Source organism: Aythya marila (assembly GCF_965140915.1).
Source record: "Aythya marila genome assembly, chromosome: 5".
Classification (NCBI taxonomy): domain Eukaryota; kingdom Metazoa; phylum Chordata; class Aves; order Anseriformes; family Anatidae; genus Aythya; species Aythya marila.
In genome coordinates, this window is record NC_139046.1 from 15,771,929 (window position 1) to 15,844,017 (window position 72,089).

A 72,089-nucleotide genomic window follows, 5' to 3' on the forward strand; every position below is an offset into this window, starting at 1 on the left:
TCTTAGTCCAGATGGTCTGTGTGGCTGCAGCCACAAGGACAGGCTGGATGAACCACACCTCACAGCTTTTCAAAATCAGGTTCCCAGTTCTTCAGACTGGGAATCATGTCAGTTAGAGACAGAGATAAGAGATGAGAGAGACAGGATAAAAAAGAGTAGTGCTCTGTGAAATGGAACGTCTTTCAAGTTTTTGTTTTTGTTTTTTTTTAATAAAATGTCCAATAAACATATGTATAGACAATGATTTTAGTCACCAGAGCAATTCAACCATATTTATGCTGGGGATAGGAGCTCTTAGACTTGTAGTTTTGGGGAAGATTATGGGGTTCACTCTAGAGACTGACAAAATAAGACCAGCTTTCTTCTAATGAGATCAGATAGAGAAAACAGATGAAAATATGTGCAGGTTTCTACTTGCCGGGGGAGTTAAAAAAAAAAAAAAAAAAAAAAAAAAAAGAGAGAGAGAGAAAATTGATAGGGTTTTTCTTAGAAATTGTGATTCCCTCTCCTTCTCTCCTTGCTCTTCAGCTGGAGCTACTTACACTTTTTTGTACATATACACAGCCCCATCCTTGTCATCTATCCATTTCTGTAACAGTCTGGGCAATCACAGTTCTGTTCTTATTTCATTCTTTGTCTATAACAACCTCAAGGATAGTAAAGAAACATATTCCTAATACTAGTATGGAGTAAACAAAGAGGTACGTTTTTAGGGCTTATTAAGGTTTGATGACTTTTTATCATCTAGCTAGACATTTTCCAGTGGAGCAGCTACAGACCACATTGTATTAGTCAATTGTACTGAATTTCTGCAGTAAAGTGGATAAGGAATTCCTCCTAGAAATGTGTAACCAACCCTGACATCCACAAGGGAGCCAAATGGAGTCCAAGAGTAAATCTGAAGGCAATGTTTTCATGCTGTTTTTTACACATTTGAATAATGAGTATTTAATCTTCTGTAAAAACAGATGAAACCTAAGCAGTAATGAATATTGAGTGTAAATCTGATACAGCACTTAAATGATTTCTGCAACCTGCAGTCCACTCAGGATGTAGAGACTTCATTATAATAGCCACAATGGACTTGGAATGTAATATCTGTAATGAGAAATAATGTGATTGATATAGCTGAAAAACAGATGTGTTTGGGGCATACATGCTCTTCCTCTCATCTGGGATTTTTCTGGACATTTTTAGTAGCTAATACTATGCATTTTACCTTTACATTTTTAAACAAAGAACTATGATGCTGCTGAGCAAATCCATTTTCTGAAGAGAAAAAAAAAAAGTGACCAGCTACTGAAAGTGAGTAAGCAGGAGGCCTTTATCACTTTAATGTATCACTGGATGCAACATTTCAGAGCTAGAAAACTGAAAAAGCAAGAACAGGCTTCCGTGACATACATGTATAGTCATAATAGAGAGCATTTCTGGTCATGAATACAGATCTGAGGTATCCTATAATTTAAGGTGCTGGAGCACAAGCTAAAGATTATATGATGCAATTTTCCATGTTTGTCTTTTTCACCCCTCACTTGAACTAACATGGATTCACTGATTTTGTTGAAGGTATTCCTCTTCTGTACCAACTCATATTTTTCTAGGGTCGATCTAGGAGAAAACTTGAGCTGAAAGTCTGACACTTTTAATATTTAAAAAAACATTTAGAGTATTTTATAAACTTTTCATTTAATATAATGAAAATAAAAGAATCAGATGACTTTATATTTAGTCTAGATGTGCTCAATGTTGGGAATTCTGGTTTCCACAAACTGGAATTATCAAACAACTGAATGATCAAGTCTTCTGAAAACCAAATCTATGTGCAAATACAATTAAGAGTCCTAAAGTTTTTGTTTGTTTGTTTGTTTTATTTTGTTTTTGTATCCTTTGAAATAATTGGGATCATCAGGAACAATCCCCTCCACTCCCTGAGAGTTGATGGTGGTATTTGGAGAACTGTAAATTCTTCTACTGTTTTCACTGTTGTGAACTTTATTAATCTGTGAACCCATAAAAATTCATCAATAAGGTGTGGGATCCTGTGTAGAGTCTTCAAATCCATGAACAATAAACTTACTTTCTACTACTGAAAGCACTGCCTTAGATACATGAAGCAATAAAAATATCTATAAAAGAATAACAAGAAAAATATTTTGAGTGTGATCCAACATTCAAAGTATATTGATGCTGTGCATTTACCAGCCTCTTGATGGTATTCTAGACTCAAAACTAAGAATTAGTCTGAAAGAGACAGTGCTTTCAGGCAGCAGGAGGCTTTGAGATCTCAGTGCTGAAACATTTTCTGTTTATGTTTTGGCTAGTGTTTCTCCGTGTCTAAAACTTTTCTCAAGTTCATTGACTTGCATCCAGAAATGTCATTAGCAAAAAATGCTTAAAAGGATTCTTCCTAGGCCTTCTTCCTAGGCCTGGCTGACCACAAAGCCCTGCCTTGAGAAGTGGTCACCTTGACTTCCTCTCCTTCTGGCTCCAGCTAAAATCACATCCCAAGGTATCTGAAGATGTGGGAACAAATCCTACCTAAAGACAGATTGGTGAGTATCTGTCGATTTTGATGAGGTTTTGACAAGGCAGCCTGGAAGAGCTGCCTTCTCATATTCTCTCATGCCCTCTGAATACTTGTACACATGGTGTAAAATCAATCTATACAGACAAAATAAATAGCCTCTTCGAATCCATTATAACCATAATGGCTTCTTAGACTAAAAGAGTTTGATAATGTGTTTGTACAGCTAATCAGTGTAGCATTCCTTACTAATGTTTCCTGAGTAGTTACTGTATTGGAGTGTTAATCATGATTGTTCTGATTATCAGGAATTGTTCTTAAAAAAAAAAAAAAAAAAAAAAAAAAAAAAAAAAAAGGTAAGATAAATACTTTCTTCTAATAAACAGACCAAACATGAAAAGAGAAAAAGAAAAAAAAAAAAATACAAAATTTAATGCTTTTTATACTAACAAGTGTTCATATTTGCTTAAAATTTTTGAAAGACCACTTTTCTGAAAAAAAAAAATATTTTCAAATAGGTTAACTCTGTATTTTGAGCAGTGGCATTTGCTCATATGGGACTCTTAATCTCCAGAGCACCAAGCCAGAAAACATGGAACTGTGTTGATCCCACCAGTGAAGGATCTGGACTTGTTCTTGATTTTTGTGCTGTGATAGATACACCTAGGAAGATAGGATCCCGTTCCTGCCTCAGCCATCAAACACGCTGCTGCCATTGGGTAGCTGGATTTAGATGTGCTGTTTTGGCAGGCGGGGAAACTGATGCAGGTCATTTTAAAAACATGTCCAAGGCAACAGAGAAGTTGCAGTAGGATCACAACTCAAGAAATCTTGATTATGGTTCAGGGGTTGTACCCCAGTTAATATCCATCTCAACCTTTAAGTAGTGTGGCTGCTGCAGACAGATCATCATATTCTTCCTCGCACCAGTCCTGGTGCTACAAAACACTTACTGTGTTATTAAGGAAAATGTATTTAAAGCCTGTCATTGATTCAAAGCCTGCAGTCTTATGGGCACTATGTCATTTATCTTCCTTGTAAGTGGGAAAAATTCCTGGACTCTATTTTTTCTCCATAGAAACTACAGAATAGAAGTCAATGAAATTAATGAAAAGCACTGGTATCATGTGGACAAGAGGGCATATATTCAGCTCTTTCTTCAGCCATTCAGTCTAATGGGAAATAAGCCTGCGTGTTGACTGCATACTGCATGACTGGGGCCAAAGCTGGAGATTGGTTTTAATGCATCCACAGCCCAATCATTTCACTCAGGGAGCTGTCAGTTACCAGAGCAAAATAGAAAAGATGCTGATTACCTGGACCAGACTCTGCTCTTATTTGTGTCCAGCAATCTCCCTGGTTGCACCTGCTTCTGTGCAACTGCGGGCAGAGCTTGGCCCTGTGTCCTCAGTTCCCTGGGTTGTCTTTGAACCAAAGGAACAACACTTAGAGATGGGCATTTGGAGAATTGCTAATGGCAGGAAATTCCACAGTTCTCCTGACATTAAGGCATTGTAAACACTGAAAGAAAAGAAATATGTGTTGTGTGGTTTGTGGTTCTTTTTTTTTTTTTTTTTTTTTTTCTTTTGGCGTGCAATGCCTAAAGCCTTATCTCTCATTCTGTCAGGAACCAAGGACTATGTATACAGATGGTGCAATTTATTATGTTCTGTACTGTGACCAAGTGCTGAAATACCTTCAGGAAATCACCAGAAAGCCTGAAAAGCTTTGCTGTCTCTTGTGACTCCAGCTCCGTAAAACTATAATTGAATGAGCACAATATATTAAGCACTATATGTTACACAGTAGACTTACAGAAAAGGATGCCATCTTTTTCAGCAACATTACAGAAAATATATTTGCTCTACAATTACTGCTTGTACCCAATGTCATGTTGTCTCTCTTTCTCTATATTCGACCCTTAAAAACCCACAAGATAGGGATTTACAAATAAATGTCTAGCCACAATGGGACTAGTTCAAGTCAGGTGTAACTCCATTAAATTCCACTATATTGTCCTCATTTGTAAGATGTTGCTGAGCCCGATAGCCCTGACATTTAAACCAGCATCTGTTGGGATTGAAATGAATGGAGATACAGTAGCGTGAAAAGAGAATTTTAGCCCTGTAATGGCTGAGGGGTTAATGCATTTTCATTCTTGTTCCACTGAGCGGGTTTTTATGAAACAATTTATGAAACTTGTCTCAGCGGGTGCCAGAAATAGGGGGAAAAAAATAAAATGCATATCCTGAAACCCAGACATATCTGGGTATGAAATATAAAACTTGAGCCCAACATCTTATTTGAACCCATTTGTTTACTTCATTCACTGAAATGGATTCATTTACTCATCCACACACTAAAAACAGGACCCCTGTGCCACTGACTCAACAACAGACAGTTATGGTCATTCTGGTGCACACCAAGCTCAACTTGCAGCAATGGCCACCATTCACAGAGCAGAGGTTTTGCTCATAATCACTTCACTGCAAGCAAAACCATTTCCATCTTTGATTTTCCATCCTGTTACCTCCCTGTACGGCCATGATATTGGGGGATTCTTTATCTACATCCCCACAAGTGCTATTATTTCAGCGTGTTGTGCTATTATTTTTTATTTATTATTTAATTATTATTTACTGAAACACCAATGCCACGAAGCATCTTCCTTATGACATCCCAAACCGCAGGCAGGGACACAGAGCTGACACCTCGGGCCTGTCACAGGAGAAGACTTTGCAACACTTTGGGGGAAAAATAAAAAAATAATAATAATAAAAAAAAAAACATAAATAATTAAAATTAAAACACTTTTAAACATAAAAAAAAATAAATAAAAAATAATTTAAAAAAAAAGCCGCCCCCGGCCCGGTGCAGTCTTCGGCGGGCGGAGGCCGGGCGGGAAGGGAGGCCAGGAGGCCGGGAGGGAGGGAGGAGAGCCGCGAGGAGCCGGGCGCGCAAGGGACTGCCTCGATGGGCTTGAAAAATCACTGCAGCAGCGGCGGCGGCGGGCAGGGGGGCAATGCAATCCCCGGGCTGCGCGCTGCCACGCCGCTCTGCCCGCCTCTCCGGCAGCTCCCGGCCCCTCTGCCCTCCAAAACTTTCCCCTCGCCCCTCCCCGGGGTGCGAGCTAGCCCCGGGCTGAGCGGTGAGCGCCGGCCCCGGGAGCTCCCGACGCGGGCGGGCGGCCGGCGGAGCATCCCGGCAGGGGGCGGGCGGGGAGGGGCGGAGGCACGGCTCCCCGCCGGGCGCTGGGTTTTCCCGACCACCCTTTCCCCTCCCCACCCGCCCACCTCCCTCCTTCCCTCCCTCCCTCCCCTCCAGAATTAAAGTTGGGACGGTGGCGCTCCGGGGATGGGTGCGAGCCGACGCCTCTGCCGCCGGCTCGCTCTGCTCCGTCCCCAGGTCGCCCGGAGCCCGCTCCCCCGCCCGCCCGCCCAGGAGGGATGCTGCTCCGGGAGCTTCTGGGACTGCTCCGCTGTTGCTGGCCCTCCCTGCTGCTGCACTGTGCTCTCCACCCGCTCTGGGGCTCCGTCCAGGTAGGGCCGCGCTGCTGGCACGGCGAGGGGCCGGGGGGCGGCAGCAGGCAGCAGGTAGAGCCCCCGGGCGGACCCGAGGCGGGGGCGGGCGGTGGGGGGCGCGGCGGGAGCCCCCGAGGCGGGGGAAGCCGCGGCTGGGCTCGACGCGGTCCCCCCGCTGCCCGCGATGCGGGACCGAGCGCGCCGGGCAGCCGCGCCCGGGTGCCGAGACCCCGCGGGCGACTCCGCGGTGCGGCCGGAGCCTGGCGGAGCGGGACTTTTCTCGGGCCACCGGCTCGGACAGCGCCTTGCGCTGGAGATGGAAGAGGCGGCCGAAGGAGGCGCGCACGGAGCCCAGCTCCGGAGGGCTGGTGGTGGTCGTGGTTTGCCGTGGGGGTTTAATGACGGTGGGGAATCGGGGGTTCTCCGGGCAAAAGCAGCCTTTTGACAACTTGGACACGTGTGACCTTGGTCGTGGTGCACAGTGAGCAGGGAGATGGACTGAGAGTGGCCATCCAGTTTGGAGAGCCAGACCGGCTGCAAAGCTCAACTCAAATGCGTCACTTTGATATTTTAAACTTTATTTGTAATATATGTCTTCAGAGGAGTGATTGATGAGCCAGCCAAGTGCTGTTCAAGAACAGAAGGGTTGCAGTTTCTTGGAGAAAACACAGTGGAGACTCCACGTCTTTGACTCCCTGTTCTAAACTTAGTGGCTCCCAAGAGATTAAATAGAGATGTTTAAATATCTTGTCTCTTGCCGTGAATGACAGAGAGGATTTGTGATCCTTGCAGATTAAAATGGACAGAAATACAGCAAAAACAACATCTTTTAAACCAATGCCCCTGTTGTAAAAACCTCTTCCACCACTACCACTGCTGTCCTGCTCAAGTATTCAGCTAGCTGGCCATAAGTTAAAACTGTAACTGCATCTCTAAGGGAAGTGCAGTTGTATAGAGATGCCTTCTGAAACCTCTCTTCTGTAATCACTCAGTCAATCAAGCAGATGGGAAAAAAAATAAAAATAAAAAAATACTAAAAAAAAAACTTGCATAAATATGTCTCTGCAAACTACTTAGGTGATCTAACCTAATCTTTCAGAAGTAATTATGTTTAGTTTATAACAATTGAAACAGGCTATGAGAAATGCAAAAGTCAAGGGGTCCTGCCTTTCCATGCAAAAATTTGGAAGTTTTGTTGTCCCATTCTTCATCCATACCTGTGTAACTGCCTACTGTTCTGTGTAAGGGCAATCAATAAACCTCCTCAGTCTCAAGCTTTTTGCCTGCCTCTCCCAAAACTCTGACATATCTAAGGATCCCAGTGGCATGTAGCGATGGAAAGGACAGGTGTGGAGCACTCACCAGCATGAAGACCTTCCTGTGACAAGAACTCCCTTGTCTTTGAATCCCTCCCATGACTTTCTTCCCCATGTTGAGTCATAATCCTTACTCTTATCTTAAAAGTTTCGCAAACCGTACTCTTCTCAACTAATCTGTGAGTGTCCCATCTTGTCACTCTCTGTCCCTGCTCCATCTACAGCAGCCACTGTGTTTTGTCACTTCTCTTCTCCCAGCCCCTCTTTACCGGTTCGTCTGTGCTATGACCTACGTGGGGCACAGCCTTCCCTACCACATCTTGGCACTCCCTCTTCAAGCCCTGCCTTGGGACACTTTAGAGAATCTGTCAAATGCTAACCAGACAAGAAACATTTATCTTATTTAAAAAAAAAAAAAAAAGAAAGAAAGAAAGAAAGAAAGAAAACATCTTTAACATATTTTTTATTAGCCTAGTAGCCAGAACAATGACAGGAAGGAAGGGACGATTCTGTCTGAGGCTTTTGACATACTTTTTTTTTTTTTTTTTTTTTTTTTAATAAAGTGTTCTGATAAATAATGGTGTCACATTTTTTCTGGTTTCATAAACGTGGATTTGGATTAAATCTGATGTGAATTATGCAGAGCCATTCTGGGATATACACGGCAGCATCGAGAACTCTTCTCTGTAGACTGCTTCCAAGAGACAAATGCTCTTGCCACATCAGCAGGCTTTTAGAGGTCTCTGTGCTTTTTCAGTCAATTGCACTTTTCCTTTCAAGCTTTTCTCCTTTTACCTGATTCACAAAATAACAAGAGGACCATGCTGTGGGGACCATATTAATCCTCTTTCCCCATTCCACTCTGTAGATCATGCTTGTGAACTGCTGCAACCCCATGGGACTCTACTGAAATACCAAACACTTATGAAATACCAAACACCACATGCAGATTTGTTTTTCCACTCCATGCAAAGCAGGAATAGGACCACTGTATCTGCAGGATATCTTGGATTAAAAAGATGTATCACAGATATGAACCTCAACTGAGAAACTATAGAGGGAAACCAATGTTTACAACTTTTTGCTTGCTTTTCCCTGGACATTTGTGGATCAGACTTCCACTTCGATGAATATGTAAAGATGTTTGTTTTTTGCAAAGCATGTTCATATCAAAGGCACAAATCCATAAAGTCAACTGTCTGTTTTCAGAGCAGGGAAAAAAATGAATCTCCTTGATGTCCAGGCAACACATGTCCAAACTGACAGACTTCTGAGTGTGTTTAGAAAGCCTCATGCCAAACAATGAACGATGTTTTAGAGAGGCCAAGGAGACACGTGTTCATGGCACTTACAACAGCTGGGCTGGAAGGTGCAGATGTAACATCTGGGGAGCAAGACCTGTTTGGTCCAGAGATGAACCCTCACCAAGACAACATCTGTGCCACGAGCTGACTGGCAGCCTGGCAGGTGTCTTCTTGATCATCATCTACAAAGTGCATCCAAAGCCATTCCAGGGACATACTGGTGTCTGGCAAAACAAATAGGCAATAAAGTCTGAGGACAGGCTCTAATTAGCAGACTGGTCCAGAGAGAGATTAGGCTCTTTCAACATGCTTTTTTCTCCTGCCATCTCCTGTAAAAGCAGTTTACCTTGAACTGCAGACAGTAGGAAAGAAACATGGAGTAATTTATTTCATCATCCTCCGCCAGAGCAAGATTGTTCCCTCAAGCGTATTTTCTAGTGATTTGTTCTGCTTACCTTTAGAAGACACAAATAATAGCCTTCATTCCTTTCATAACAAGACTAATAGACATCAACAGTGGGATTTTTTTTTTTTTTTCTTGAAAATGAGCCAAATATCTTTTCCTTTTTCTTAATTTTATCTTTCTACTGTTAGTTAATCTTCCTGAAACAGTCCTCCACTACTTCTCTCCCCCTCAAACTCAATTTGTGTCTTTTCTTTTCTTGCCAGATTTCAGCCAGTTTACAATATCTTTGTTCTTGCATACTAACCCTCTAAGACAAACCCCTGGCAAGGTAAAATCTGTGTTCCCAGAAGTATCTTCTAGCAACCAGACATTCTACTGAGTGAGAAGGGAAGGAAAACAAACAATTTTGGTAAACGATCAGACTAAGGTATGGGGAGACCAAACAACTCTATTTTCAGGAAAAGTATGCAGAAGCAGAGAGCAGCTGGACATGTGTAGGGTTAATCTTGTCTGCAAAGTAATTGAGAAAAATATTCACTGGTTTCTGAGGACACTCTATTACCAGCCTAAGGTAGAAGAGCCTCCAGGGATTTAAAAGCAGTCAATAGTCTAAAAAAAGACCAAGCAAGCCTTTTGGTTCTGGTTGATATTAAGTTAGAGCAATAAGTCAGCATAGCTTTTCCATACCAGCACGGTGTTCAGACTCATATACACAAAGCTGTTTCTGGTCTGCATATGAGGTCGGCTCCAAGCCTGCTGAATGTTATTCTTCCTCGTGTCTGGTCTCTCCCACTTTTCTGGCTCCTGCAAGACTGCAGCGAGCCATAGCATTTAGCAACCAGAGAACCAGGTAGGGAGCAAAAATTAGAGCTGGGTGTTAATACTTGCTTCTTTATCAGTTGCTGGGGCCAGTGGAGAGATATTGCCCTACTTGCTCTGTGAGCACTGCAGGTGCTGTCCCATGGGTCCAAGCCAGGAGAAGTCCTGGGTGCTCTTCCAGCAGGGCTCCTCTGCTGGTAACGCCACAGCCTGACACACGAACAGCCTTGGAAGAGCTGAAACAGTGTAGAGGATATTTTGCTGCCTGTGATCACTTACTTTAAAGATAAATATACCTACTTAGCAGACAGATTTATTACCAGCTATGAGGGATTACAAAGCCCAGTCAGTTTGATTCATTAGAGCATTCAGAGAGTTTGTATAAGTTCCTGGAAGCTGCCTGAGATGATCTTTAGCCATCCTCTTGCTGTTACCTGATGGTGAAGGGGAAAGTTGGAAGGCACTTGCACTGAATTTGTTTTTCCCTATGTTTGGTAATAGATTTTGACATGCTGTTTAAAGAACTGAGCCTTCTGCCTTGTGCTGTGCCAAGCCGTCCTTCCAACTCAGTTGCGCGTAGCTCTTTCTATTCTTTTATTCCCTCTCTATAATATTTAATCAACAAAGCCCTACCGCCATTTCCCCGAGGCCAGAGTAATGCATCTTTCTGCATTTAGAAACCTCCTACGCATGTGAACATGTCTTTTGTGCTGTGATGCTGTTTTAATTAGCCACATCTCTCTTGTTGGCCAGAAATACATGAAAAGACTGCGTGCAGCTCTCCTGCAGTCAGGAGGTACCTAGCTGTGGGCCATGGGAGAGGCTTGCTGACCATGCTGGGGGCTAGGGGATGAAGGGGAGAGGAGATGGGCTCTGCATGCCTGGAGCTGGCAGGGGAAGGGAGGCAACCCTGGGTGGCTGTGGGGATAGATGAGGACGCAGAAGGGGCCTACCTAAAGCAGGTCGGAGGGGCAGGCATGAGACATCCTCTGTGTAACGACCAACGTGCTATGGAAAATAGATAATTCAAGAATATGATGTTAGCCTAAAACTGTTAGGACAATAGCCCTCCCAACACCAAACTGTACAAGGCAACAGCTGAATACTAGTGTCACTTCCCTGCGCTTCAGTGAGACATGGGTCCATCCTAGGCGGGCTCTTAACCCTACATTCAAAGTTCTTGTTAGATAACATGCTGCTTCATCTTATAGGCTCTGTCTCCTTAAAAGAGTATCCTGAGACTCTGTTAGAGTCTCAGTCCTTTCAAAAAAGCTGGCTTAAATACCTCTGAAATTAACACCAGTCAGAGCTCCTGCAATGTTCCCCAAATTTACTTTTCATTAGGGACTTACTCCACTTCATTTTTTAGCATTAGATCAGGAATTTTACAGTCACTGAATATTCCTTAAGTCCCCAGTCATGTAAATATTATTGCCAGTAAGAAAAATATGCTGTTAATAAGTGCCGCTTTTCATGATGAGATCAAGATATTGAATACATTGAATACTGGCTAAATTGTTGTCCAGGGCTAACCCACTTGGGTTCAACAGTATTTACACTTGGGCTTTGCAATGCCCCCTCTTCAGCTTTATAACTAACCAATACTGCATGTTACGGAGGCTACAAGTCACAGTTTGTGGCATTTCCATTTTCACCATGCCATAGATGTGGCCTATAGATGGGTAAAATGTGGGTTCCCTCTCACCATAGTGGGAAGTGAAGTACTCTGTGAAATGCTCTCCAAACATCAGAGGGAGACTAGCAAAACAGAGATCTCATCTGGCTTTCAGTTCTGCCATAAGGAAAATGAACATAATCCTGACCCTAAATGTCTTGTAATTTTTTATTAGCTCTCTTTGGCTTGCAGCAATGACCCTGTGAATAATGCATGCTGCTAGATGGCTTTCCTAAGGAAAGAAGGCTTACGCAATCATATTGTCTGCCACTACCCGCCTTCTCCCTACCTCATAATAACTCAGAAACCAGCTGTCCAATTTCAACTGCATTTGACAGAGGGAAAGAGGTCTTGAAGATACTATGTTAAGTAAAAAATAAAATAAAATTGAGACCACATGGGGAAGAGACCTTGTAGTGGCCTCAGTGAAAAGCAGTCGGTGGCAGGGACTCAGTTCTCACCAGGGGATGAGGTGCCACTCGGGAGCTCAAGTCCAAGAAGCACATTCATGGAAAATAAGTTTTCACTCTTTCTGCTGTTCATGCAATGACTTGTTTCTTCACAGATCACTCAGGGCGAGCCCCAGAAGTCATGCCCCAAGCCTGTAGCAGACAAAGTGACAGAGAGCTGCCAGGAAGTTTGCCAGTGCAGACCACCTCCACCATTGCCACCACCCCCTCCACCTCCGCCGCCCCCGAGGTTGCTGGTGGTGCCGGGTAAGTAGCCACTGGTATGGCTGTGGTGCACTGAAGGGGTGCAAAGCGATGGGAATACCTGGATAGATGGAAGGAGAAAGGATGTGGGAGAGGGCACAGCTAGCTCATTTGTCATTTTCCACTTGGCAAATGGAGGAAAAAATGTTCTCAGTGGAGATGGAGATCTGTTTTCTGATCAATGAATAGTACTTGTCTTTTGGAGGAAAGCCAGAGAAATTCCCTCCTTTTGTTGTGTTATATATGATTCCCTGGCTTTAATTGGTTTGCTAATGTCCTAGTCCCGAGAAATGCTCTCCTATGCAAAGTGCTGTGCTTCCCCTTGGTTTGTATGACCTACTGTTTCACCAGGTACACACCTTGGAGGTCCTCATGGTCTGAGGCAAATTAATTTACAAGCAGGCAAAATTTTCATCATTCTGTCTAGTCCAACCCAGGAGGGAAAGGTGGAATTGGCAAAGAGGCTGTGTGGGGTCTCCGTCTTTGAAGGTCTTCAAAAGGCAGACAGGCAAGGGCTTCTTTGAGCAGAAGACTGGAGTTAGTTCGTCTCCAATTTACTTCCAAATCAGTACTTCTGTGATCTCTGATACATGAATCCTTTCCAGAGAGTGGAGAGTCGCCTCGTGCACAGATAGTTGTGTCAGCAGTCCCCAGAGAGGAGTTCCTTGGCAGTGCAATGGACCTTGCTGGCACTACATGTACTAACTGGTTGCAGGGACACGGGCTGAACCCTGTGCAGGTACCTTTAGATCCCAGCTGTTTGGTATTACAGCAAATTTCCTTAGCACTACTATATTATTGCAAATTTGTCTCTCCCTAAAAGGCTGCTTATTAATTCTTCTCCCTGCTTAGATAAACTCCCCTGGAACAGTGTTGTAAAGTAAAATGGGAGAAGAATTCATTAGGTAGCATCATTTGGATGTTTGTCTTTATCAGCTCCATCCCCAGATTTGCAGAAGACATGAGGAAGGCTCCTGCACAGTTTTTAGCCTGCTAGAGGACAGGCAGAATTTTGCAGTGTTTTCTGCCAGCAGTATGCTTCGTATCTGTGCCAGGCTGCAGAAATTTAAGGCAGAGGCAGGAAAAAAAAAAAAAAAAGAAAAAAAAAAACAGTAATTTGAAACACTTGGAAAAGGAAGTACAAAGACAGCTTTAAAAGCAAAGATGAAGGTTTTTAGTAGCAGGAGAAATCTCTTTCAATATTCAAGAAAATGTTATGGGTGTTAATAGTAGAAATTGCCTTGATCTTTGTCTCACAGTCAGAAACTAAAGTGTTTGCCACTCTGCTTTCTTGTACTTGGGCTACCCATTGCCTTGGGGAACCACTCTTACCTGTTTGCGAAGTGGCAGAGCAGTGCCAGCACTGGTCCTCGCCGTGGTGCTCAGCCGTTCTGGGAGGACTCTGCTTTCTTTTTTCTGGGCTGCTGCCAGGCAGCTGCTCTGCATGCATGGATTTGTCTACTGTGAAGTGGGAGGAAATCATACCAGAAAAAAATAAGTCTGTCACACATTGCAAAAAGAGGAAACAGAAATCAAACGGGCCTGTGACTGGGATAGCCTGATGCTTACTCAGGCTGGATTGCCAGGTGCTAGCCCAGTTCTAAAAATGAGCTGTATAAATCCAGATGACTAATATTTAAACAAGCTATTTCATTTCAAATGCAATAAAAAAATAGATTACACATTCCTTTCACGAGTAAGCTTTAGAGTAGCAATCAAATGCCTCATCTTGAAAGATGCTTTCATTATTATCATCTGTCTAGGCACTGTGATTTAGCCCACATGTACAGCAATCCCCATCCTTGTGAGAATGAGCAAGCCTTGTGGTTAAATATTGATGTTACGGACACTGCTTTTAAGCAGCATTTGGAGGAGAGGGCAGTAAAGGGACAAGACAAGCTATAATTAAATGGTTGATGCTAGGTATGCACTTTGCACTTTTTCAGTGATTAAAGTGTTGGAAAGACCTCAGCAAAAAGAAGAAGCAGCCCAGGAGGCACAAGTTTTTTACTTTTACATCTTTGAGAAGACGCTGTCGTTGCTTTCAGAGCTTTGTCGGCCCCAAAATGCTGCAGCCTGCTAGGCACAGTCCTTAACAGCTATTTGTGCAATTGCACTGAAAGTTGTTGGAGGTATAGATGATCTCCACATGTTGTGGTTTGGACCTAATGATGAAAGCCAGTACGTATGTAACTCCTGTCCATCCAGCTACTACAGACATTGACAGCTCAGTTATCTGTTAAATGAAGCCATGTTAAATGAAGCACTCTTTGACATGTGCTTTTAGGTCTCCAGTTGCTGCTACAGAAAAGCGGAGGACCCTCTTTGTGTATTCTCCATCAATCACACGTCAATGTTTTGCAAGCCCTACTTGGATGTATAGAGTGTCATTGGATACCTGCATGTGAGCAGCTGAATCAGTTGCTGATAAGTTTTTATTGTGATTGAGAATCATAGAATCATCGAACGGCTTTAGTGGGAAGGGACCTTAAAGATTACCCAGTTCAAACCCCCCTGCAGTAGGCAGGGACAGCACCCACTAGATCAGATTGCTCAGGGCCTCATCCAACCTGGTCTTGAACACCTCCAGGGATGGGGTATCCACAACCTGTCTGGGCAACCTGTTCCAGTGCCTCACCACCCTCTGAGTGAAGAATTTCCTCCTCATCTCTAATCTAAACCTCTCCTCTTTTAGAATAATTTAGGGCTTTCAGGAACAATAAGATTGCATTTAGTATCTCTTCAGGCTGGTCCATCCAGTGACAAATCCTCAGCTCTGCTTCCTACAGATAATATTTAACATATTTATATAAAACTATGAATTCCAGAATTCGCATATAATTGCTCATAAATTCTGTGTTCACTCTGATGGATAATAAGCTAATTCCCTCCACAGAAAATAAACAGAATCACATACAACTTAGCAGTCTGACAAAACAAATGAGAGGTGACAAAAACACCAACTTGTGTGTATGAAATGTATGGGTTGTGCTTCAGTGCACCCTGTGGAGATGTATCATCCATTCAGCAATATAAGTACGGGAAATTAAATTAGATCATTTGGCCATTATATTTCCCAACATGGATAACTAAATTACGGACTGGTGGATTCAGGGAATGTCTCCACCACCCAGACTGCAGGTCCCAGGAAAGAAAACACAGGCTATTTTTGTTCTCCTCAGCCACAATCAGAGGCCTGCTTTTTCCATGTTTCTAACTCCTTCACACAGGCTATTGGCATTTCCAATATCTCTTCCAAACCCTATTCTTGCCTTCACTGCACCTGCTCTGCAACTATTGTGGGACTTTACTCCACACCCTGCAGCAGCATATCCACGTTGAGTAGAGGACTCTTGGTTTGCTATAGTGAATCCTTCTGCTTTATGGTATCTAAATGAAGGCTGGGTCAACCACACTGGTTACTGTGGGTGCTGCTTCTTTCAATACTGTTAGGCCAGAGTTCAGTCCATTAATTGGGACACGTGGATCTTCACCATGATTATTTCAGTTTTGAATTTCCTGAGCTTCATGCCAAGTGCTGTTTGTTTATGTCTCAGATACTGCTGTTTGTTTTGGTATAGACATGTGCCTTGCTGATGGTCTTCAAGCTGAGGAGGCCCAGCCATGTCAGAAGTAGCTAGGATGCTGGGGACTGTGTGGCAAACTGGTAAACTGGTGGCGGCTGTCAGGAGACATGGTGGTTGAGCCGATTACAGTTTCTCCAGGCTGTCTGGCATGTTTATATTTCCACAGTATCTCTCCTTATACAAGCAGAAGCTTGCTCTTTAACCCACGCCTAGAAAACTGCTGGATAACAAAGTGAAGGGAAAGCTCGTGAGGCTGTGAGGGTCTTAAGGCCAACTAAGTTTAGATGCTAACAGGAAAGAACATATGATCTTTCAATGAAATTCACCGTGTTCTCTAGACATGGCTTTAATGACCTGGAGGAGCTAGGGATTTTCAGAATCTGGCCATTAATTAACTGTTCCTTTCTCCCCCCCCCCCCCCCCCCCCCCCCATCTACTTTCCTCCGTGTCTCTGGATTTCAGCCAAGACTAAGTAAGGCAAGGTGGATGGAGTACTTGTTTAGGCAGCATTTCTAACCCAGCTACACAGACTCATGAGATTAAGCTAGTTCAAATGATGTTGACCTTTCAAAATCTAAAACATTGCAGTTGTCAACCTTTAAATTCTTTGTAAGCACACAGTATTCTCCAGGGCCATGGCAAAGAAGAAAAGAATTCATCTGGAAGTAGAAGCTAGGCTTTCAAAATAGGGAAGGATTGAAGGCAGACATCCAAGTAGAGACAAATACAGCAGTCAGTATCAGTTTTAACCTGCCTAAGGTTTGAGGAAAAAACAGTTCAGAGGTGACTTATTCAAAATGAATCAAGGAAGGGAAAGGATGTTCAGCACAAACACTTCCCTCACTGGTTGGCAACATTTGCTGTCTCTTCTCTGTCCATCTCCTGCATTGGGTAAAGAGTCCATGGTACTGCCATCCCTCCACTGATGATGGAATTGTCAAATCAAATAGTGCTTCAGTTGAAACCTAGAGGAGGAAATGTGAATAAAAGCTTTTATCTGAGATCCTTACAAGCAGAACTAGCACAAATGAGTCTGGGTATGTGAACCAGCCTTTGACTCATTGGACACTTAAACATACATACACAGTTAGGTCTTTATAGCTCCTGAATTCTGTGAGTTTGCCTTAAGCTTTCAGTTGAGATAAAGCACCATCAAGTCACAGTGCAAAGCCAAAGTGAATGACATCATTGCAGAGGACTCTAATCTCAAGGCTGTAATGGTACAATTTGTTTTTTCAAGGTGAAATCTTAATCTTTGGAGATAATGCATCTAATTAACTAATGATTTGGTCTGAAAATGCCAAAACAAAAATGACCAGCTGTAGTCAGGGAGCAACTTTTTGGCAACTGTATGAGCACAAATGCATAGCTTAATTTTTCAGAGTGTGCAGGGTCCCTTCAGTGCAAATAGGAAAGCTAAGGACATTTGGATCTTTAAAGACAGATGGTCTCAGTGTGTGTAATATGTTGGAGCCTGAAGTACTGGAACAGACTGGAACTTCTTAAACTTTGAGGAGGTTTTAAAGCAACCAAATTTTGCAGATTCAGATTGCTGACCACTAGCAACATGGCCTTTCACAGCAGGAACTTGTTATAGAAATGAAAACCATATGGTTCTGGTACATAAAAGAATAAGAAATATTTTTTCCTTAGGCTTTTCTGTGACCTAAATGCTAGTAGTAGAATGGGCGGCGTAACCCACTGTGGATCCAGAGAATGAGTTTGAGCCTCACATAAATATGCTCTCCAAAAGGCTGTATAAGAAGGAGAGCTAAGCGTGGTCCTGGTGCTCAGCACATCACCTGTCGTATTACATGGGCACAGACATTGAGGCGCTTGCCTACGCAAGACCAAAAGGACCCTTGGCCTTGGCCAATCTATGATTGTCCTCCAGGAGGTGAGGGGAGGTTGTGATTGCAAAACTTCATTTAAATCCTTCTGGAGGCCATCACATGCCTTAAAACATGAAGCACCAAAGAATTTGCTGCAGGTCATCAGGTACAGCTCTTGCAGTATGGCCTGTGTATCCAGCTTCTTTTGTGTAGGTCTTTTGTCTTTTGAGTGCTTTGCACCTTTCCAAACACGTGCTGTGACTGTAATTCTGACCCTAAGAACTTGTCTGGCATAACCAGCCCTTGCTCACCCCACTTCTGCCAGAAGGACTGGGTTTGAGTAGTTTTGAGATATGTAGGCACATTTTAAGAGTTTATGATTAGCTTCTCCCAAATATTGATGACCAAAGAAATTGTTAGCAAACACATGGGGGTGTTTTTCTATGATAATGGGGAAGAAGTTTTCCTCCGTGCTTCATATGTAATACCTACTAGCAAAACTGAGCAGTACTGGAAGAGAACTACAGTAACACCCAAAGTGGAGGGGTACACAGACTCCTACATCAAGAAATTTATAGCAATGACATCTGCTGTGAGAGAACATTGTTTTAGCATATTGGTCTAGACAGTGATTTTTAAATGCAAGCAGAATGCTGAAACAGGGAAGCCCTTTCAGTTTTGATAACACAGCTGTTATACTGTGAATTACACTCCTGTGTGAGACTGTTGTTTATACTTTACAAAGCAAAACCAAAATCCATTTCTTGTCTTCTCCCAGATCACTTTCAGTTTATTGAAGGTTTGTGATTCTAAGAACTTACAGTATGATTTCGAGGCTTTCAAATCTAAATTGAAATCCAGCCATACAGCCTGGAGACACATATGAGAGCACATGCTGAGTTGAGCCCAGGTCCCTATCATGCTGTCTTTACGTCACAGATGCTACCTTCCCTGTTAGCACAGTGAACCAAATCATTAAGCATCCAAGGTGGGATTTAGGCAGAATTCACCCACCTAAATCAGAAACACAATGCTTAGATTTCCTGCCTCACACTCCAGGTGCTGGTGAATTAAACACCAAAGACATAAAGACCTCAATATCACGATTATTTTTTTTTCATCTAGCACAGTTATTTCTAGTGCAGGAATAAAAGTTAGAGGTCTTCACCTCCAAGTCAAAATGGGAAAAATGTTCAGGGTGAGAAGATTTCTTAAGCAGCAATCAAATATGAAGTTTGGATTAGTTTTGCATCTGGGATGTTGTATTTAATCTGAAGAGCTGGATTAGTGATTAGAAAGCAGGTAAGACTGGGAAAGGTTCATGCGAATACTTTACTCATAGGATTTTGCTATAAACTGTGTACGTAACATCTCATATTGTGCTGTTGTAAACTGTCTGTCTTTGTAAAATAGTGGTTAGATCAGACTGTCAATTCCAGCTTCTGTTGCTAAATTCCCAGTTCAGAGTTTTTCACCACAATAAATTCTGAAATGTTTTGTCAAGGCTAATTTTTATTTAGGCAAGTGATGAATATTCCCTCTGCTCTGAGACCTTGCAGATTTGTTTTCAATTTTTCATGCAGTAATAAATTCACGTTATGGAAAAATCCACTCTCTTGAAAATGTACTCCTTCATACACTTTCCAGTATTTAAAAGTAAAAGCCTCAGGCTGGCTTTTGCAGTGCAGAAATCATTGGGAGTTCTGTTATCTATAGATTAAAAGTATTGTCTAATTTTGAAACAAGAAGCATTAGATATTAAACTCATTCTGCAGTAGAGCTGTCCTTTCTGCTTTGAGATGTGTACGTCAACAGCCTGATTTTTCTTCTTTTAAGAAAAAGGACTTGGCAAAACTGAAGACATTAATTCTCTGTGTGGATGGCAGTCCATTTGTACATGACTACCATTTCATTGATTGAGAAGATAACAAATCTTCAGTGAAGTTACTGATGAGTCAGAGCCTGCTGAGTTACAAATAATTGTAAGTTCTCGTGCCCATGGCAGACTGGAGTTGTGTCTCATCTTGACAAGCCAGAAGCAAACTTAATTGGCACAAGCTGTCCTAGCAACAAAGGTTAAGCAGCTGACCTTGATAAAGCACCCACAGAATCATATGTTCTCATAAGGTTCTGGGCATTGTCTTAGTTAAAATGTGGTAAAAGGGTATTGTGTTGCCTGTATAATTGCAATTTACGGGGAAATTTTAAGTCATCATAGCAGATCAGGAAAGCAGCAGTCTGAACATTTTGGGATGTTATCCTGAAGTGAGTACATAATATCCATTAATGTAATAAAAATGTAGCTTAATAACTGATACCACTGCCAAAAATTATCATTAATAATTATGTGAGTTAAACATTTGCCCTAGTAAATCATATCCCATTATAATCGCATATATATACTAGCAAATAATGAATACCTAATTGTTATTATAATGAATCATTTTATAACTTTGAAGAGTGTCTTTTAAATGGAGCTGATATTTCATCACTTCATTAGTTTAAAATATTTTACACAAAGGTCTGTCCCTTGGCAAGTTATACTGTTAAACTGGAATGTTATGAGGGAGCCAGTGGAGCAAATTCTATTGAATCATCACTGGACATTTTCCTTTCCCTCTGGAAGGAAGGTATACTCTTATTTCATAGCTACTGTTGAAGGAAATGACTCTCAGTGGACCAAAAGGAGGGTTTGTTTTAACCCTCATTTTGATTTAGCAAGTTGCAGGTGCTGTTTCATCTTTACAGAGCTTTATTCTTTAGCACTGGCTGCCAAGTGCTATAGGCTTCAGGAGGGAGTGATGGTCAACAGCATCTCTGCAAGTGTTTGCCTACCATGCAGGCCTAAAATTCTGTGTGAAGACAGAGAAAAGTGCAGAGAAAAGACCAGTAACCAAGTGGCTTGCTTTTGTGACTGTGAGGTAGGTTGTACCTTACCTTTTGGCTTTCAGAGAGTTACAAGTGTACTCCAAGTGGTGATTGAGGACTTTCTGTTGGGCCTTTAGCATGGTGAAATGACTTGATCTGTTAACATGATATAATTGCCATTTTAACTATTCTATATTTTATGAACATTGCAAAAGAATCTATCAGTTGATAAATGGAATTTTATACTATTAGGATTAAACATACCTCTGGTTTGGAAAACATTTCACATTTTAGTTCCATTTCACTTCAGCCAGATCATCAATTTTAGCTATATTTCTCTTAGTGAAACCCAAATACAATTTGGAAAAGGAACCTGAGTGCACTAAGTGTGGGAATTACTAACTGGTCCCAGGGACATTTTCTAAATGATAGTTGAAGCCCTTCCAGCAAAAACTGAGCCACTGAAGTGATATAAGGAATAAACTTTGTAATATGTTATGCTTAGGTAGATGCTGTACACTAACAGAAGTATCTGCTACATAGTCAACCAGCTGTTCCCTAAAACTCAGACATGTGACTTGCAATGTCTTTCTTTGTAAACCGAACTCTTTAAAGCCATCTGTAGTTATCAATCTAAAGTGTATGTCTACTACAACCACTCTCCATATAGCATCTGAATGCCCAACTCACAACCCATTAATTTTTCAGAGATAGACACAAACCAGTGACTTAGAAACTGCTGCTACTAACAGATGAAGAAAATATTCCAAGTATTTCCAAGTCTTCTATTATCTGTGCTAGGAAAGTCAGTCTTCAGTTGGCTGAAGCTGTTTTTCTATTTGCTTCCCTGAAGGCACTAATTTGGAGAAAGTTTCAGCTCCAAGCTATGAGGTTTGTCCAGTCTTCACTATTGTCTGGAGTTTCCTGAGCTCTTTAAAAAGCCACTATCTAAGAGATAATATCTTAATCATAGCAGTAGTACTGAATTTTACTTGCATTTCATAGCCTTATTGTCTTTGATGGCACCATTCTTGTGAATACCGTTCAGCCTGAAGAAGTTGTGCAGATCTGGACTTTAATTTGATCCGTATATAGAACATTATAAAGAGAAAATCTGTCATCTTTCTGTGGGATGGAATCTGCCAGCCCTGAGGTATCTCATTAATCATTCTCTGGCAAAAGACTGGTCATCGATGTAGGAGCTTAGACGTCCGAAATCATATTTCATCTGTTTGGATTTCAGCCTAATTCATCCCTCCTTTGAAGGCCTGTTGACTGCAAGAGCTGAAAGATGGATAAGCTTTCAGAAGACTTCATGGTGATGTACTGTGACTCTTGCAAAAGAGGTGCCTTCCCTCCCTGTAGGAACATCAACAAGAGAGTCCAGGGTGCTGCTTCTCCCTCTCCACTAACCTGCTGGTGGGATCCCACGAGGGCCAATTAACCCACCAACCACTCACCCCTACCATGTCTGAAACAGAGAAGCTCTGTAAAGTTTGGATCTGAGACTAGTGGATGTGAAGCACTGAATATTGTTAGTGTTAGGCTCAAAAATGAACAATAATTGCTACAGAAGTGATCGGCAAGTTCCTGTCCTACCATGCACTGAAGAGAATAAGGTGCTTGCCCTGCCAGGAGGAATAGGCAGAGCCTATGGCCATGCCATCACCACCTGGTAAAGAGAAAGGAGGCAGCCTGAGGTACCAGGGCATCACTATGTTCATTTCTTATTCTGTCAGTGATGCTACAGCTTCATCCAACACCTGACAAAAAAAAACGTGTATCAGCAGATATGGGAATTAAAAGTCTGTAAGGGCTATCACTACATGTACTTAAAGTGTCCATAGGGGTGGCACTACCTTCCACCTGATCTTACTTTGTCACTTTTTTCTAACCAACAGTTTCTCAGAGAGATGCTGTTTCCCCCTCTCCATCTGATTCTCCCTCAGCAAGAGGACAGAATTGTTTTTACCTTGATGAAATCACACACTATTGATTTCTGTCCCAGACAGAAAAGACCACTGGTACCTGATAAGGCTCAGACATACCTGATAAGGCTCTGCTGTACCTGCCTTCACAGTGCTGCTGGGGCATGCCTTTCATCCAAGGCTGCCCGAAGCTCAGTAAAAGCAACAGCCAGTTTTTAAGGGTTTTTTAAGCACCTAAAAGTGCAGATAGTTTCTCAGTAGGCTCTCCAAACCACTTAACACCGAGTAAGGGTGCTAAGCCATGGCCCACTCCACCTTATTTTAGGGAGGATGATGCTTTCTCAGTGCTTATTGCTCAATGGTTGCTTGCTGCTGAGCTGAGGTGGGTGCTGGCCAGGAGGTCATGAGGGAGGACAAGGATGATTTTTACTCTTACCTTTGCTCCTCAACACTTGTTTCTCCATGGCATGCCAGAGGTCCTGCCACTGCAAACACAAAAAACAATTGCCTTTGTTTTTTTAACCTTGTTACGAGATGCACGTATAGATACTTGCAGAGATGCATGTACATGCACACGTGTATGTGGTTGTTGAGTATTGATGTGGAAATCTGTTAATCAGGTATTAGAGCACCAAAAAAGCAAAGGCAGACTCAGCACGATACTTCAGTGTTTTCAGGCCTCTTTCCTCCAGGATGCTCTTTTCACTGCTGTAACGTGAGGGGGTCCTGCGGTTTGCTGGGGCAAGCAGCTGATCCCCTGCACTTATATTCCCTTCTGAAGAACAACCCGTGCTCCCTGCATGCGTTGCTTGCTGCTGGAGAGCTGGGCTGTGTGTTTGTGCAATGAAGTGGATGGCACTGCGCTGGCGCATGTCTGTGCCTCTCAGTGGTGCCACTGTTCAAAAGAACTGAGGATCACTGTCCTCAGGTCAGGGCTGTGCTGTTGTTGTCCTGCCCCAGTCCGCTGCCTTGCTGCTGTACTTGCTTGAATACATGATCGATGAGAAAGCCAGGGAAATACTAGAAAAATACAGTTGAAGTACTTGTAAGGGAAAAGGTGCAATTTAAAGGTAAAAATTATTTACCTTATTACAGAATTGGGAAATTAATAGCAACGGTGCTAACACGCAGCCTTATGTTGCACATTTTATCCTTATATCTTGTACCTGTTTGGAAAGCTGGGACAACTGTCCCTGTCCTGGAGGAAAATTGGAGGACCTATGTCCTCAGAAGAATTTCTGTCCTCTACCCAGAGTGACACGCTGCCTAAGTAAAGAGAGGTTGACCCTTGTATCATAAAACTCATAAGGTTAAACTTAAGCTTGCATATCTGTATTCATGTTAAAGCGTCCTGGCTCTCAGTGCTCAGAACCTCTGGAAATCAGGTCACCTTCTAAAATGAATTCCAGAATACTTATTTAACAGCAAATTTTCAGACATTTGTGACCTGTTTCTTGAAGCCACCAGATACCTACTAATCTGATCGGCTCCTCCTGCATTTCGAAAAGCAGGCCACCAGACACAGCAACATGTGCCTGAGCAATGGCTCTCAGACACTAGGGATATGTGGGGTGTCAGCTCCCTCCATGCTGCGAAGTCTGGTGCTGGTTCAGATCACAGACAGCAGGGAAATGCAACAGTGCCCACCAGGCTTTCCAAAAGGACTGTACTGTTGCAAGGAGGAGACTGCCTTGCAAGCCACAGGTTTCAATTCTGATTTGCTTGGGACAGAAATCAATAGTGTGTGATTTAATCAAGGTAAAAACAATTTTGTTCTTTTGCTCAGGGAGAGTCAGAGAGGGGGAAACAGCATCTCTTCAGAGACTGTTGGTTAGAAAAACATGTGACAAAGTAAGATCAGAGGGCAGTGGCTGACGTGAGTGTCTGTTGTAAAGATAAATGCCAGAGCAGAGTGTTAACACAGAAACTAGCTATGATGTAATCTCCTTAAAAGCCTTTTTTCCACAAGGCCTCTAAGTGCTACTGCTTCTCCAGATCATGCTTTAGAGAACAGACTCTCCCTCCGCGCTCACTAACCCCACTGTCCTCCAGAGGACCTTGGCAGCTGAAATCATGTTTTGCTCCTATTTAGAGTCGTACCTCAGTTCTGCTGGGTCTCATCAGCTCCACCAACAACCTAATAGGATTAAAGCTGGCAGATCTGGTCCTCAGCATGTTGAGTGCTTGGAGCACAGACTTTCCTTTTCTAATTTTTTGATGCTCCTCTGTTTGCTCTGCTGTCTGCATCATCATTCTTCCACAAGCATGTAGGACTTGGAACTGAAATACTGTTCTTGCTCTGCAGCGATGCTGAAGCCAATATGTTATCCTACAAACTTAGTACCAGCCCGTCCTAGGAACATGATGGGATGCCACCTTGGCTCTGTCCATGGGTCTCGGCTGCACAGAGGTGCTGGGCATGGCATGCATCGGGCAGAGATCTGGCACCTGTATGGGAAGTCAGCCAGGGAGCTTGCTGCTTCCACCCCAGTCATGTAGTTATGACTGAAGCCAGTGTTTCCCTCTGACCCCCAAGGAGGAGGCAAAGTGAGCCAGAATGTAAGACTGCTCAGGAGTCAAAAGACATTCTGTTTCCTTGTTTTTTCACAAAGCTGAGATGACTTCAGGCAAGCCGCTTTGTTTCAATGTGCTTCACTTATGCCTGGGCGACTCATACTGTCATCTCGTATTATTTTTATTTTGGTATTAATGACAAGTTTCATTTTCTAAAGGACTCTAAAATCTGCCAGGGGAAAGCAGCTCATGAGACCTTCTAAGGTAGCACAGCAGCACTGCTGTCACTCATGACCTCCAGAAAACTGCAAAACTGCCCCTTTTTTCCACTTCTTGCTCCATCCTCCAAAACCATGCACAAAAATTAGCATGTTTCTTGTTTCAGAAGGAAACTATTTTTCAAAAGGGGGAGAGAGGTAAAGAAAGGAGTTAACTGAAAGTATAGAAAAACAGCATCTACAGTGTAAAAGCTGTGGGGGAGGGAATTTCTCCAGCATCATCCCACACATGTTTTTATTACAGCAGAAGATCCCACTGCACAGTGATAGCAGTACCCCCTTAAAACTGTAGTAGGAACATATGCACAGAGCAGCTGCCTGATATAAAGTTGTCTGCAACATAATGTGATAAACAGAAGTATCATCTGCTACAGGAATAGCTGATATCCACCAGTGTTATTTAACCTAGCTACTCAAGGGAGGCAGTAAATCAGGACAGGCTTTTTGCTGAGCACACCACTATTGCTTGGTAGTAGTTGTTTACCTGAGTAGTTCATGGCTTTCTGGAAATGGCCCTAAGTTTAGAAGCAACAGGAAAGGCACAGGACTAAGAAAAAGAAAGAGGAGAGGGGAGGAGAGACCAAAAAAAAAGGAAAAGGAAAGAAATAAAAAAAAAAAAAAAAAAAAAAGGAAAGAACGGAAATTGACATTTGGGTTTTGTTGTTTGTTCATTTTTCTCTGTATATGTGTACCAAAAAATTGCTGCAAATTTAGGCAGTTCTTATTATATATAAGCCAGTCTATTCACATCTTGTACAGCTGCAGCCATACTCTGGAGGTGAAGATGGTAGGATAGGATATTGCTGGTCTAAGAGAGTTCTTTGGACTTTCCTCACTGGGCAGCATCTTCCTCTGGTGCTTGCTCTCTGTGGCAGGATCTCAGGGAACAGGTCCAACAGAGTGGCTTTCTAGGTCAGTGCTCTTTGGGGACTGTCGTAATCCAAATCCTTTCCATGATGTTTGGATTTACTGGAGATGAATTTGTCCCAAACTGACTTCATCTGTTATTGAAGTTGTCATCCGTTCCTGCTTTACATTCCTGCTGTGTTGGCCCAGTCCCTCAAATTAATGATGGATGCTAATGGATCTGGCTTTCTGTGCTGCCCATCCTCCACCACATCCCCCCCATACTCTCTGAACAAGCAACAGCATGTCCTTCAGCTCAGGAAAAGCCCTGAGAAGTCGTGGTGTTCTGAGAATCTTATATTTTATTGCATTTGCTGGATTTAATTCACTCAGTAAGTACAGCTTTAGCATTTGGAGCTCTTCTTCAGAGCTTGCTTTGTTTCTGCTTCTCAGGGGGAAGCAAGGGAGAATCAGCAGCAGAGCCAGAGTCATATCCTGAACATTGTGCCCAGACACCTCCATGCTGGACATTTGAAAAGCCATGCAAGCGTACTACTGCGTATTGGGGAACCATCTTGTTCCTCCAAGGTGGTCTGCTCCTCTATGCCATTTCTTTTCTCCCAGGGGAGCATAGGTGCCGTTGGGGCACCAGGAGGGGTGCAGTCTGGCCAAAGCTCTCCAGCCACCAGCTAGATGGGTTTGGTTATGACCATGGCTCACCACCGGGCAAAGGAGTGGCCCCACAGCCTATGTGGCCAAACCCAGGTTATGTTTCTGCTGTGCGGTCTGGAGTCCGAGCAGAGAAGGTGATGGCTGTCTGCAGGCTGTCCCCAGGGCCATACCCAGGCAGGGAGGGGGCCCAGCCTCCATGGCCTGTGCTGATACCAGCCCTGCCTTTGGCCTGCAGTTTGATGTGCTCCCGCAGCTCCCCTCTGGCTGCTCAAGCGTGGCCTGGTGGTGTTGTTCACAGGCAACGACTGTGAAGGGAGGTTGATGAGGTGATTTTGGGACCTGCCAGGGAGACAGCGAAGCGCATCCATTCATATCTTATAGAGCTCCTATATCTTCAAAATGAATTGTTTTAGACTCATGTGGAGGTGCCCCAAACGTGAATGTTTGTGTTTATGTTCAGCTCGTGCCAGGAATCTCAAGTGCTGGGCAGAGGGAGCAGAAACAGCAGTGGAGGACCCACTGCATGGTACAAATATATACCTACTGCTTTCTGCTTTGGGGAGGGGGCTCCAAGGCCCCCATCTCCTGGTCAGCCTCATCTCACCCATCCTCACAGGCAATTTTCCCCCTCAAATCCACTAATTTTTTTGGATAAGGCCCAAAGAGGACACATACTACTCCTGTTCCTGAAATGCTTTTTAAAACCAACAGCTGAAGATCTATATTTGTATCGAAGTCTAACAGTACCCCACATTTCATTAGATGGCTCTTTGTGAGAGATTTGTTTTTCCATGCTGGCCACCTCTCCCTCTTAGCAGCTCAGCGTGCACAGTGTGTTTGTACCACACAGGCTATCCAAACACATCTGTAACTGTTCCTACGTGACGAAATGCAACAAACAAGCAGGGGACACTTGAGCTGATGCTGACTCATGGATCTCTCCACATTGCCTGGGGTTAGGTAACAAAATCTGCACCCAAAGAGCCCAGAGCCATCAGGGGACTGAGCTCCCCACCTTCAGCAAAGTTTGGAGCTGTGCTTACAGGCAGCATCACATGCTGGGAGATGGTGGGAGAAGGTCCTCAGCTGGCACCAGTCTGGGGACTCAGTGGACTTCCACCAGTTTACATCACCTTAGCTCTTTCTCCCCTTTTTTTAATCTGTCCAAGGGTTCATTTTCATGTACAATTAAGTCAATTGTCAATTGTACACTCACTTTGGATTCATTTACATTCCTGGAGGGAGCAAGGAGGGGCTACAAGAAAGTAGGTGGGAGACCTCAGGCCCAGCACTGCAATCAGCTTTCTCAAAAAAGAAGTGCACATGTGATGGAGGCTCTCCTTGTTTTTCATCTGTTACACAACACAGTGCTTTTGGAGTCGGTGCCCAAGTCCTGGTGTTTGTGTGTGTGTAACTGTTGCTCTGCAGGGCTCTGTAGGGATTCCTGCCAGCCCCAAAGTGTTTCACATTAATTAGGAGATGCATTGGATCCCTCCATTCCATCAGGGTTTGAATAAGACACCTCAATGTGAAGAGACCCAGACTGCTGCAAATCCAGCATCTCTCTCCATGTTTAACCAGACACGAAGCATCCTGAGAGACATACGTGACATATGTATGGGTCAGCAGTAATGCATTGCCTGTATCACCAGTTCCTTTCAGGTTCCAGCCAAGACTGACAAAACACTTGAGACCCTTGGAATATGAGCCTGCCTTCAAAACACAGTCCAACTTTGCTTCCAAGCAAGCAAAATAAAATTGTGTGGCTGATTCAGACAGCCCTACAATAGCAAGAGGAGTGCTGCAGGCGTAGAGATGGATGGGTTTAGCCTGTTGTGAATATACAATATTAAAAATGGGCAGATGTCTCATAAAGATGATTACACCAGCACTCTTGACCTTTCTGCAAGAACAGAAATAAAAGCGGGAGGAAAAACAATAACCGGTTTTGATTTATCTTGAAAGTGCTCTTCCTTTTTTAGGCATGAAGTTAGTGTTCTTGTAGGGAGGTGAGGGGGCACCGTCACCCCTCCACATCATGTCAGCACGTACTCACCAGCTGCTTGGGACCGAGCCTGTGGCAGACTGACACGCTCAGACCCTGGCCAGAGGATGCTTCCCCTGGGACTTTACGTGGGAGCATGGATCGCTGCCTCCCCTATCTATTTGCTGGCTCATGCCTGTGTTTTGTTTTGTTTTGTTTTGTTTTGTTTTCTTTGTTTTGTTTTGCTGGGCTGACTGGTGAGTGATGGCCAGGACAGAAGGGATAAGCAGTGCCCTGGTGCTGCCTCCCTTCCTCTGCCCCTCTGGTGCTGTGGAGGGCTGGTGCTCAACCCAGCATGGTCCCTGTGTTGGAAAGTAGCCCTTACTCCCTCCTGGCAGGCTTGGGGCTGTTAATTTCTAGTGTAGTGTCATTCCCATGCAAAGAGCAATTAGTTTACAAGCAATATCGCAATGGAAATAGTAATCCTCAACAAAATAAATAATGGGAGTGCTAAGTCTCCAAAATCTAAGCTTTATGAAGCACAGCTGTGATCACTGAAGAAAACCTGAGGATGTATTCAAGGATTCCAACTCCCATCTCTATATTCTGTTGCAGGCAGTACAAGTACATGTTGTTTGTATAACATACACACAAGCACTTAATGGTGATCCAAAAGACATGACTAAAAACAGCTTCATCACTGACTGGTTGTTCTGTTTATTTTTTGTTTTGTTTTGAGCAACTCAGGACAATTCTGAGAGTGATCCACACTGAGATTTGCTAAAGAGAAAGTAGATATTTCTTTATAATCTTATGGAAACTTTCTTTCCAGTGACGTGACTATTATTTTTGTGCCTGGACATTCAGGGAAACCCTCTGTTGCTGAGCTAATCTTTCCTGGCATGCACGTTTCTGGCTAGACCCATTTGTATACAAATGCTTGCTAACATTAGAATTGGAGCTGTGTCTTTATGCTGAGACTCCAAAACAAATTTAGTCAAAGAAAGCGTGTGAGTTTTATGTCACCACAAGCACCCTTGAATGTACTCTAAACTTACTTTACTCTAAATGTACTTTTTCATGAGTTAGTTTTCAAGAAATTGGATCCAGCCACCCACAGGTCTGAGCTGCGTCTCAATCCATTGTATTGATATGTTGTTTATTTAGGCTTGGTGCTGTTGGGAGTAAGGGAAGGCACTGCTCTCTAAAAGTAAACGTAACCAAAATCTGTACTTCATGAATTTTAAGGCCAAGGGAAAAAAAAAAAGGCATTGTGCTCTTCTGTACTTCCCAGAAGCAGAGCATTTTCTTGACTTAATGCTTCTTTTGAGTCAGTGTCTGCAGCTGAATTTAGATTTCTTTTAGGAAAAGTAAACAGTCTACCTTAAACTATTTTCTTCAGTGAAATACTCCACCAGACTTGATAGAGTATTGAAATGGATAATTACCCTTAATGATAATAATTATCTTATTTCTAAACTAAGTATACTCAGTCTCCACTTGTAGTTGAGTACATTCCTGAGTCATTTACAAACTCTACCAGTATCTAGCCCCATATTCTGGGGGGAAGGAGGGAGTCACTGCTGAAAAACAAATTCTCCCAGTAGTGACTTTCCATGTATAGGTAGACTTTGAGACATAACAGGCCCCTGGCTTTTAAGTCAGTTCATCTGTGCTAAACTTACTATGTAGCATTACAGTTTCATAGCTTCAACATCATGTAGAATTGCATCAAATGTCATACCAGAGTCTAAGTTTATCACACCAGCACTAATATATGTATTTACCAAACCATTAATCTCCTCAGAAAATATCTGGTCTCTATGCTGTTTAGTATCAGTTACTTACTTTAATACTTTATTAATTGAGTGAGATCTTCAATATTTTGGCAGGATTTTTGTCAGGATGACAGACTGCAATTACTTAGCTCACCCTGCTTAACTTCTTTAAAATGTCAGCACTTTCCTACTACTTCCCACCCAACAGTTTGTTCAACATACAGACCAGTGCTTCAGGGCTTAGGAGAAAAAGCACGTTTTCCTTGAGTTGCTTTGCACTGTGAAAGTCACTTTCTTTGTCCAGCTGGCAGATCTTGAGACCAATGAAGAGCAAATGGGAATGAGTGGAATCAGGAGCTGGTCATGCTGTGAGCAGTTGAAGCCACTTGTGTGAGGCCAGTGGTGGGGGCTGAGGGTATAGATGTTGTGGCCACACTGGCCAGCCCTCAGCTCTTGGTAGCCCCATGGTGATTTTTCTATATTGCAGGCAATGACTTCAGAGCTGGGATGCTGGCATACCAGCTCTGGGCATCACAGGGAGCAGGTCAGGACTTCAAACTCCAGCCCAGAGGAGTGGAGACATCAATGTCTCCCTAGCACTGACAGCCAAATGGGGGCCCTTCTGAGGACATGGCACTTTCCTGGGCACCTTGCTGATGCTTTGGGAAAGTTTGCTCCAAGCTGACTTTCTCAGCTGCAGCTCATAGGCATGCAGCACTCCTGTGCCTTGCGCCTGGCATATGGGACATCCAAATGGGCCAGGCTTTGTCTTCCCATTAGTATGAGAGGATTAAAGCAGCTCTGTTCTTCCTCAGAGGGTAATTGTGAGGAGAAATGCATTGAAGATGTAGAAATGTCACAGTAATGAGGGCTGTATGAATGCATACTGAGGAAGGCAGAAACTAGCACACAACCAGAAGCTTATTGGGAAGAGTGGATGTGTCTAAGGAAAACAAGATTACCTAGCGTTGCAAGAGTAAGCATTAGAAATAGAGGATATTTTTTAACGCTGTGTAAACCACCAGCTACAGGCTTTGACTGCTTCCACTGTGATTTCTTGCGCTTCTTTCTGAGTGCCTGGTGTGGACCACTGAGGAAGGGAACGGAGTTGTGTGAATTAGGGGTTACCTCTACATCAGCAACTCTTATTTCCTGTCGTCAGTAACTACATGTAGGCTGTCAGGAGTCATATACACTATTCTGTTCCGAATGTATCTATTCTCCATGTAAAAATCCCGTGATAAATCATGAAGGAGCACATGCTACAAAGGCACACGAGAAGTGTTGCTTTAGACCCTTTCTCTGCCATTTGTCAGTCTCATTTGTTGTGCTGAAGAGCAGTCCAGTCTCACCATCTTGGTTTGCTCTGTGACTAGTTTGGTTGATCCTGCACTGGAGGAAGATGAGCCTACCAGTCCCATTTTGTATGATTGTATCTAATTGTATGTGGCATCTGCTGACGCATGTGTTTTGTTTGATTTCAGTGGAATGATTTTTGTTTCTCAGGGCAACATCAAGAGGGTAGAGTTGGCCCTAAGACTGCATGCTCGCTCATACAAACATTTTCTCATCTTTGAAATCCCCTCTGTTATGTTAGAAAATAACAATATTGAAATAATTCAGAAAATATCAGCTCATATCACAACACAATAAATAGTTCCATCTATACTGAAAGCTGACATCATGGTAAGAAAGCAGAAATTCTGTTGCTGAAGTGAACTCATTGTCAGAAGAGGATCCAGTAACCCTTAGTTCTACAAATCACTTGAAATCTCAGCTTTGTTTCTTTTCTCCTATTGAGGAAAACAAAACAAAACAGAACAACACACACACAAAAGAAGAGCAAACAAACAGAAACAAAGAAAAACACCCTCAGAGTCAATGTATGTATAGTAATTTGAAGTCAGTATTTGCTAGGCAAGTATGATCATAGTGATAGCATGTGCTGAAGGCTGATGCACCTGAGAAACGTGAGCACTTCATGCACCAAATGGTGAACTGCCTATAAATTATCAAGCTGATGGCTTGATTATTTTGATTGCTTCTTTATTGCACCAGGAGCTCTCACCTAGTCTAAGATGCTCCTGCAGATTTCTCAGGATTAATGTTATCGGTTCTTCTATAATCATACCAGTGGAAAGAAGTGCACAGTAATTGTGTACTTCAGTATTTATCTAGCAAAGTATGTCAATGTTTGTTCCTAAACATAGGATGCACAGAGGATGTCAGCCCACAATAAATAAGTGTGATGACATATTTTAGTTTGTACAGCTGTTTGTGATGTGTACAAAAAGAAGTACAGAATATAGGATATATCTGATCATATAATTAGACTTAAAAAGTGCCTTTTGCTATATTTGATTCTCTTATCTGCTTTATGAACATGCAGATTTAGTTATTCCCATTAACTGATTTATTATTAAACTTCCTTTAGCAAGACACAAATTCTCATGGAGGTTACGTGACTGTGTACACTGGGGGAAGGGGCTCTTCCACCTCTGCAATAACCAGTACTGCTCTTGGCGTTGTCTGTTGTTCACCATCCTTCAAAAAAGGTGTCCCTTAAAGCATGGGGAAAAAGAATATAACTCTGGAAGAAAAGATTTGAGCTAAATGCCACCAGTATTACTTCTGATGTAAAATAGTGCTTGTTTTGAGTAGTATTAAATGCACAGTTCTAGCCCTAAGTTGAATAAGAAAAATGCAATAACAATTACTTATTCTTTCATGAGTTAACATTTCGTAAGGTTAACATTTCTTAAACATCGGACAATTTAATTGGAAGGAAGTTTGATAGCCACAGTCCTCTAAAAGCAATTAATAAATGTAATAAAATTCCTGTTCTTTTAAAACAAATTCCCCCTCCTTGCTCCAAGGTTACAATGATAGCGGCTGTGATACTGATTGGTAGGCACTGCTGCTGCTCCCCGATAAACCTCCCCTAATGAGGTTTGAAAGCCTACCCTTATCAGCATGACGTCTCTCTAAGACTAAGGCTGATGCAGCAGGAGATGGCGACTGTGGAGGGGGGAGAGTTTTTCTGCGGGTAGCAGAGCTGAGCCTTTCTCCTCTGTGCTGGGTGCCAGCCTGTGAACAACACTGGAACAGAGAACTCGGCCATCTGGATACCATGGCAAGAAATATCTAGTACCAAGCAGGGAGATAGACTGCTTGAGGCAAAATAAATAAATAAATAAATGTCCTAAACATTAAATAACCTCTTCTTATATATCGGTTGACCTGGCATAGTGCTATTATATGGATGACTAAAGTGTATCTGATTATACACTACATATGTGGGAGAATTCATGCATTTTTCCACACTCTCTTTACAGCTCCCAAGTCTACCTTCTGCCCCACTGAAGAGACCTGGTGGCCAGGCCTGGTTATTATCATTGCAGTATGCTGTGCCACACTAGTGTTCCTCTTTGTAGTTGTCATCATTTGCTACAAAGCCATAAAAAGGTAAGACTACAGATGCTTTTAATATGTTCTGTGTAATGCAAACCCACAAAGACTGACCTAAGTCTTTGCTAACACCTTGGTTTCTTCAAAGGCATCCTAAAGGCAAAATGCAGACAGAGGCATCCTATGCTCAATGTTTTGGTTTTGTTTGGTGGTGGTGTGTTGTGTGTTTTTTTGTGAAAGTCTCTGTATGTACCTTTTCCTGCATGTGTAAAGGACAAAGTTCAATGCACAGCCATGGGCATGAAGAGGAGAAAAATAAATAAATATGGGACAGAGCCTCAATTTTCAGATTAATGTGAACGTTAATGAAGTTATAATGCTATAGGGTGCTGAGTAATGTCGATAGGTTTTTGTTTTAAAATGTACACGTGGGATGTGAGATTTTTGACCCAGACCCATCACTAATTTCAGCACTTCAAATTGATGCAAGCTATTCTAACCCAAACTCTAGGGTTGTTGGTGTAATTTTTCTTTTGGAGACTCTACGTCTTATTTATTCTTGCTTCAAAATGATCATCTACAGAATCAAATTCAAAACCTGCTTCCTTTAATTTGAAAGCCCATGTGAAGTCTATGTACAACACTTTGTGTAGCAACAATTTCAGCTCCCCTACCTCTCCCTCTGTGATAGATGTGCTTGCATAGATCCCAGGCACTTAGAAAGTATTGACTTCAGTTACACAGAAAAATGTCATAGGGGATCGTTTCTTTAACTAAAGATTTCAATTTTCTGGTAGAAAAAGTCAAAACTTGAAAATCTGTATGAAGACTCCAACTCTAAATCCAATAAATTGATTTAGAAAAGGAAGTACCTTGTGGGAAATGTATTCTCACAACTGGATGGAGTTTCTTAACTCCTCTATTGCTCTGAGTGCTGCTCTGAGGACACCCTACAGTTGTGTTTTCACTGAGTCACTGTTTCATAGAAGGGGGTCTCAGGCAGGGGTTGTAATACAGGTGGGTGACCGGGCTCACAGATAAGAGTGCAATATTCAACCCATAACTCTCAATAGATGCTGCAGTGACATCTGAGTCACAGGGTTTTTGGAGGGAAAAAAAAAAAAAAAAAAAAAAAAGGAAAAAAGAAAAAAAAAAAAAGAAAGAAAATAGTTTTCATGAAAAAGTTATTTGCATTCAAAGCAAATGCAAGACTTTTGACAAGCCCCATCAGGGATATCACAATGGTGGAGCATTGCTCATACTTTCTGGTTGTCTGAAAAGATTATTCAGGATTTGAAGGACAGCATGTCCAAGAGCATCAAAAGAGAAGAATTTAAACAAGAAAGTCTGCATATACTATCTTATTAAATTCGCGTAAGTATTCTTGCTATACTAGCTTAGTTTAAATTAATGCTTATTATTTTTGAGGAGTTGGTAAGCTTTCACTCTGTCTACTGCACTTCAAGAAAATCATCTATAGAGGACTGAAACTGGAGTCCTACTGGATTGGTAACAGTACAAAATTTCTTACTTGTAGTTCCTAATCTACCTAGGACTGTTCACAGTGGATTGTGGTTCAGTTCCAAGTGGGAAGTTGTATTTGTTTCAACAACAACTATTGTATTTGTCTGCCTAATGCCAAATTGTGAATGATTTCTGCCAAGGCTGTAAAATATGCCTACGGGAGCAGTAACTCTCCAGGGCAACTTGTGCCTAGCAAGAAATTGCTCTTCAGATCTGCTCTCTGCTGCTGGTAGATGGGAGGTACGGAAAAGAAATTTAATCAGACAAATTTAGAGCTGCCTTGAAAAGGCTGTGGGAGTTCACATAAACAAGTTTCTTGTGTTTCACGTCAGTGAAGAATAATACATGTACTTGATGAAGACACCAGTTATTTGTCAGCAGTGTGAATATCAACATACAAGTCTGCAGCTTGAACTGGCATTAGGCTCAGAAAAAAATGACAATTCCTCTTAGATCTTATTGTTGACATTCACACTGCTGACAAATGCTAAGCTGAAAACTGCTCAGATGTGGGATGGACGGCTATAAAAGACAATCTTATTAATTATATTTTTACAGACTAACTAGAGCATTGCTTTTCATCAGTGAGTCCTTTCTTAAACAACTCTGTCAAATGGATGCCCTGAAGTACCTGGCAGCCTCCCACAGTAGTTCAGGTTCCTTGAACCATTGTAAAGTGTATCTATTGATAAGCCCTAGGAAATAAGATAAGACACTTCACAAGAGAAGCATATCTGTCTTCAACACAAAGTATTATCACCTACTGTTGAGCTGAATTGGTTTTAACTAGTGTGAGAAATCCTCCACTCTATCTTTTGCAGTCTAGGGAAGGAGGGAGGGGGTTAATCTGGCTGATGCTGAAGCTGAGAGTCCCTCCAGCATGTTCCTGGCCCCAAGCTCTGTAACTGTGCTCTGACCCACCCTTTCTCACACCTCCATCCCACCAGCTCTCCTTTCCAGTCCTCCCAGGCTCCCATCCCTGTGCATCTCCTGGAAATGGGGCTTCTGTCATTGCAACATCTCCAACAGATCTGGCTCCCATCTCCAGGGCAGTGTGTCTGATTACCATCTAGATTGGATTAGAACTTTTATACGGCACAACCCTTGCTCTCCAAGGGAAGGCACACTCTCTTTGTTTCTTTTTAGAAACCAAAACACAGCCTGAAGACCCCACCTTTGCCCACCCTGCCTTTTTCTTACCTCTGGGTGAGGATAATGTTGTGTCTCATCACTGAACAGCATCACTTCCTTCTAGTGCCATGTCAGGCATGTCTACAGGTTTCAGAGGTGGCACATCTTCAGTTCCTGGTCGCTGAGAGGGCAGTGAAGGAGACCAGGAGAGTGGCAAGGTTTGATGAGAAGGGACTGTTTACAATGCCCATCACAAAATGACCCTCAAGCCCATCTCCTGCTCAGTTTCCCCTCTCTGAGACAGCTATCAAGCCATTTGCCCACATCTCAAGGGTGTCACCTAGGTTCATCACCCACTGTCTGGTGAGCAGTCGAAATGTGGAAGTGGCAAAAATTATTATCCAGTCAAATACTCTGTAAAACCTTTCATGTCACACACCAGAATTTTTATTCAGGACTTTTTTTTACCTCTTCCTGAAGGAACCAGGGAAGGAGATCCACATCTTCACATCTGGAAACCTTCACTCTCATGAGAGCCTGCAGTACACATGGAAACTGGCTTGCCAGCAGCAGATAGTTCATTATCTTTTTTAGAGTATCAGAAAAATCATTTAAATTTTTTTGCCAGCCCATCAACTAAAAAAAGAGTTAAACCAAACTAAAAATACAAAGAACACACTGAACATGATCTCCTTGTAATATACACCTATCTGTGGGTAAAACTTGTACTATCATCCAATCTGTATTAAACTTTAGTATATATATATGGTATATATCTCCCAGTGACAAATTTGTAAGTATTATGAATAATGTATTGCAAATAACCTAACTGGAATAACTTGATAATAGGATTCCAGATTTCTCTGCTTGTTAGTCTTCCAAATAAAGTGGGGTTTACAGCCCACTTCAATGATTTTAATATCCTATTTAGCCGAAAGCATGAGTCTCAGCTTAATTAGCAGTATAAGCACTACAGAGATGCTGAAGAGTGAAATAATGGCAATTACCTGGTTTTGGAGGGTGTAGCAAGAGTTAAATATCTTAGCAAGAGAGTGCAGGCAGAGTTTTATTTCCACTGAGCTTGGATCTGTTGTATTAATCCCTCACTTTCATAAGAATCAAATTTGAAGTAGAAAGAAAAAGAAGAAAAATCCTATTGTGCTTAAGTTAAAATCTCATTTACTGGTTTCAAAGAGCCAGACCCAATCCAACTCTCTTCTGTCTGCTTTTCTATAGCAGCAAGAGAGGGAGAACCTGTCCTCAAGGTATCATAATTCAGCTCTATTTTGATTTGATCTGTTTAAAAAATGTTCATCCTGAGGTTGTTTGTTTTCCCTTGTGAAAGCTAAAACTTCAGCTTATCACCAATTTTTGACACTAAGCATTTTTGTCATAAAATACAACTTTGAGAATCGGTGCTTCTTTATATGAAATATCTACCAAATCCAAGCCAGCATGCTGTTATTTCCATCCCCATCTCTCCCCTGGAAATATTCAAATTCTCCAGTATGAAATGCTAATAAGAAATGCTGAAATCTGTTCCTGTGTTTTCTCATCCATGAGGGCACTAATATCAAAATATCTCAATGAGCTTTAATACTCAGAGCACTGCCAGACTTTTGGGAAGATGCCTATGGGACAGCTCTTCAAAGGCTCTAAATTGCCTGTGTATGATGCTGGGGTCAGCAGAGTTGGGTGCTGCATGGCTGGCACGCTGGTAAAGATGTATGCAGCTGCATAGATCAAGCACTCAAAGAGACTGCACGTGATGTTGTGTTGTGCTGCAGTGTGGTTATACACACGGTGACAGCATCCCCAGTTTTGCAGTAGAGGAACAGATAGCTTTTTTGGTCTTGGTGGCAGAGAGATATTTCCTCTTTAAAAAAATGTGAATTTTCTCTTAAGAAACTTTTCCAAGGCACATTAGAAAAAAAAAATAATCAAAGGATTGGCTGAATGTGTGGCACTTTGTGCAGGCAGTAATCAGAGTCTGTGACTCCTTTTGTTTGCAGATTTCTAGGACAGACATAACCACTGGCCAGGGCTCAGACCCATTATAGGCAGTGGGACTTCTCATTTCAGGGGTAAAGAAAGTGCTCTCACAGCTAGAGATTTCTGTAGCACATACCATGACTGAATGAGCAGGTGAATTACTGGTTCCAAATCTGGACTACCTCAGGTATTTCTCCAGCATTTCTCCATCCAAAAATCTGCTGCCCTTTCTCTTCCCCTGGAATGCAGTCACCAAGAAGTAAAAGAAGGGGGTCCAAGGACAATTCATACTTTAGCACAGGCTGGGGGTAGCAATGTCATTTCAGTATTACATGGTTTATGGGCTGGACTTGGGCAAGAGCTCTATGGATGCAAGCAGCTCAAACAAATCTTCATCTGGCAAAAATCAGTGCAGCTTCTGAAACAATCTGTGGAGCTCTGTGCCTCTTAATCAGCTCTGGAGGTGGCTGCCTCCTGAGCTTTTTTCAACATCTACTTACCATGTAAGCACCTGAACCATGGTAAGACAGTAAGACTGGAGGGAAGTGGGAAGGAAACGCAGTAAAGAGGATTAACGAGGGTAGTTTGGTAAATAAACAGCTGAAACGGGGGAGAGAAGGACCTGCATTTTGTAATCCTATTTTTGCAGCTCACTGGTGTGTCAGTGTCTTGCTATGAGAGGAGTGAGATATTTACATAAAAGGGAAAAATAAATCCCTGGTTCTGTTTAATATTAAGATACTGGAGCCACCTCCCAGTTCTCGAAGGCAAGGGCAAAGCAAGCATCCAGGTCTCTGTGCCAGCTGATATGCAGGCCATGCAACCTGACAGGAGGTGTTTAGGATGCTTTCCAATATGCAAAAAACCTGTACTTAGTATCTCCAAAACATCCATACAGTCTGAGATGACCTGTGATCAGATCGTAGTGCCTAGGGATGCAACTCATTGGCTCTGCTGGGTTTTATGTAGGACGGATACCTCCGCTCCCAGCTGTACCACAGGGTTTGCTGACAGAGTCCTCTCGCTAAGTTGGCAGAGAAAGCAGGTTGATGATAGCAAAGTCTCACATAATATATCTTTTATTCACTATTCTAACTTTGTCAAGCCACAACAGCTTTGTATGTGTCTCATAGCCTGAGAGAAAGGTGCCATAAATGCCTACATATGCACATCCTTAAATAGGTGGTGAGTTTACTTTCAGATAACAATTAAATAGAAGAAAGCATTGTACTGAAATAAAATGACAGGCTATATTTACACTGTCTTAAAATTCATTGCTCAGGTATTTTCTAGGGTACTCAACATTGCCCTGTGATTTATGGATGCCATGTACTGCACAATCTAATTTCAGTAGTTGGAGCAGGTTTCAGGAGGTTGGCTTTGTTTAACAAAATGAAGCAGGTGCTTACAAGGGGAAAAGTCTTTCTTTCTTTAAGAGGACAAAAAGTGGGAGTGAGAGCTGTGATGAGCCACTGTGTGTGACAAATGTGTCCCACGGTGCAGAGGTGCATGTCCTACCCGGAAGGCCATGGCCTTCTACTTTTCCCCAGCACATTTTGTACCACTTGCACCCCCAAGAGCAAGGACAGTATAGTTCTCCATGTGGCCATCTCTTATGAGAAGCACTGAGGCTAAGCACAGTCTAGTTCGAAATTGTTATTTATTGCAACAAAACAATGTTTTTCAGTATGGGGAGAGAAGACAGAAGAAGGGCCCAGTCTACTTAGTTGCTGTAAAGTGGATAGCCGCAGTGTGATAGACAACGGACAGGTCAAGATGAATCAAGATTGCTGATCTCTTCTGTTCTCCCCAAAACATTAGACGGGTTTGCACTGAAATGGTGCCTTGATTTTCAGCAGATGGTTGGAAAGACCATAATTACTCATTAGATGAAGTAGGATAGTTGGTGGAAGAGCTGGGTTAAAAAGTACAGATTGAGGGGAGGACAGTCAAAGGGAAGAGGGTCTGTGGGAGCAGATCTGTTTATCTTTGATGCACTTTCCCGATGTCAAATCAGTCTGGCACTGCAAAAGGGGTCAACTCCTAGGAAGTGCCTTTCAAAGGGCATATGGTCTTCATCAGAAAGGCCTGAGAATGTCACTAAGGACAGTCGAAAGAAAAACAAACTTAAAAATTCTGGAAGAGCAAAAAGACAGTCACGTTGTAGCCTGAGTACCCTTTCTGCTGGCTGAATGTTGATGCTTATCAGTAACAGGTTTGGTGTCTACCACTGAGCACCTCTAACCACAGCCAACCTCTCTGTGTGTTGCCTACCCCCCTTCCAGTGGTGAATTTATTCCCATTCTGAGATGAGGCTGCAGATGATCTACAAACAACAAATGAAATATTATGAGCAACCAGTCGTGCTGCAGGAGATCCCGTTTTTTAACCCTCAAGCAATGAGTTCATAGAATCGCAGAGTGGTTGTGGTTGGAAGGGATCACTTGAGATCATCTAGTCCAACCTATTGCTCTGGCAGGGTCAGTTAGAGCAGATTGCCCAGGACTGCGTCCATCCAGGTTTTGAGTATCTCCACAGAGATATCAATAGCTAACACTACTTATTAAGTGTAGTCCTATTTGATGAAATTTGGGTAAAAAAAAAAAGCAGTTATTCTTCCAAAGAGCCCCAAGCCTGCATGTTGGTTGCTCAGCGATTTCCAGGCTAGCATATTTGAGACAAGCTGCTGAACAGCTTCAAAACTTGACCCACGCCCAGTGTTGTTGCCAGAGCTCAGCTGTATTCATCCTGATGACTCAATGGCACCACTGGGGATTTTGAAAAGGGGCACTCAAGTTAGTACAGTCCAATGATTTTTGGGTACATCAAGACAAAAAAAAGGTTGGCCTCATTTTTGAAGCAGAATACCAGAAGTATTGCTACTGCTTGTTAGCAGGTTCATTTGACAGATCAAGGACTGATGAGTGGGGTGGATAAAATAGCCTTTCATCTGGACAGAAGGCTGGGCCAAGCTGCATGGGCAGGGCTGTGCAGGAAAGTTTGCTTTGCTGTTGCCTGTGCACTATGTGTATTCATCAGGTAAGCAGGAGGCTCTGCTCTGGCGCTGTCAGTATGGGGTTTTTATAAGCAATGCATGTTTGCATAATTCTTACAGAGGAAGATTTCTCTGTCCATCTTTCTTTCATAAGTTATACCCAAGTGCATATTAGTAGGGAGAAGGTTTGCTGTCATAAATGATTAAAACATCCCCCTATTTCCTCAAAACAGGGATCATTAGAACCCTGCAGGAGGCTGGAGCCACCAATGTAAAACAAATTCCCCGAGCATTGCACAGAATACTCTCCAATGTATATTTTTTTCACTTACTCACTCCTAATTTGTGATGTACTGAAAAAGATGCCAACAGAAATCTGTAGACCATTATGGTCAATCCTGTGGTCATTTAACTTGTCACTGTTAACAGAAATGAGCCTGCCATTTTTCTGTTTTCTGCTGTGGATGAGGCTAGCACATCAAGTGGGCAGAAATCCTGCACTAGATGCAAGTATTTTACAGTAACTGCCTCAGCACAACTGATTTCACCTGTGTGATGCTCATGCTAGTCTGGTAGTACTGGCTGAAATATTTCTGAAATTCATCCCAGTGATATTCAAAGATATAGGCAGATACTGGAGCTTTGAAACCAACAGGAGATTTGTCAGTTTGGATGATTTTACAATGACTTCTCTATTATGTGGTGTTCTTCTTGAAGCCATAACCTCTGAAGTAATATGAATAAATATGAGATAGGGGTTTTAAATGGTGTTTTCACCTCCTCGTATGTTCTCTTCACCTATTAGTCTAAAAACTGACTTTAAACTAAGGACTCTTACATATTCAAAACCTCTCAAGGCAAAGAAATAAAGTTCAATTTCTTAAGAAATTCATTTACCTTTTAAATTTCCCCCTTTTCATGTTGACATGAGGGTGCTTGTGGCTGACCCCAATGCTGAAAACCAACAGCTGAGTCTGAAAGGCACCCGGGACAGTGTGCTGAGACATCTAGGGAAAGTTTTTGGCAGGGTTATTGGGGGCACCTGAGCTTAAGTCTGTATTTGTTACAGTCTGCAAAAACCCAGCAGCCTGGGTTGCCCAGCACAATCTGCTTTATGGTGCAGAGGAAATTGTACCCACGGCACTGCAGTAGGGTGGGAATCAGTTACTCTAGCTCCGTATCACCCAGAAATTCTCTCTGCACAAAAAGAATCCCCTAGGAACCTGCTGGGTGCCTTTATTGCTTTATCCTTTTCCTTCCCACAGAGGATTTGCAGTGTGTCTGGAGTCAAAGCAGCAGAGCCTGTTTTCTCCAGTGTCTGAACAGCCGCAGCTCCCCGTGGCTTCAGCAGACATGGCAGGTTTGCAGGAGCTCTAAAACCCCAAAAGTCAGAATGAGAAAGCCAGGGAAGCATGGGCCTGATTCATCACTGTCACCCTACTTTTCTTTCTGAATAAGCCTACAGAATTTCAAGTCCCATCTATCTCCCTTTAACCAATTTACCAGGGTGGGAGTGCCAAGCCAGCCCAGCAGAGGGGAGGCTGCGGCTCCAGCATTTTCTGCCCTTCCTGGTATCCACCCCCTTGCTGCAGCACAAAAAGAGCCAGAAGAGCCAGGATTGTGCCCATCCACACACATGGGCATCATTGAACCCTCCCCAGGAGCACCCCAGCGGTTCCTCCATGGGCCCTGTGCCGTCCAAAGGCAGTCACACTGCATGGCTCCCCTCCTTCCTGTGGGGTTGCTGCCACAGAGCTGCACCACTGGGGTGCAGTGGGTGCAGACAGGGTCCCCCCGTACCCAGCTGCAGTCCTTCTTGGGCACAAATTGATTGCTCGCAGCCACCCTTCAGCCCCTTGCTGTTCATGCAGCCACACAGCCTGGTTCCTGCTCCCTCTGCCCTTTCCTCTCCATACCCCAGTACTTACTGCTAAATATTTATAACACTCCCAAGTTGCTGAGCAGCACACTGATCCCCACTCGGACGAGCCTCCCCATGAGGGTGAGACATGCACTAGGTCAGCGTGGGCAGAGCTGGGGGTGGGAGAAGATGGCGTTTGCCTGGATGGCCCTGCTCTGCCACACGCCTGCTTCGTTCCTGCGGTGTTCCTGCAGCCAGTGGGTATGTGGTCACCCCTCCAGTATCACCAGGCTGGAGGATAGTGCTGCCAGTTTGTCCAGCTTGGAGCATCGTTGGTTAAACATCTATGTCAGATGGTGTTTTTGGAGTGGCCTGTTGTCGGAGCATCACAGCATCTATTGCCCAAGCTAATGACAGGTGATGGAGTGAAGCACAGAGAGAAGTGAAGGGTCTGATCCCAACTGTGTGCAAGTTAAGAGTGGGGAGACAGGGTCATTCCTCTTTCTAGCCTTTGCCTTAAACCATCCTTGCAAAGAGGCCCCATATGTGGAGTATCCAATAGTGGAGTGTCTTCTTTGGTGTCTGCTTTTTGAGGCGGTGATGAGAAACGTCGTGAAAGACATTAATTCCCCCAAGCAGCAGTAACTGCACACAAACCTGGCTCTTTCCTTAGGTTGCTCTGGAGCCTGGGAGCCTTGTGCTCTTCTGAGTACAGAGACTGGCTGAACTCAAATCCTTCCTCAGAAATAGTCCCCACTTCTAATTAGCTAAACCTACTTAGCTCCCAAACTACACAAACCCAGATCTTTGTGCAGACATTAAGGTGCATAGGACTTGCTGCTTGCAGTGCCCCTTCATGGGCTTGCCCAGTATCACACCTGGGGAACGGGAAGGCTGGGACCACTGTGTGCAGTCAGCTTGGTGGGTTTGTATTTTTCCTGCAAAGAGCCAAGTCTGGCTCTGCAGACTTTTCTTCTTGATAGGAGAAATTTAGGAGCAGCTGCTTGGAAATCAGTGGTGTTACTCTAGTTGGTGGCAGGGACAGATTGCTTCAAATGCAAAGTGATCCAGAGTTGCAGAGGTCAGCTTATTTTACAAATTTTGTTTTTCTTCTCAACTCTTTGCATTTATTTGCCTTGCAAATACTCTTCTATTAAAGACATTTCTACAACAGAATTTTGGTTCACCTGCACAGAATGCAAGTAACAATTCTGTGAATCTCTGCTCAAATGACTGTGAAATTACAGTAGCCTTTTTCTTCTATATGGATCAAGTCCATCACACAAGTTGTTGCCCAAATTTGCAAGGGATCAAATAGCAAGGTAGCTATCTACATTCAGCAAAAAATCTGGTCACAAAGTAGCACAGCAGATCAACTTTGTTTTGGGGATGGAAAAGTCCAGTGCCTAGAATGGCAATATCTGTAGTTTCTTGGATGGTGAGAGACATAATATCCTTCAGAGAAAATGAAAGAGCAGTGGAGAGCAGCCCTTGCTCATCTCTCTCTGCCACCTTATTATTCTAGCCCCACATATTTCCAGTACTGGTGGTCCCCCTGGCCTAGAGCATGGCACACCAACAGCCAGAGGTGGAGTGGGATTCCTGCACTGCCTCCTCCACTTCCCAAAGAGACGTCTTTTTGTAAGGACAAATTCCACATGGAAGCCCAGCTAAGTAATAGTTTATAAATAGCTTTTTTTTCTGGCCTCACTGTAGCTGAGCAGAGCAATTAGGTAGCTCTCATGTGTTGTTCAGTGTGTATGTTTAGATGTCTATAAAACAAGCAAGGTATTAATCAGGATTGATACAGCTGGGCACTTGAAAAGCATGTTTCTCCAGATTTCCTTAATGTTTGTTAAGCACGGAGGACAGAAAGAACTAAACAGTGATAAACATTGTTCTGTCTGCACCAGAAAGACTGGAGAATGTTATGGGACTAGGAGAAAGAAGGTCTTGAGTTTTGGCTTTCACTCATGGTTCTGTATTACCAGCAAGTTGTGGATGAGCAGAGCAGGGCTTTCTGCCTCCATGCCACAGCTGTGTGAACATGCATGGCTGAGTTCTTTGCGAGTCATGGAGAGCTCTCACAGGCATGCAGAAATCAAGGACCAAACCTCCATGTGTTCAGCTTCTGGACACAAAAGCCCACAGAGTGTGTACAGTCCATTTTGGGGGCAGCCTTCAATTTTTGTCCAACACTGCACAAGCCCCGTGATTTTGATTTTAGTGACACCAATATAATGCCAGCAATGCATCCAGTTTGTAGGATGTTCACAGAGGGGGTCTGGGAAATACTATTGTGCCTGAAATGGGGAACAAACAACAAAAAGAGCAAAATGGGAGAGTCTGCTGCTTTTCTTATCCAGCTGAACCTATTCCCAGCCACCACCCAGCCCTGGCTGATGATGTGAAGCAACCCAGCCCATTTCCAGCTCTGGCTATAGGTATTGCTGTGGTCACTGAGTGTCAGCCCCTGAGTAACTGAAGCCATGTGTGAAGTAGTCAGTATTTCAGCTTTGCTTCTTCAGCATGGCAGCCTGAACATCGTAGTAACATAGCACTGGAACAAGACCCTCAGGTCTCCCTGTGTGACCCCAGTATTGTGAGCAATTTGGCATTTGATCTCTTCCATAAACATATCAGTCTCTTTCTTGAAGCCATGTTGTTTTCCCTCAGTCCCTGCTCCTTCCTCCAGCAATCCCTACTCAAACCATTATTCTTCTGAGGGCAAGAAACTTGTTTGCATCTCCAGCCTAAATTTACCTGTGTCTACTTCCCATTTCTTCTTTTAAGTAACTTTTTTCCAGTATTCCTTAAAACCAATCCCATCTCCTCTTTTCATTAGACTAAATAGTTCAAATTTTATTGTCTTCCATGAGAAATTTGAGCTGGCTGCTCTCTTAAAACTATATACTAGCTTAGGCAGACCCTGCCTAACACAACAGAGTTACTAACAGCCCCAGTTATCAGGGTACTATATGCATATAGACAGTATCAGGCAGTTTCTGCATTGCTTGATTGTGGTTTTGGCTATCTTCCAGATGTGTTTTGGCTTTGTTAGAAGCAGGGTGCCTTCATTCCATGCATTAAACCTCTCTTCTTTCTTTTTTCCATTTAGTGGCTTTTTGCCAGGCTGAAAGGCCAGCAACATGAGCTCATTGTTTCACATTAGGCCCATTCATTTTATTTCCTTTTGTCATCAAAACATATCGATGATGTATTCTGCACTGAAAACACCCAATGGATAACATCAGCTGTCATATCCCTCCAGTCAATAAAACCTTTTAAAGATCATTATAGGGAGCGCAAAGAATGAGAGGTGACTGAAAGTACTTTTTATCAATTACCTCAGTTAATAGTCCAATAATAAAGCTGCTTCTCTTCCTTAAGATAGGTTTTGTGTAGGTGATAAGTAAGGAGCATAATTTTGAAGCTAGTTTAATTGAAGGCTGAGTAGGAAATGTGATTACATCACTTTAGTCTCCCAGGGACAGATCTTTCTTTGTTGCCTCATAAAAAATCTTGCTCAAGTCCACCAAAGCCTGTGGAATTACTTTGACTTTGCACTACCAAAAATAAACGAGGACTAAACTCCACTTCTTAAATTTCATGTGTGTCTCAGCAATCTACTGCAATTACTTCCAATCTGAACAGGCCAAATCCTCCCTTCAGATAGACTCAGAGTGACTTCAGCAGGCTGGGGTAGGTACACCTCTGCTGCAAAAGATCTGCCCACTGCATTTTAGTGTCCAACAGCCTCTAAGTGCTGATGAACAGCTGCAGAATGGCTCTGTATGGAAATGGTTTTCCCTGAGAGGAGCACTCAGCAAAGGCTAGACATTCAATCTGAGCACAGTGAGAGGGATCTGACTATCACAGGGGAGTGTGAAACACCCCAAAATGGAAATCACCCACTTGCCTGCGGAGCTCACTTAAATATACTCCAGAAATTGGTCAGCTAAAAATGGCTGTGAGGGAGAGCTGAGACAGCTGTAAATTGCGGGCTTGAAAATGCTCCTGTGAATATCCAGAAAACAAAAAACTCTGCTTAGGAAATGGTATATTGGGGCTAGATCAAAGCCTATTGATGCAACATGACTGACAGTGCTGTGAAAGAGACTTTTCTGGTTTGTATACTGGTTCTAGCTCATGCACTTGTACAGATCTCCCCTTCTGCACGTAGGAGACTAATTGAGTAACATGTCCAGATGGAGATGCTTTTTAATATAACTGTAAAACATTTGCTCTGTACGTGGGAAGTAGCTGAACTAGTAACCTCTTCCTATGACTAATGAGTAGTATGCTGCTTGTTTTCTGGACAGACTGATGGTCCACATATGGCTGTTAACTAATTAAATAGAGAAAAACTAAGGTTTCAAAGAATGTCCGTCTTAGAAGCCTTAGGGCTTCTTCTTTGATTTCTATCTTTATATTGACAAATAAAAAATATCCAGATTGAACTTTTCTGATCCCTTTGAGACAGACAAATGGAAGTCAGAATGTGACTCCCTTTCCATGAGTCTGAAAACAATCTCCAGAGAAGTGGCCTTCCCGTTTATTGGGAGACACAGTGCCTGTGTGGCCAGGCCACAGCACCAGGCTGGCCAGCCCGGGTTAGTCACAAGGCAAGGCACATGGTGGGTGGCTGCACACAAGCTTTCTAGATTCGACAGCTGTGTCCCAGAAAGCAACTTTCTTCAGAGCATTGAGTCTCTCTAGCAGGGGTCCTGTTCACAAAACAGTCTTAGAAAGCAAGTTTGCTTCTCCCACCAGTTGCTATTATGGGAACTGATTCATCTCTGGTAGCTGATGCCCAGCATGAATCAAACTGCTGTTTGATGAACGCCCACAGTGCTGAGATGTAAACACCCTCCATTCACTTACTTCGCATTCTTATAAGTATTCAGGTTACTGAGACAGATGGTCTACTAACTGTGTACAAAATTTATTCCTCCATTCCTACCTGTATCTGCTAAATAAGGATTTTTTGAAGTGTGACAGTAGTCCACACATCATCCTGTCTGGGCTTCCAGCAACGAAGTCTTGCCAAGAGCTCTAAGCATAGCTGCCACAGGTATTGTTAACATCCGAGTCTGGGAGAAGTGAAACTGAGTGAAAATATAGTTACCAGCTATGTACCCCATTTCAACTCAAGAAGATGCTGCTACAGTTGGATCACTAGTGGTACCTAGACAGCTTGGATATAGTACACTGAAGACCCATGAGGATAGACCAATCCTATAAAAGCAAATGGATGTGTTGTATGAGAGCCAATTTTACTGAAAATCATTAATTTTTATGTGTTGATAGCTAATTAAATATTTATCCTTATAGAGAGTAGCTTTGAAGTCATTGCACGTACAAGTGATATATCTCGACTCCCTGGTATGCCTCTTCCCTTCTGTCGCTTTGCCCTGGGGAGCGACAGGCATACACACAACCAGTCACCAACAACACAGGAGGGCTCATGAGTCATGGTGTCCCTTGTGGTAGAACAGGTCTCCAGCTGTTTATTTTGCCCTGTAGAACTTCTTAAGTACATTTTACAATTTTGTACCATTATTCAGGAAAGACTTGTACTGTGGTCTTCTGAGCTTCTTCTACTGTGGTCTCCTCTCCTCAAACAACACACAGCAGGGAGGGCAAAGTGGCTTTTCTTCCTCTGACTGCTTTTTAAAAGGAAAATTATGTTCTATTCCCATTTTGTAAGAAGCAGAGTAGACATTTCCCTCAGCAAATCCCAAGCAGAGGCAGGCATTCTGGCAGTGCTAAGTAGAGCATCAGAGCCCCAGCAGGAGATGAATTTAAGATTCCTACATTGTTCTGCTGCCAGCCCAAAGTCAACCGCTCTTAGCTGGGCTGCGTTTCCCTGGGATCCATCCTTCCTGAATGCTGCCTATGGGGCAACAGCATTCAACAGAGACATTGCAATGGAGGCAGGCAGTAGAAAACTAGCAGGGTTCAGGCTTCTTATGAAGTCACTTTTTAATTCTATTATCTCATCCCTTCAAAGCACAAAATAACTTGAAAAGTATGAGCATGTGGATTGGGATGTGTCTTTTAAACTCCATTGCAGTTTACTCTTTTGGAGAAAGCTTCTATTCCAATTTCTAGGTGATCTGATTCTCCTCAATGCTTCAAATGGCTATGAACAACAAGACATAATAAAGTCCTGATTAAATAAACAGTTTGCTAATCATTTGATTGATTTTCTCTAAAAACTCGTTTTTTTTTTTTAAATGTGTGCAAATGAGACAAATGAGAACAAACCCTCCCATAGTACACTACCAGCAGAACTGCATTACAAGCATAGACCTACATCTATGCCGAATTTACACCAGCAGCAAAAGCTAGGAGGGAGGGTTTGGTCAAACATGCCAGCTGAGTTTTGTGAGTAGACAGGATCATGTGCCCCAAACTGTGTTTCCTTGTCCTGGTTTCAGCTGGAATAGAGTTAATTTTCTTCATAGCAGCTGGTATGATGCTGTGTTTTGGACTTAGGATGGGAATAATGCTGATTACACAGAATCACAGAGGTTGGAAGGAACCTCTGGAGATCATCTAGTCCAATTCCCCTGCCAAGCAGGATCACCTACAGCACATTGCACAGGATTGTATCCAGTCTGGTTTTGAGTATCTCCAGAGAGGGAGGCTCCACATCCTTCCTGGGCAACCTGTTCCAGTGCTCTATCACCCTCACAGCAAAGAAGTTTTTCCTCATATTCAGCTGGAACTTCCCGTGTTTCCATTTGTTCCCAATCCCTTTTATCCTGTTGCTGGGCACCACTGAAAAGAGTCTGGTCCCATGCTCTTGAGACCGTCCCTTCAGATATTTACACATTGATAAGATTCTCTCTTAGCATTCTTCATGCTAAACAGTCCCAGGTCTCTCAGCCTCTCCTCATATGGCAGATGCTCCAGTCCCCTGATCATCTTAGTTGCCCTCCTCTGGACTTGCTCCAGTAGTTCAATAGCCCTCTGGTACTGGGGAGTTCCGAACTGGACACAATAGTCCAGGTGAGGCCTCACCAGGGCTGAGTAGAGAGGCAGCATCACCTCCCTTGACCTGACTCTTCCTAATGCGGCCCCAGGATACCATTGGCCTTCTTGGCTACTAGGGCACATGGCTGGCTGGTGGTTAACTTCTTGGCCACCAGGATTCCCAGGGGGGGGACATCACTAGCTGCAGGCCTCCAACTGGATTCCTGGATTCTGCACTGCTGATCACAGCCCTCTGAGCTCTGCTACCCAGCCTGTTCTCAATCCTCCTCACTGTCCTCTCATCCACCCCACACTTTCCGAGCTTGGTTATGAGGATGTTGTGGGAGAAAACACTGTCAAAAGCCTTGCTGAAGTCAAGGTAGACAATATCCACTGATATTGTCCCATCTACCCAGCCTGTCATCCCATCATAGAAGGCTATCAGATTGGCTAAGCATGATTTCCCCTTGGTGAATCCATGCCAACTACTCCTGATTACCTTCTTGTCCTCCACGTGCTAACACCAATGTTTCAGTACTTGCAGAGCAGTGCTTACGGAGAGCCAAGGACTTTTCTGCTTCTCATGCTACCCAGCCTGCTGGCTGAGGGTGCTGGAAGGGGACTCAGCCAGGACAGGTGATCCAGGCTGACCACAGGGATATCCCATGCCATATGGCATCATGCTGAACAATAAAACTGGGGGGTAGGGGGTAGCCAGAGGGGGTAAGCCACTGCTTGGGGATAGCTTGGGCATCAGTCAGCAGGTGGTAAGCAATTGTATTGTTCATATTTTGTTTTGTATTTTCATTATTATTATTATATTGTTATTATTATTTTCCCTTCCTTTTCTGTTCTACTAAACTGTCTTTATCTCAACCCACATTTTTAACTTTTTCCAATTTCTCTCCCCCATACCACTGAGGGGGGAGTGAGTGAATGTCTCTGTGGTGCTTAGCTGCCTGCCAGGTTAAAACACAGAGTTTCTCTAAGAGCTTTCCTAAAGACAAAAACCTACAAATTCTGTTTGACTGTGCATTGTTACATTGACCTTTACACAGGACTGCAGAGAGCTGGTACGAGCCAATATGAATTTCCTTGACAAATGAGATTTATCATTAAATGTGATCAGAACCTCATCAGAAATGGAAGCTTAACTTGGGAAATGCACTATTAAATGGCTGTTTGATGCTTTCTTGATTTTAGGACTCATGCAAATTAATGCATACATGGTGGAGAGCTCGTTATGGACTCAGATGCATCATTTCAGGCGTGTACTAAGCAGTGCAGAGTTGCATTTACTTTTCATTCACAGATGTTTTGCATGAAGAGTGCACCAACTTGCTTGCTAAACATCAAAGCATGATGTGTAGCAAATCATACCGTAAATCAGTGCAAACCACTTAGCAAACAGCCTGTTTCACCTGCCACCAAGTGAGTATGCCAGATATGAACAGTTCCCTCCCAGTTCCCGCTCATTCCCTCACTAATTCGACCCATCCCTCCCTGCCAGTGAAGAGCAACCTTGAAATAAAAATGCATAAATGCAGGGCCACAGCATTTAATCTGAAAGGGCTTGGAATCCTACATATAGGAAGATCATGCATAACCTGCTTATCAGGCTCAAAATAGGGTAATAGGGTTCTCCTTGGTGTATAAGAGGAAAACTGTATACTGTGATCACAACAGCCAACAAAATCTGAGGGAAAAAAAGAGGAGGTAGTGATACACAGAGCTGGCAACACTGAAAGAGCTAGTGCCCTAATGCCAAAGCATGGTTTAAAAATTGCAAAATACCAGAAAGATTCTAGGATTCTATATAAATAAACACCTCAGATTGCCATTTCATTGAGACCCAAGACAGTTGCTCTGTTTTACTCACACTGACCCTGAGTAGTCGATAAAGCAGAGGAGGATGTTGGGGCTGCAGAGACAGCAGAACCCCAATAAAATCTCCATTCTGCTATTTTCAGGCTCTGAAAAAAAATAAGTTCTGGTTCATTCTAGTATAGGTCATACAATATCACAGGGAGCCTCTTCAGAAGGGTCTCACTGTCGGAGGGCAGTCTCCAAACAAACAAATCTCCAGGCAGGGGAGGTAAAAGAGCTCCTGGAGACCAGAAACAGAAGTCAAAAAAGGGGAAGAAGGGAAACAGAGCAGAGTTTCAGGAGGACTAAACTTTCTTTTCTCTTGGCCATTCTTGAAATCACTTCTAGGGGATAATTCTTGAGGAAAGAAAGAGGCCAGGCAGGAAATGAAAGGGGGAGGGGGGAGGTAGGGCAGAAACACATAGGACAGCAAAATAAAGAAAGAAGGGGTAAACAGGAGAAATGAGGGGAATATTACCTCTGCACTTCTGCTGAGAGATGTGGTGGAGTGGATCAGTGCTTTACAATGGTATGAAAGACAGAGCCTCAGGATCTCGTGTCAGATATAGGCAGGCATGGCATGTTAGCAGCTGAAAAGGGGTTCAGTAGAGTTCTTAGGCTCACCTTCCCTTCCATTTTAATTCTCTAACAGCTGAAACCACAGCTAATATTAACAAGCCTTAACCCTTACTAGGGAGTAAGATACCATAGTCAGAGTTATCTTCTTCAACATTACAAGAGAAACAATTTTATCTTCCTGTAGTCATTCTCCATAAACCTTTCACTAATGCCTTTATCTGCTGAAATTAAATGTGCTTAACTATTTTTATTGATTGATGTTTGCATTGTTAAATAATGCCAAGAACATTAGCAGAAAATGTTGCATTATATGTGTGTATGTAGTGTTCTTTTTGCTCTTACAAGCATCTTGAACTCAAGGCACTAATGGATGAGGTATCTACATGGAAAGCACAGAGCTTTTGCCTCTTACTGTGTATAAAACTTTGTCTTTAAATAAAGGCCATGCCACTTGTGAGGAGAGAAATTGTGGAGGAAACAATCCATGATGTAACAAGGTCTGTTATAGGACTTATGCTCAGGTCTTCCCTTTCAGAGTCACTTTAAAATCCCAAAGAAGATGCTTTTACTCAGTGATTTGCAGATTTTTGTTGGTTTTCTGCACTTGCTGAGCATTTGCTGAATTGCCTCACGATTAGCATTATTGGATCTAGACAGTGTTACCAAATGGTGCCAATGACCACTAAATACAAAGGGAAATGCTTCAGTGATTGGTGTTGGGGGACTGGCAGATCATAGCAGGAACTGTGTTTTCAGTCACTAGCTTCAACACCTAGATGGACTTCTCTGTCTGAACTGGTTAACTAGGCCTCCTTCACAAGCCATATGGAGAAACAGGAATGCCTCTGACATATTTTGGGTATCCACTTAAGATGATCAGAATCATGTTTTAAAAGTACCTCTTTCTGTCCACTGACTGTGAAGAGAGTCTAGCCTGGCCACCACAGATGTACATATTGACACCTGCTCAGACAAGTCCTCTCCTAGTGACTGAACACAGTGGTTTTATAATGACTGCTGGGTGAGCTGGGTCCTCAGTGAACACGACTGGCCATCATCACAGTTTGAATGATGTGGCACTTCAAGGCAAAAGGCCCAGGAGTTGCCCAAGGCAGAGCCTCAGCCAGTGCCTGCGCTCCAGGGATAAAGGTGGCAGTGGAGAGCTGGGAACATACATGGCCCCATGCAGGAGGGCTCTCCGGGCAGCTTTCATTTCATTCAACACACACACCAGTATCTATACATAAGCTGACATGAGGAGACCAACAGCCCAGCATGTGGCTTAGGACCAGACCCCTCACTTTCCAGCTGAATCATAAGGTTTGACAAAATTTAACTGCTGATTTGACCTGTGCTCAGAAAGGGAAAATAGAGGAAATATTCACTGTTATAATGTACTTTAAATTTCCTTGATTTTCTGTATTGACAATGTTTATCTGTGTCCTTTCTTCTCCCCCCACCCTACCTATACATCACTGAACCTGGGATCACCTAAGGAAACCCATGAGAAAAGAAGAGAACGGAACCAGTCGGGCTGAATATGCAATGACCTCCTCCCAAAACAACAAAACAGTTGACAACAGTGCGGTCGTATAATCCCTGAAACCCCACTGAGGTGCAGGAGGTGGTAAACTTTTAAAGCACACGCATGGAGTATGCAAGGTGGGTGAAATAAGGCACCGAAAGGGGCTCTGTGGCCACGGACTTCATTTCAGAAATAGCGCACGCATCAGTGACTAAGAAGAGAAAAGCAGGCTGCTCTTCAGGCTTGCTGCTTCTCCAAGGGAGGATAAATTCACCTGTCCAGGCTGCCCAGAGAAAAGGCAACACAAAGGCATAGGCATCGCATGCTGCACGTCGTGAAAGCAACGTCACGATGCCTCCTGCTTCCTCTCCACCTACTGTTTAGTTTGAACTGGGTGCCCACAAAAAGCTCCTTAAATAGGGTCTTTCAAGGAGAAGGTGATCTGCCAGAGTGGCAGCAGTTTATTATAAATGTGTCTGAGGGTCAAGGGTGGGAGCTGTCACCTACATGCTTCGCCAGCCCGTGCAGTGTTTTCACCTAGAACCTAGCAGCTTTGTATCCTTATACTTCACTCATTCTTATCATTTTTATTACTTCATTATTAAAAAGGGAAAAAAAATCCGTTAAGCCATCAAGGAACCAAAAGTTGGATGAACTTGTGACTGAACTTGTGACCAGGAAATTCATCTGCGGTCTGGTGACTATGCAATTTCCAAGGCTGAAGACTTTTCAGGCAAAATAAATCAATTTTAGCATTTTATTTTAGCAATTAGCATTGCTAATGAAAGAGAGATATTATTAAGAGGTGCTTTGAACATTATTACTTTACAGTTAGCCTCCTTTTCCACATCACATCCTTTTTATCTTTTAAAAAGTCCCTCCTTTGTGAAAGTCTACACATTTCCCTGTGTTTGCATCACACTGATTCGCCAGGGAAACCCCTACATGAAAGATTTTGTTTACATCTTGGAGTGAGCATTTGGGTGAGATTTTGTAGAGAGGATGAGCAGCCCTTTGGAGTCCTTTTCCTTCACTGATGAGTGTTGTTTCCTGAAAGTGTCAAGTCTCATGAAATGACCCACCAAGGATGTTGTAGATCTGGCTTAGAGGACCATTTTTGAGGGCCTTGTAAGCTGATTGTGCCCATGTTAACTCAGTCTCTGCCTCTCCTGGGAGAGACTGCCAGTCGTGCCAAATTCAGCATAATAGCTTAGTGTTGTACTTTCCGTGACATGGATTGCAGACTACTTAAAGCAAAGCTGAATCCACCCAAATCCATTTCATTTAGGATCTCAGGTTAGACTCAGTAAGCAACCCTTAGGATAAAGGCAATTGGACTGGCCGAGCCACTGGTCTTTACCCACCTCCTGAAAACTTTTCTTTGTGTCACACCTCCACATGTATGTCTCCATTTACCTCTGTGCTGAAAGTAGTGACGCAGTGAAAGACAAATGTGCACCCTGGATTCTTGTCTGGACATCAAGCACCAATACCACTGGGTCTCCGTGTCTGTGAGTAACTCTCAGGGGCCAACCCGCTCCTGGTCTGGGATGTGGCTGTTCCCCAGCCATCGCGTCCATCGGTAATGCAACACACCAATGCTTTCAGTTTTATGTAAGGATGTGCCTGAACTGCAGAAAGCAGATCTTGATTTTGAACGTGTTCCTGTCTGCATTTGGTCTATCTCTGGGATGTAGAGCTTGGCCTGATGGTAGAGGAAGACAATGTTCTGCAGACCTTCCCTGAAAAAGCTCCGGGATGCTTGAATCAGCATTTTCAGCTCAGGCCCATCTCTAGTTTTCTATTACCTATTGAACAATAGGATATATGTAAATATAAGTATCTTTTCAATGATAAAATGAAATGCTGCTATATACCGCTGTTGAGAAATTTATGGAGTTATTCATTTAGCTTTTTAGCCTGTCACCATTATGTAGAAGTTTAGCTACATAAAATTATTTTTAAAGGCTAGACCTTCTTGAGAAGTGAATTATAAAAGTGAAAGGGAACAAGTAACCTTTTGCCCAAAACTATGATCATTTCCTGCCATATTTATATTGTGTGCTTGCACAAGATACAGTGATATGCTCTTAGATCCAAAGTGGGATTAAAATGACAGAATTTACATTTTGAGTCTAGTATCCCAAATGTTGATTGCCTAAAGCACTTAGCCCCTAAATACTATAATAAAAATATTGCAAGTATATTTCTAGAATATTTTTAAAGCTATAATATTTATTTTGGTGTAGTTACCTATGTTTGCCTTTCTTTTTTTACTCCAGTTGTTTCTGCCTAAATGTGTCATAGTTTGAGACTGGTTGCATGTTTAGCTGAGAGTATAAGTATGAATGCAGATGAGTTTAGCATGATATGGGCTCAGGATTAGCACTTTCTCCTAAAGGTTGTTGATTTTACTTATTTCATAATAAAGCTTTAAAGGCATGTTCTAAAAGGCCAAAATCACAAAAGGGATTTGTAGCTCATTATATTCATCAAAATGTGTCTGTTTTTGCAAGAAAAAGTCTAAAGAAATGGTCAGTGGATTCTGTCTTATTTTCTTTGATGTCAATGGTAAAATGTCCTTACTGAGAGAAAACCATGGTGTATGACATAACCCATGAGCAAACCTCCCCTACTGCCCCGGAGGTCTCCTCAGTGGAACAGGCTTCATGCAGAGCAGGAAGGCAGCACGTTTCAAGAAGCCACACATGGGGACTGGCATCTATTTCCAACTCTGCTGTTTACTAGCAAGTAATTTTGCCTCTCTGTGCCTCAATTTATCCATCTGTGTAGTCAAGATAAAAATACTTAACAGCTCTGTGGCAGTATTTTGAGAGATGTATATGTATCTTACTTGCATAGGCAGAGTTACACTGTCATCATATCCAACATGCTGATATTAAATAAATGTATCTGGGCACATCATCGCCATAATACTCACACTTTCCAAGGTACTTCATAAGCAAACAATCCCCAGTGTGTTTCATTAATCCACTGGCCACAGAAGAGCAGCAGACAGGCTGGGAGTTGCTCCTCTGCTTCTCCAGAGTCCTTGTTCTCAGCACTTACACAGCTGCATTGCTGGCAGAGATGGGAAATTCTTTTTGGGGCAGTTTTGCTGCCATTATTGTAGAATTCTGTGCATACAAATACAGTTGAATGCAGTAAATATACCAAAAAATTAAGGTGATCTTCAGAAAGTCACTTGGAAAAGTATGCTGGAAGCAGATTAAGTCTTCAGAAAAGTGAGGCCAGAAAGGCAGTGTCTCTGAGGAATGATTTTTGAAGTTTTCTGATGTGGCTTAAGAGTTTGTTTAACACTCCACAGACTACTTGGGATGCTTTTCTAAAACAGCCTTCTGTGCTTCCTTATTGTACTATAATTAAATACAAAAGGAAAGGAAAGGTCTTGATGGATAAGGGCCTCACTGAGCAGTGACCCTGGATCTAGGGAACTGGCAACTCAAAATACAGCTCTACAAGCATTGCAAGTTTATTTTTAGCCACCAAAATATCAGACGCAGAAAGGTCCTGTAAAGCTCCATTCACAAAATGGCCAGATCCTCGGCAGATGCAAAGGTGGCCTGTTTCTAGACAGAAGTCGATTGCTGTGCTCTGACCCCTCTGACCACCACCAGGCAGCCTCACAAAATAGAAAACCGCTTTTTTTTTTTAAATCTGAGGGAGAGCATTAACTCAAAATTTCTTTTCTACAAGCATCACCACTAGCAGACACAAGCAGAGACTGCACTTTAAGGGTCTGAGCTGCCAAGCATTGTTTCCTCGGTCCTCCACAACACCAGGAAGGCCGAGCTGAGGTGTCCGCTTGTTGCGGGAAGCCTCGGCCATGCGGCCCTTCCTGGCGCAGACCCACCGCAGAGGTGTGACCAGGAAAGCATCTCCACCTCACGTAGATGCTGCAAAAACAGACACGGAAGGAAAGAGGAGAGTTCTAAGATATAAATATGTTGATATATATCTAGGCAGAGACCTAATTGTCCAGTCTTGCATGCCATATGGTCATGCACAGCATGTGAAGCAAGCGTGGCCCTGCTGCTCCAACCAGGTAATGACCATAGATGCTGCCAAGCAATGGAGAATCAGGCCTGTGGTAGATATGTATTTACAATACTTCCTGCATCTGTACAAACAAAAATATATTATTTTAAACTACAAAATAGTGTGTTTAAATCAATGCATGAATGTAAATATTCTAAGATCTGCCTTCTTGACTGTGTACCACATGTACAGATGAAAACGAATATTGTTTATAGGAAATCTGTATCAGTGGTTAAATGACTAAAGAGAAAAAATATCAGAATTAATGTTGTCATGTTTCTCAAACAAGCCATTAATGTATATTTAGCATTTAAGGATATTGCTCAATAAGTATGTTCCGTACCAAAAACTGTGTTGCATATACAGATTGTGCAGTACCCTATTTTAAAAAGGCACCATAATTAATTTTTATTTTAAATAAAAATGTACTTGTAAAAAGTTTCCTGTGTCCTGTGGGTTATGTAGCTGAGGGTTGAGACATGGTAAAGAGAAATACTGCCGGGAGGAACAACTGCAGTGCCTGTTGAGGCACTTCTCCTGCTGCCTGAATTAAGCTTGCTTAAAAGAGCTTTCTGCTCTGGTTTCAGTTTAGCTTCTGGCTGCTGCTCATGCCAGTGTCTGGTTGGGTTCTGGGTCCATCTCATCCAACCCTGCAGTTTCAGTCCCAGACTCATGCACTGCCATGAGATTTTGGGCCCGGCCTGTTTCTCACCCTCACCCCTTCTCTGCCATGCCCCAGCACTAGCTGCATGGCCCAGCTCTCTGTGTCCCTGCCTACCCCGTGCTTACCCCAGAGCCCTCCACTGAGCAGTGCTGGCAGAGGAGGAATTTACTGCCATCATCAGTGAGTGGCAGGAAACTGGGTCCAAAAGCCAGTGCTTTGTGAGCTAGGGAATTGCACTAACACATTCCTGCAGCACCCCCAAAGCTCAAGAAAGCCTCTCTCTTTATTATGCCTGAGGTGCTGCAAGTTTCCCTAATTCTCTTTTGTTTAAGATTTTTTTTTCTTTTCACATTATACTCAGTGCCTGAGGGGGTTTTGATGCAAGAAATAATGTACAGCAATAATTCTAACTCATCATGTGGGCTTAACCTTCCCTTTTCCACACAAGAACAAAAGCAAATCATTGACCCAAGCTTCAAAAGATCCACTGGGACCTATAGGAAGCAAATGTGGATCTTTTAACCAGGATTCACCCCACATAATATTATTCCTTTAACAGACAGAGGAGAAGAATACAATCTGTGAGGGTTTCTAAAGCCATCACCAACCTGAGCCATCCCCTCACAGCAGGATTCCTGCTTCTTCAACCAACAGGGAGCCTAAAGTAACTCCCTGGGTACCTTCAGGTGCCTGAACGAGGTCAGCTGTATGTGGGCCTATATGGGGAAAATTTATTTCAAGTGTGGAGGCATCTTGGTTGCCTTTAATTCCTAAAATGGGATTTCCTCGTGGTACAAATATTTGTCTGCCAAATTCCTGGAGCTCAGTAGGTTTTATTGTTCCCTAGTAAATGATTTTATATCTCCATTTATAGGATCTCTAGATCTGAACAAACCCCAAGCCAACACACATGTAAATTGAGCAGGTGGCAGCTTAATAAACTACAGCAACAACCATTATGCCACGTACTGTGACATCCACCAGACTTTACTATCAGCTGTGTTCTGTGAAAGAAAGCTTCCACATTACAATCACCCTGTGACCACTGAGAAAGAAAATGCCCCCAGCAGACATTTGTCTCTGCTTCAGGCATCAAAGCTGACAGTTCAACATCCATACCTCCAGCCTGTAGCTGAGGAAGCAGCATGTCACTGGGAAGAGGAAACTTACACAGCTGGGGAAACTGGGGAGAGACTGCTTGGACACCATTCTGCAGACAAAGGTGTTGATATTCAGGTGAGGACCCTCAAGTCCTAGTAACAATAAAAGTATCGACCCAAAATCCGCATTTGACTATTTATGTGCTCTAGTCCAAGTGAAATGGTCACATGAACCAAAGGATGAGCATCTTAAAAGATGACCAAATGACTGGTGCTCTTTGGTAAGTATTTGGTGCAAATCTGACTAGACTGGAACATAGTAGAAGATCTCCTAACCTAAAAACTGTGGGTATGTTTTGAGACTCACTGAAAATAAGAATAGGAGACACAGTAAATAACTTTCCATGCAGAAAAGCCTGGTGTTGCCTGGTGTGCTCTTCCTCCACTGGCCCACCACTGGAAACCAACATTATGATACCAAGAGAGTAATTAGATTACTGGGTTTTAATATTATTTGGAGAGGGAGCGAGAGATTTATAATGAGGGAGATGTGGTGTATTATGTGATTTTGGTAATACACAATCATTATCAAGTGCATTTCACTGGTTTCATCTGGACACATGCATTGCCAAGGTCTACATCATTTTAATAGATGTCCAGTACAATTAGTTTTAAATAACATCTTTCTCCTTTTCTGAAAGAGGCTCTGATTTGGGCATGCTTGATTCATGCAGGTGCAATCTTTGCCCCTCAAAACAATCCTGTGTTTTAAAAGACCTGATGTATTAGTCTTAAGTCATCAGTGTGTCAACATTCTTGTTAATAATAGATATTTCTTTGCTATCAAAAATACCCCTCAGAGATGGTCTTCCACTTAATAAAGATGATCTAAAATAAAGATATCTAAGCCATTTCCTTATTGTGCTTTCATAGTTATTATATCCTCAAACAGTTTTAAAGCACAAAAACAATTACCTAATTGCAAGCTAGCAGAGAAGTTGCCCTTGAAAGTGACCTGAATCTAATTAATTTTGTTAGCATTCAGGCAAAAAATACTGGGAATATTAATACCAAGATTCCTGGCATGTTCTGAATTTATTTTTGGTCAGAGTTAATACAAAAGCACTCACTATCACATTTAAACATTTGTCATGTTTCTCCTGCCTTGCACCATGGCATGTGTGGCATAGCCACTGGGATTAGCAATTCTCCTGATTACTCCGAGCATGTCAGCAGTGCTGTTGCAGCATCTTCCTGCCCCAGCCCATCCCACCAAGAGAGTCTGCACAGCACAGTGAGCACCAGCAAGGGCTCTGTGCCTGGCCACGGAGCAGGGAGGCAGCAACGCCTGGGTGAAGCATGCAGCCCCTGAAGGGGGAATTCCTGGGGAGAGGGAGGGATGGTGCTGCTGCTTGGATCAGGATGCGGCACCAACACCCCTTAGTCCTGCTGGTACGGTCACTGAACAAGTTAAGTACAGAACTAAGGTTGCAGGTGAGCAGTCAAGCCTGCTTCACTGTATATTATAAAATGCCATAAAGGTATTACACCCATGAAAGACACATAATTGCATTGACCAGTTTCTGATTAGCCTCCAGTGCTGCTGGGGAAGGGGATGAACATGGTGAATGTGGTCCATGGGATCCATGGAGACCCAGCTCTGCTTCTCCCAACAATTTATAAATGAAAATCCTATAGACTTTAGTTTCTACCTCACTGTATAAACGGCAAGGCTATAACAAGCTGATTTTATTATGAGTGCTGGCTAGATACATTTAGTCTTCTTTCTGACTTGTTCATTTCCTTAATCTGTAAGCATCTGTAAGCATCCATAAAAAGCAGTTAAGTGCTTTAACTGTTAAGTGCTTTAACTTATTAATTAAGTTAATATTTATCTGCCTGAAAGTATTTTATATTATATATCATAGTGGCTGAAAGAGAAAGAAAGTTTCTTTGTAAATAGCAGCTGGCTGTTTGCTTTCTTATGCATTGAAATAAATTTCATGAACTGGGTTTTGTACAGCACAAAAAGAACTTTGAGCCAGAACGTGAATAAATTTCCCTCTAAGTTCAGCATCACTTCCCCCTACACATGCACACATAAATGCTTTCAGTATTTAAGGTTTCATTTAACACAGCCATAGCAGGAAGTAAAAAAGAAAATATAAAGAAAAGCAGCAGTATGGCAGACACATCCAAGTGAGCGAGCCTGTGAGCCAGAGACAGCCTTTCCCATTTTGATTTGTAATTTGAGGATAATTCAATTAGACATTTCAAGCAATTTAAACATTCATGCATTGTCCAGCACCAAAGCATGAACTGTTCAGCAGCAAACTAGACCTGACAGCCTTAGCAGGCCAAGTACAAATCTCAATGTTTCAAATGAAAAGCCCTCACCTAATTGATGCCTACCGGAAAATTAAAAAAAAAGGGGGGGGGGGGGGGATTCAATGGGGGGGGGCACGGGGGGTGAAAGAACTACAAATGGCAGAATGAGGCATATATCCTGATTAGGGGCTTCACACCTCATTAGCAGTCATTTGCTTAACAGAATATTTCAAGGCCTGTGTGTTCCTCGTAGAGAGAGATTAAAATCCAGATGCACCTGATCACCCATCTGCTGCGCCTCTCCAGCAGTGGCTGACAGCAGGCATTTAGGAGCAAGGTGGAAGGGACCTGTGCTGACTATTGCTGCCTGAGCCCTCCTGCTAGCAAACAGCAGCACAGGAAGCAAAGGTCCCAGTACCCACACAGCAGGAGAAATCCTGCCTGAACAAGCTTGCGGCCTTTTTGGACACAGCAAGGAGAAGTCAAGAGCAGGAATCGTTGTCCTCATGCACGTTTCTATACAGTAACTTCCCCAGCATCACGAATGAAGCCTGCCAGGGGCAAGAATTTCAGAGGAAAATTTAAGCAAGGATGTTTCAGAAACCTATTTGCTTTCAGTGTGTTGTTCCCGTGTGTTGTGACCACTGAGTTCGGGGAAGAAGCTATTTGTCTTCTCCACAGCAAGCTACCCTGAAAGCAGCAGGTCATGCTAACCTCTAGACTGGCTGTCTGGCTGGCAAGACTGTTTTGATGGACACAGGTTTGGGCTGCCCAAAGTCATTCTTTTCATTAACAGCATTTAGAGGCAGGCTATGAAAACACCATGATTCGTCAAGTAAAACTTCTCTGGCAGCTACGTGCCTTTGGTATCCCTTCAGCAGCTCCTCAAAGCATCTCCGGAGCAGAAAACAGGCCTGAAAATAGTGTGGTACACTCATGAAAACTTTTCATGAGTGTACCACACTTCTTCTCACTTCATTTGAAGCATTGTGCAGGATCAAGTTAGGCTGCTCAAAACCCAGAAAGTACATACATTATGTATGTGGATGTCAGATACAGCGGCAATTTTCCTTGTATCTTTCTATTTGAAGACCCAGTGTCCAGTGTGCTTAAAACATGTTTGAGTGAGAACAACTTGTGCTGAAATTTTCCATGTTGAAAGTAAGCTGCAAGCTGACCATTATATTTGTCTAGGAGCTGCAGAAGAACAATTCCACTGCTTCCAAGAATGACATTTGGGGAAAGTATATTAAAACGATAAAAAAAAAATCAACAATTTCTGACAGTCTTATTGACAATCGGTAATTCTTATGATCTTTGGAGAATGGATTAAATTTGATAAGCAGATCAATGCTTTTATGGTAGGTTACAAGCCTCTGGAAACTCATGGTTTCCCTTCTCTATAGGGCATTTGAACTGGACAGGTAAAACCTCTGAAAAGGCTGTCTGCATTGTTGCAGTTATCTGAGTTATCTGTGATAACTCCTGCTAAAATAAAGACACCAAATATCAGTCAGTTCCTGTCCAAGAATGAATAAAGTGAATACCTTGGAACAAAATCAAGGCTAGAGCTGAATAAAACCAATTCAACTCATCTGTTTTGAAAAATGTAGTTTTGGAGGATTTAAACTATTTGCAAATTCAGTTCAAAAATACCAATGAGTTTTACTCATAAAATATTTGCGATAGTTGGGAAGGGAATGGGGAAGAGTATACTCTAAAATGGCAAAACATGTATTTTGGAAGAAATTAAAAGGCTATTAAAAGGCTATAAAAAAAGGCTATTAAAATTTGCCACGGTGTAGGCACACCACCACTCACATGCAGATACACCTGTACACATGGTGCCTGTCCTGGAGCGGGCAGTAATTATTTGAAATTTTACATGACAACACAGCATGCATTGTTTCAGTGCATCTTTTGAAGCAAATGTTTCTCCATGCCCCAACTGCTATGGCAGAACTGTTATAACCCGATTCTCCTTTGAAAGATGACAGTGGCAAAATGGAGCGGGAAATATCTCCAGCTTTATCCCTTTTCCCAACGTTTTGAATACTAATTGTGCTCATCAGAAGTTAATGAGGTTTTACAGGGATGGAGGAATCTACCTGAATGAAGAAATTACAGGGTCAGCAGGTATGTTGTTTGTTTGTTTTTTCACATGCCTCATCGCCTGTAATATGAATTCAGGTCTCCCAGCTGGGTTTTTGGCTGTATTTGAACAACTCATCACTTTCTAATTATGATCTTTCTGACCCCTAGCTGTGTTAAGGGAGTTTGTCCAGGAAGAAAAAAAAATGCAAATTTGGCAAGCAATTCCCTAGCTAAGACATGAGACTGTGTGGTGTTCATGAGGTCACTTGCCATTGTCACAGTCTCTACTAAAAGCAATAGAACTACTCTGTAAGAATAGGAGCTGGGAAAAGAACCAGAAGTTTGTTTCAGTAATTGCAATTTCATGTAGGAATTATCTTGTTAAGATACTGCAGAAGATGGATACAAGCACTTTCTAGAATTAAAATTTACCAATTCTAAGGAAGAAGAAGAAAAAAAAAAAAAAAAAAAAAAAAAGGCTTTTCTGAAATTCTATTTGCTTCACATACAGAAAAATGATCCATCATAAGCTTGACAGTTGTTCTAAATTTAACATTCCCTTTAAAAAAGTTTTAACTTATGACAACAAGTCCTCTGATGAAATCCCATTTGCTATTTCTACTGTGCAGGCTGCTATACAAACATGGTGAAGAATGGCCTCTGCCCAGCACCATGTTACCCAAACAGGCTTAGTTTTTGCTGTCATGACCCTGAGGGATGTCAATAATGTTGCAGTTTCATTTCTCACCTGAGAGAAGTGATTTATTCTCAACAGCTACGATTTACAAAGCCTGATTTACAAAGCCACTGACTACCTGGGGCAGGATTCCTCTCACCTGATTTTAACCAAACTACAAACTAGGCATTTAAAATACCTAAATTGTCTAGAATCTGTCGTCAGTGGAGAAGGACAGCACCCCCACATGGCAGCCCAGCTTACCCTGAAATAAGTACCCAAGCTGGGAATGCAGAACAGCCCCAGGCTGCTTGGTGGTGCAGGGACAACTGCTGCAATGTGGGATGTGGCTCCCAGGGTCTAAATCTATTCCCGGTGAGAGGGCAGGCGCTGCTGCATGACAGCATCTCAGCAGGGGGCTATCAGCCAGTCCAACGATGTCAGGCATTCCCATCCTAACGGTAAATAATGCAAAATTAAGTATGAATAATAATCCATAATCAGAGTAGGAACAGTCCATTCAAAACTGAATATACTCATGCCAAATTCTACAGAAAATCCCACCTAATTATTGAAAAGAGAATGGATTTATTAATACAGAAAAGGACTTCAGAAAATTTATAGAAAAGCATCTTGTGTGTATGTGTGTGCGTGCATGTGTATGTGCACACATGCATGCAATTTAATCCATCCTGAGTAGAAAAACAAATGTTGTTCTGAAAATAGTAGGTTTTGGTAGACAATAACTTTGAGGTCACTTGAGCAGCCTGGTCAGGATCCCCTGAATGGGATAACTGAAAAGCCAGTGGCACGTCCTCCGCCCTCCCAGTTAACACCAGCACAAGCAACATGTGCTTTGATGGTGGCCGCAGGGTTGTGGCCGCTCACAGCTCAGCTTCCCTCTCTTCTCCCCAACAAGGGTTCACGGAAGCCTGGAGAACACATGGGAGAGGAGCCTGGGGTCCCAACCAGGGCCTTCTCTCCAGTGTTGAAGTGAACATGGAGATACAAGTTACAAACATACTAAAACGTGAAGTCCCCCTAGTCAATTTTCTTTTTTCTGGGGGCTAAGACAAACTGCAGCAGCTGTAGGCCACTTCCTTCAGATCCATTTCTCCTGTTTTTGAGCAGTTTCTTGTGTTAGAGAAAACTCTGCAGACACATCAGTGCAGAGGCAAGTGCCCTCTGACCATCAACAAGAACAAGCAGAGGTGCCTGGAGAGCACCTCATCCCTTTTGATGGCAGCAGCCAGTCAACGTCCCCTGCATTCAGCACACGTAGCAGAGACGTGTCCTTCCTCCAAGGGAACTGAGCAGCTGAAGCTGAAATGCTTCATCAGCTTGGGAAAGCTTGAAAACAACCAGCACTGAATTTATATCTGTGGGTTTTCAGGGATTTTCTGTCTGGACTTACATTGAATCAGCAGAAGTAAGGAAAAAAAAAAAATAAAATCTAAAATATACCAGCTACCAAACCACCTTTGCCAAACATTTCAAGCTCTCAAACCCCATTTATTCCTGAAAAATACACCTTTATTCCAGGAATACCCCTGATGATGCTATTTGCATGAACAGTTTTTAAAAATAGCTCTTTTCAGAACTGCTTTTCAAACTCAGTCCCCGCTCTACACAAACAACTCGTCGAGATCTGCTTCAGACCAGCTTATCTCAGTCGGATTGAGTCGGTACCTCTAGAGTTTGCCTGGAAAACTGCTGCAATTTAAAACCTTGCTTTGATCTCTATTAATTTTCAATTGTAGCCAAATTAAGCCTGTAAATCTGTAAATAATGTGTATGAACAGTAAGGTAGATTATCACCTGAGGCTGCAAGCCTGTGAGGCTAGATTGGAGAAGGGGAACCCAGCTCCCAAATGCATCACCAAAAGTACGATGCCGAGGGGGTGATGCTGGCTGCTGACAATTAATGATCTGCTGGTGCTGACGGATCCAAAGAACTGAAGAGGGAAAGTGGTCTTATGTGGTTAATGCTTTTAATAGGGTGATGCACTACTTGTGCTGATTTCAGGCTGGACTCCCACGGACTTACACAGCAGAGAAACTGGCTGCTGATCGGTTCATTTTCAGGCTTTCAAGAACAAAGAGAGCACTGGTGCACTTCATGCTGAGTTCTTGGTTTTGAAGTAGCTAAGAGGATGTTTGCTGAAACCTAAGTATAGAAGATTTGTCTGAAATTTAATTTTGCAGAAAGCAACATGTTTTAAAATGACACTGGAGATGAGAACAGCTATTCCATATTATGTTTTATACACTTTATCCCATACTTACACAGTAAGTATGGCCAGGAGACAAAACAAGGAGGTGCAAATCTGATTAGATTCTTTCTGATGAGATTCTTATTTGCGGGGGGAGGGGAGGGGGGGGGGGGGAAGGAGACAATTTGCCTAAATATCATATGATCATATGATACATAGACAACTATAAATCAGACATGACTTTTGGATGCTAAAGCATAGCCTACATTCTGCATTTGTTGTGATGATTCACAGCAATGAACTTGACCCAAAAAAATGCTGCAAAAGTGCTCAGTGTTATTAATAATAGTCATTATTCAGAGAATTCCCAGATGGATTACTTCAACTTCCTTTCTGCAACAGCTCCAGTCTCCTTTTATTCATCATGTGCATTTTATTCCCTTCTAATTAAATGTGATTTTCTCAGCAGATGCTTTTATTTTTCACCCCACCTGCACCCACAGACCAGCTGTTGAGGCTGCCCAGTGGCTCAGGGGAGCATTAGCAGCTGTATGGAAAGGGAATTTACAAAATTGGGGGCTGTGTCAGGAGCTTTTCCCTGCAACACCTGGCAGGTAGTGGGGTATTTGTGTGAGGCTGTAACAAAGAGCTCTCCTGTATCTGCCTGGTGACACATGAGCCTGTGGACAATATTAGACTCTGATGGGACTACAGCTCTTATGTCCATAAGAAGAACATGGACCTGTTAGAGCAGGTCCAGAGCAGAGTCACAAAGATGATCAAGGTGTTGGAGAACCTCTCCTATGAAGACAGGCTGAGAGAGTTCGAGATATTCAGTCCTTTCAGTCCTGGGGAGAAGAGAAGGCTCCAGGGAGACCTTATAGAAGCCTTTCAATAGATAAAGAGGGCTTATAAGAAAGATGGGGAGAGCTTATAAGAAAGATGGAGAAAGTGTTTCTTTTTTGCCAGGGCCTATGCTGACAGGACAAGTGGTAATGGTCTTAAACCAAAAAAGGGTTCATTTGGATTAGATATAAGGAATAAATTCTTTACTCTGAGAGTGGTGAGGCACTGGAAGAGGTTACCCAGAGAAGCTGTGTCTGCCCCATCCCTGGAGGTGTTCAAGGCTGGGCTGGATGGGGCTTTGGGCAACCTGGTCTATGATTCTGTACTACTGGGATGGATAGCACTTTTTTTCCTCACAGAAAGCAAGGTAATGGAAAGAAGGGCTGGCATATTATTAACAATAAAGTTCCGATGAAGAAGAGTCACCCAAGAACTGAAATTATGCACAGTCTTGCCCCACTAGTGACTGCATGCTACAGTCTGTCCCTCCAGTAGATTTACACTATTTCATGCAAAATAAAGCAGCTGCCATAAACCTGCTCTGTTCATAGAAATGGGCTGAGATCTTCAGCTGGTAAATAGTCATGCAGTCCCAGTGGATTCAAGGAACTTCAGTTTTATCGAAAGCAAAGATATATCCCTTTCACTCCCTTTGTCAAGCAGCCAGAAAAGGAGCAGTTCTGCTGTGAGCTGATATTCTGCCTGGCTGCCTTCCCCATCTGTGCTGCCTGTGGTTGCCTCCGTACAGCGCTGCTCCACCCGCCTAAAGCTTGAGGATGGTTTCCAGCCTCCCTGAGCATTTCATTAACTTATCTCAATTTTTTAGACAAATACAAAACATTTCTCCAGACAGGTTGCAGGGCGCCAGTTTATCTGCATTAATATAATAGTGACCTTTTATCCACAGTATCCAGCCTCCCCTTAAAAGTCAATCCCTACCCAGTGAATGTGCTGTAAATAGCAGGATCTACACACGACAGTGCTAGACATACTGCCCTCCTCATTTGATCACGCTCAGCTGTGTTTCACTGCTTTGCTTTTTGTTTTGCTCTCCTGAAGTCACCTTGTTACTTGCCATTTAATGCTTATTGTTAAATAACCAGTTTGAAGATTCATGAGCTAATTAATGGGTCTTATTTTACACATGCAAAGGATCTTAACCTTAAAGCATTTACCTGGCTGAGTAGGGGCAAATGGTAGCAGCAGTGAACTGGATAATAATGATAATGATTACCTTTGTGCTGTCCATGAAATCTTGCTATGGTCAGGACGTACCAGGGCTAAGCATGATACCATGTAATTGCATGGAAGGAAAGAGAACCCCATAAGAGTTATATTATTCTGGGATTTATATGAAGCTATACTATAGCAAATCAGTCAAGTGATACAGACCTTTTCTCAGAGTAGCTACAGGGCCATGTATTTATTTTACATGCCCTCTTAAGGACCACTTATTATTTCAAATGCCAGGTTTTTAATATCAATCAGAGAAAGACAAAGCTTATGCTCAGGCTTCATATAATTTGGAAAATTATAGGAGGACTTCTCAGAAACATAATCCTATAAATGTAGCTATATGTGCAAATAGCATTTCAAATGCTTTCTTCTGGGGTCTCTAGCCCACACTCCTTGAGATGCCTGTCCCTCGCAGTGAGGTGGGGACACTCAGCGAGTCCAGGAAGCTGCCTCTGTCTTCAGAAAGAGTCGAAGCAAGTCAGCAAGGCCCCAGCCCACCAGTAAACCACCTCTGGGGACAGCTACCTCTAAGCTGCAGTGACCATACCCTGCCACGGTCTGTGGTGGGAACCACTGCTTTTTGATCCTGCTTTTTCCTTGGCATTTTTCCTTTTTGAGAGAAATGCCTTTTTCTTTCCAATGGACAGAACAGCTCAAAGGCAGGCTATCTTCCCCTAACTTTCCTGAAGAGAAAAATGAGGTTATATATACTGGCATTTTCTTGTACCACTTTAAATAGCTACAGACCATCGCAGTTTGCTTGCCCAGAGCAGTTAGGACTGGAAGGTTTCTTTCTTTTTTTTTTTTTTTTTCCTAGCTGGGGAGAAAGTTCCTGAAACAGAAGGAACATGCCTTAGAGCAACATTTCAAACAAAAATTATCTTCCCTGAAGATCTGAAAAATGATTTTGCTATATTTATCAGTTTTATAGCAGAGAAAGGTCAAAATGTGAATTTATCCAGCAAGTTCAGCAAAGCCTCTTTTTCTTCCACTCTCCCAAAAGGAATAAAAGTAAAATTACATCTACCACTTTAATGCTGGTGCATCTAGGTTTTCTGTTTTATATGAAAATGTTCTACAGAAGATTTGGGGTAATGAGATAACACAGGGTCAGAAAAAATCAGATTCAAATAAGCAGTCCGCAAATGTAGAATTCAAAAAAAAAAAAAAAAAAAAATGCAGAGACACTTCTTCTCAAGAGAGAGACAAATCCATTAAGCTAATCTGACGTTCTGACCTAACGTTTTTTCTTCATTTAGGATCTTTCATCCTTCATGCAAGAAGATCTTTCATTATTTTCTACCTAAACAAATCCCAGAATATGGGCATTCTTCTGCAAATAGTTTGCTGAGAAAAAATCCTCTAAACAGTCACAGTCTGAAGTTTGAACAGTGAACTATTGCATGAGTTTTGTTTTCTCTTTTCTTCTGAGCCAATGACCTAGACTTTATAAACAACTTCCTTTACCCTCCCTCAACAATTACTTTCCATCCAAAAGAAGTTTCCTTTCAAGATTTTGGTTCTGAAGAAAAACAAGAGGGATGACAGGACACTTTGATGCAGATCCCATTCTGTCACATACTTCTTGTAAGACACGGACAAGACAAAGCCTGATCTCCAGAAGACTTCTGACATAGCTATCCAAACAACTGGGTTTTCAAGAAGCTTGGTCTCTCAGGCTGCTTCCCCTGCAGAGCAGCTCTGCCTGGGGTGCATTCATCTAAGCAAAGCTGAGTGACATAACACTTCAGGAAGCCCAGAACAGTCATTTCTCCTGCCCTGTCCCAGTGGTCCTGTTCCAGCAGGACAGGCTTGCAGTAGGTGCAGCACTTCCCCAGTCAGGGGCTCTCTGGGATGTGTGAGACCTGAGCTACAGCCCTCCCCTCGGCTCCGTTTGTGAGCAAGGTCTCAAAGCTGCTCCCCGACTCCCCACACAAGACAGCTGTAGAGGCACCAAGGTGCTGTCACCTTTACCTGCTGAGGCACCTTCTGCTTTGTATGCAGTCACCATTCACCAGGATGTGCAGAGAGGCTCCAGCCTATCAGCCCGCCATCACACACAGACCAGAGGCAGGAGGGGGCCACAGTCACTGCCCTGCTCCAGTGTGCTGGGCAGGGAAGGAGGGGAAAGAAAAGAGGGAAATCCCTACCCAGCAATGCCAGGAAAGGCCACAGACTGGATGGGACAGCTGGATTCAATCAAATTGGCAAAGTAACTGCTGGAGGAGAGGGAAACGTTTCACCCTACTATGCCCCACCGTGGTGGCTGTACTTGGTACAAGGAGCACTGAAATGAGTTAGGTACTCAGCTGTGGCTTTCACCAATACTAGCTCCTCGCTGAGGAAGGCAGGTAGCTCTGGCACACCCTTAGGCAACAAAGTCCCTTGAGGAGAGAGCTGAGAGGTGAAACCTCGCTCAACACCATGCCGCCTCCTTCCCTCC

General features: G+C 42.9%; 1 protein-coding gene across 2 annotated transcripts; it reads left to right on the forward strand.

Annotated features, from left to right (window-relative positions):
• The first annotated feature begins 5,937 nt into the window (after positions 1-5,937).
• Positions 5,938-58,924, forward strand: PRIMA1 (proline rich membrane anchor 1). Of its 2 annotated transcripts, XR_014317623.1 has the most exons (5): positions 5,938-6,066; positions 12,134-12,284; positions 33,904-34,033; positions 51,664-51,891; positions 54,402-54,524. XR_014317623.1 is itself a non-coding variant. In XM_082761793.1 (4 exons), exons 1-4 carry the CDS (start codon positions 5,974-5,976, stop codon positions 54,499-54,501), a joined length of 474 nt encoding a protein of 157 aa, XP_082617919.1. In that variant the 5' UTR covers positions 5,938-5,973; the 3' UTR covers positions 54,502-58,924. The 2 variants fall into 2 exon arrangements, 1 of the variants encoding a protein (XP_082617919.1); XM_082761793.1 differs by lacking the exon at positions 51,664-51,891 and having other exon boundaries at positions 54,402-58,924.
• Positions 58,925-72,089: the final 13,165 nt, after the last annotated feature.

Coding starts and splice junctions, on each gene's coding strand:
- PRIMA1 (XM_082761793.1), top strand. CDS start 5,974: ATGCTGCTCCGGGAGCTTCTGGGACTGCTCCGCTGTTGCTGGCCCTCC. Junction 12,285..33,903: donor GAGGTTGCTGGTGGTGCCGG/GTAAGTAGCCAC, acceptor CTCTCTTTACAG/CTCCCAAGTCTACCTTCTGC. Junction 34,034..54,401: donor TGCTACAAAGCCATAAAAAG/GTAAGACTACAG, acceptor GGATCACCTAAG/GAAACCCATGAGAAAAGAAG.